Source organism: Pyxicephalus adspersus, chromosome 3 (genome assembly GCF_032062135.1).
Source record: "Pyxicephalus adspersus chromosome 3, UCB_Pads_2.0, whole genome shotgun sequence".
Taxonomy (NCBI): domain Eukaryota; kingdom Metazoa; phylum Chordata; class Amphibia; order Anura; family Pyxicephalidae; genus Pyxicephalus; species Pyxicephalus adspersus.
Window position 1 is genome coordinate 55,693,951 of NC_092860.1, and position 72,089 is coordinate 55,766,039.

The following is a 72,089-nucleotide window of genomic DNA, read 5'->3' on the forward strand; positions in this document are numbered from 1 at the left end:
TTCACCAATTGGGATGCCACGTAGTACTGATAAAAATTGGGGATCCCCAAACCTCCCGAGGCCTTGGCATGGAACAACAGGGTCCGGTTAAGTCGAGGTCAAGTCTCCAGCCATTTAATTCATTAAATTTTTTATAGCAGTTTCTAGGTGAACAAGTTAGAACAAAGATAGAGATATCCGGGTTGGGCTTTATTCACCTCCCTCAGCAAAACAATACAGTCCAGCCTGGCGAGGTATGCACCATGCATGGAACGTTCTTACCAAGGATCATCTGTTTCCTGCCCTGTCTGTCCTATGCAGCATTTGTGACAGCTTTTTTAGCTTGTAGAATGATTCCAAATTGCTAGCAAGCTGCTGTGAGTGACAGCTATTATGAAACAGAGACAGATGTTAGTGAGAAAATTACTCGTAGCTGGTTGTTAAAAATGACCTGTTTTCAGTCGCGTTCTGAATATTGTACATTTGCCCAATAGTTATTTTGGATTGATAGTTGTTTTCTTTTGTTTGAGTCACATGTCAAACGCAGATCATCAAAACCTCATTGAGTTTAATTGAGCAGTACAAACGGGTATCTGTGTCTGACCTGCACTGTGTTGTGCTGCATTTCTTTAGGCACGGGAAGTTTGATTGAGGTTAGTTTACACTGTGGGCAAAGCAGTGTAAACTGTCAAATTCTGTGTTTGCTATTCAAACATATGTGTTGGCCATTGTGAAGGTATAGAAAAAGAATGCACTTAAAAGAACTCTTGTCAACATGAGTATTATATATACTCTATATTATTATATATATTTTAACCATGTATTTAGCTGTTTGCCTGAAATCTAACTTTAATGTTTTAATTTACATTACTCAGACAACTACAGGGCAGGGAGGAGCAGTGGGAGATATGATACCAATAAAAAGAGTTTATGTAGTTGATTAATCAACAGTGATCTCTGACCCAGTGAGTTCCAATTACATTGTCTTAAAACAAAATGCATGTACAGTTGGTAAACTTACACATGTACAATTAATCGCCAAAAAGAACTAAAGCAGGTTCACCTTCTTGTACAATTAGTCTAACTTCACCAGGACATCAAAAAACCATGACTGCAATTATGAAGAAAATAAATTATTTAGATAAGGACTTAGTAATGAAAGAGTTAAATTTCCCACATTGTCCTTTATTTATTTTAGATATCACAATTCAGTTTGAGTAGCAGGAGCCATGTAAAATTTGTCAGCTGCTGTTAAATGAAACACAGTGGGATTGCGCTGGTTAATTAAAGTGGGAATTTTGGTAAACTTCAATAATCTGCAGACATACCGACTTTTTATTGCAGAAGAGATATACTTATGTACACATAGGGCTTGATTTAATAAAGCTCTGCAAAACTGGAAAATATAGACTGTCGTGGGAGAACCCAGCAAATCTGGAATGGAACAGTTTGAGGATTGAAAACATTTTTAAATAATTAGCAAATATTTTTTAAATCCATTTCAGGTTTGCTGGATCACTCAGGTTTTCCTATGATAGTCTATAGTCTCCAGTCTTGGAATGCCAAACTCTGATTACTATTTTAGTGTGATCATATGCACCGGTCTGTTAGGCTAGGCTGTGCTGCAATACTAAGAAAATGGTGGTTTTAGGGCTGCAGTTTTCATCTCTGGCTATTTAGCTAGCTCTGACACAGCACTTAGTGTTCGTGTAACATGTCTCCACTAGTGCTGAGCTCCCTATCCCTGACCAGCATTTCCTGTACACCTGTTGGCTAATTCAATGCTTCCCCTGTCCAGCTCCTGTGTTGTCCAGTCTGGACAATTTCCTTGTACTGTTTTAGTGTTCCCCTCCATCTGTGGTTATCCCAGTGTCTCCTGTGTTCCTGCGTCTGCCATGGCCCCTGTGTCACTGGTGTCCATTTCCTGAATCCTAGTATTCCTAGTATTTGACCCCTGGCTTGTGACCAGACCTCTCTTGCTTGCTGCCTGCCTTGACCCCGGCCTTCCTTGACAATTCTTCTGCTTAGTGATTTAGTGTATCATCCTGCCCACCCTGATGTGCCCAAGGACTGCAACCTGGCAGTAACCAGCAGCACAACATCCTGACCGCTGGAGGCTCTGCAGAAGACCCCAGGGCACCACTTCCCAGGGCACCACTTTTCACACCACTTTCGTGCAAACCGTGTTGCCCCCTAGTGGCCCCCCTAGTCTTCCCAAGTGTGACAGTGTGTATGAGAAGTACTGGAACAAGAAGTTTAAAATCACTGCAGTCAGACAGGCTCACTTGGGACTGTTACTGATCTCTACTAGTTAGGTGACTGCTGCATAAGATAATGTGCATTTATTTCACAGATTAGCCTAGTGGGCACTTGTTGGGATTAGCAGTGTTCTCCTATTAACTGTAGACTTTGGGTGGGACCATTGCAAATTAGTTCTCAGTTTGTACATTTGTGATCAGGGGATTTAATTTCAAACTTGGGTGACACAAAGCAATTTTAGGGAATAATGATCATTAAACACACACACACCAGTGTGTACATTTGGTAAGGGGGATCTGATGCCACATTTTGGCTAAATTCAACCATCATGTGTTTTTATATTCAGTTGGTCAATGTTAATTCCACCAATTAAAAATGAAAGTTCAGATAAGTCAAACTTGTTAATTCCACCAATAACTAAAGTATGGCAAATGAATCATTATTTTTGTATCCACCAATGAAAAAAAAAAAATCCAAAAATTTAAAAAACTGATTTTAGACATATTTCACAATTAAGAACAGCATAGGCAGAGTGAAAGGAGGGGGCGGTGTGTAGAGTATGAGTGGAGTTTGTTCCTCAAACAGCTCTGGCACAGCCAAGCTGAAATACTTTTATGTTCACCAACATATTAATATTAAAGCTGTTTTCTCAATGCAAGCTACAGAACCATACAAGCCATAAAAGAGGACCTTATGTGCAGAAGCTGCGCCCCATAAGATGGCAAGCAAATAACAGGTTCCCTGTGGCTGATCTTTTTCCAGTGACCAACCAATCTTACTGGAAATTATTTGGGAAGGCAGAACTTTATTTAAACATTAGCAATTATATAATTTACTGAAATGTCTTGTAACCTTGCAGAATCACTTTGTCAAATCTGTGAGTAGGTACTCACCATTAGTATCTTCTACAGCTGATTAATAATTATGGGTAGGGTGCCCATAGTCCAACAGAGGTCAGAAGAGGGTTGGAGGAAGGGTGAACAAACTACTACAGCCAAATCAAGATTGGGTGTTTTGTGCCAGAAAGTGGTAAAAGTCAGCTGGTTGTAAACACTGCCAATAAGTCCAACCTAAAAGAAAATCAATCAAACTGAGAATAGCCAAACCAAGTCACAAATAGTTCAAGGTCAGGGCCAGTTGGGTCAACAACAAGGTAATTTAAAATAAACATCAAAAAAGTGTGTCTTGACACACATATTTACCTTGGCATAATTAGAGCACTGGTGCATATATTGGGGCACAGAAAGGGATCTGGAATGTAGGAAAACCAAGAAGAGACAGCAGAAAAACTATAATACCGGACTAGAAAAAGGATCTGGAAAAACAGCAACAGGTTTCATCATAGAAGGTTCGTCCGTATGACGTGTACTAAAAGCACCCCATCCAGGTTCAGTAAAGACCAAAAAGACTAGTAGCAGTGAAGGCTCAACAAAGGGATGCACAAAATGGACAGCCTTCAGAGTGTGTGTGTCGACATCTGCAATGCACGATCTTTACCCAGAAGGCCAGCAATAGTCATGGACAAAATTCTGCCTAAATGAATGTGCTGCTTGTAGGTCCCTGACAGAATTTGACCTTAACAACAGGTATTTGATTCTAAAGGCAAATGTCCCCTGCCTGCAATAAGCAACAGCCTTACAAATTATAGGTCACTAGCACATTCATTTTTAGGTTACAAATACTTTTATGTCCGGGACAGAACTGTACCCCCAAAAGGTTTCAAATCTACAATTCCAAATATGCTATATGCACACACATTTGGTGCTCAAATTCAGAATGATAGTATGTTAAAATAGCTATAGTTTTATTCTGAAAAATCTGGTTACATCATCAAAGAATCATGGAAAACAAATAGAATTATGTAAATTGTGAGCTTACTGCAGTTTAGTTATAAATTTTATCATCTGTTAATCTTTCTGTTAGTGACTACAACACATTTTTTTTTAATTATTTGAACGAACAAATCATTTTAATGTCTTAACCTGCTGTGCATACTATTCAAAGACAGATTTATAATTACCAAACTGTCAAATCAGAGTCTGCAGAGCTAGGTTATGGTCCCAGCTACCATCATCCTAACCCCCAAGACTATCCAATTCACAGGTTTTCCTGACTGTGTACAGCTTTTGTACAGTTCACAAAGCCATTTTTAATGTGTGCAATTTATGAATGGCATCCTATCACAGCCTTCCAAACACAGATACACTGCAGTGCACTACATTGCTAAAACAATGCATGCATTTTTGGTAATTAGGAATCCATTTACATAATTAGGTTGTCTTACAGTACTGCATGGCATAATGCACATTACCACCTATTAATCAACAACAAATTTGTAAAAAGGTTCATAATGTTCTACATCTGGAATAAGTTTTGAAGTTTTGGGGCATGTAAAATATTAGGCATAGCTATTTCCAGTGCCCCAGGAAATGGACAGTAACTGAAGTAAAACTGAGGCGAGAATCAAAGATATGACTGGAGACTGTATACTGAAAAAGGTACAAGGAAAACTTATATTTGTTCTTCAAAAAAGAGGACTATATATGGAAACAAAATTACTCCAACACCCTAATTTTGCCTACTTCTGTTGCACTGTAGAGTATATTCCTCATATGTACATCACTTGAAATGTACAAAACATTGAAAATAATTAAATAATAAGAATATACATACAATGTTTTCCCCTCAGCCTTGTAAAACCAAAGCTGTTACTGTATAATTTGTTTTTGGAGCCTGTTTCTGCCATTTTAGTGTTGTTAATTGCAACTTGGCATATCTTAATGCCAAACTAATAAAACAACACAGACTACCAAATATGTTAGCCATGTAATATGTTTTACCAACAATCTTGATCATTTGCAATTGTAGCTAAAAACTCTTTAGAAGCAATGGAAGAAAGACAGACCAGGAAATAAGCTATGCCCATGCTTTCTTAGACCACCTAAACAAGGTAGATTTAGCAGATCATGTGTACAGTGGGCCAAACAGTAGCACTAGTAGCTCTGGATAGTAATTTTATTAAATTCAAATGACTTGTTATGTACGTTGATTTTTTCTAAATATGATCATAATGCATAGCTCCCTTTCAAAAATACCTGATATCTGAAAAATACTGTATATGTATTTTTATAATTAACTCAGGGATATATAGGAATATTTTTGCGGCTTTGGAATAAAAACTAGAGGTTGTTTAAATGATGAAAATGTATGCCTGCTTGTTTGATTACAGTGGTAACAGATAGGAATGTAATCAAAAGCACACTCAGATCTATTCCAGTGGAAAGGGCCTGATACCTTTTTGATGTGATCTTGAAGAGAAATGTGGAAGCCACAAAGTAACAAGTGGGTCAGGCTGCAGGTAACAGGAAATATTATAAATATAAAGATACATTGTATAATTAGGTTTGTTGGGAAGCCATTTTTTTTCTTTTTAGTTTTGGATAGAATTGGGGAGGGTTAGTACCCCTGCTAGTTTGATTTTTGCTGTTTGTGTACCATTGGTGAAATTTTCCTTCCAAAACGAAAAAAGAAAGTTAGCAGAAAGTTCAACTGTGCCTGGAAGAGGTGTCTCTAATGAAAGATATTATATTGTCATATGTTTTGGGGAGTGTAACATTTTGAATTTTATGTGAATGTGAAAATGGGTATCAGTTAATGGAGGGCTAATCTACCCATAAGAGAGTTAGGCCTTTTAAGAAAAATGAATACTTTTCTGTGTGTTTTTAATATATATAGTTTGTCTTTTGTTTATACTGTCTAGAATTGAGAGATGTCTATATCTGATCATAGTGACTTGCAGTCACATGAAAAATGTACATGTGCAGGGTCTGTGACAGTCGCTGACAAAATGTCTGAGGAAGGTATTGCTGCTCATGTAGCGTGCAGAGGTATAGAAGAAACATGAAATATGTCACAGGTTAGACATGTCCTTATTCCACAGTAATGGTTTGTGTTACATATTCTTTTAAACTGGCAGCAAAATTCAAAAGGGGTCCCAATAACTCCTTAGTGACCATACTCTAATAAAGGAAAGTGTCACATTCTTTTGCAATACTGCAAGTGTTTCCAAATCCAAATTTTTGCATTTCTTTATATCTGTGTTTTGTTTTTTTTACTTTCCATCCTTCATTATTAGCAGCTTCTCGGTTCTGAAATTGGTCAATGTAAAATTTGAGGTTGCTGATTAAATAATTTTGTCAAATGTATTTCAAAATGTAAAATATTATTCTAATAATATAGAAATAATTCCAGTAATTTGATTGACTTGCATTGAAATTACCTTCAGGGCCCCTTTAGGGTTAATGCTGCTAGCTATTACTCACCTAGCCGTGAAGTTAACCCTTACCTGTTTTTGAATAAAGTCCATATTCATCCCCTAATATCCTGTGTGAGCATGAGTTACAAATTTATGTCTATGTTTTGCATCTTTTCCTATTTGAATAATATGATCATTATTCCATTTGTACAGTAAACATACAATAAAATTATAAGAATTCTCAAATATATGCCAACATATATATATGATAACTAATCATATTTATGTTTTATTTTTATGTACACTCATTTATATATCATGTTTTAGTAACTATTTTATCTAAGCCTGCAAATATTTTGGAAAGAGAGTTCTGCCTCCTAGCACTTCATAGCAATAGCATAACAATTCAATAGTTGGGAATAAAACCTTCTGAAAATCTTTTTCTTTTCTCTCTTCTAAAACAAACTTTCCTATTCTCCACATTTTCTTTATAGGACTATTTCTTAAACTATCCCCTAGAATTAAGGTTCCAATATCTACCTAGTCTATTAAACATATCTAACAAAATTTTATCATTTTCAACTTCTGTAAAATTATATATATATAAATATATATATATATATATATATATATACATATATATATCTTTAATGTGTAAACCCACCTTCTTACGCTATTGTGACATTGATATTCTTTCTCTAGGTGGTTTTTGTTATCTGTCTTGACTTCCCTTAATGAAGCTAAAGAGAGAAGAGTCAGAAACCCAGAAAAACATTTCAAGAATCAATTACTATGAATGTAGCAATTGAACTATGTATAGAAGCCAATTGCTTTGTCTACAAAAAATGTAATTGTATTTGTAATGAATCCACTATTCTTTGCCAAGAAACCCTTTCCTTTTGTTTTGTACTGATTTGTAATGTGAGGTAAATCTCTTTTTTGAAACAAACGATAAGGAATCAAGCACAGACATGCTCACCTATCACTGATTGGATATTGATTGTGGTATGACATTTTGGATCCCAAATCATTTTTTGCACATCTCAGGCAATTAGGAGAAAAATTCAATACAGAGAACAGTACCTGGTGGCTAGTATGTCCATTCCATCCCATTTAGGGCAGTGCATACAAATATATGAATACCCACCATCACTTTTTTGATTTACTGCACAAATTGTGGGGATCAGCATAAAAGGAGACAATAGAGATTGGCAGTGAAGCGTGGTAGAGGAAAAGAAACATACCAGGGTGTTTCTTGGGGTCACTGCAAAGTAAGGCATTTCATATATACTTACAATCTCCTGCCAATTAATATCACTGGGACTATTTGCATTGTGGTTTGCTTCCCTTGGAGATATTGCAGGATTGTGCAGGGGACATAGTACCTTTTTAATATAAAGTACCGGTATGTAGTACAACACACTGATGTTGATGCATATTCAAATATTTTTTTTATATTCTATAAACAGTTTGCATTTACTTTTCTATAATTTTTTTATGTCAAGTCTATTGAAATATATACAGATAAGTTTGTTTGCTTTTCTTCCATCTTCATTTACTTTTTGCTGTTTATTTCTGCTTCTGTGTTAAAGTCTTTTGAAATACATATTATTTTTGTTTAGAAATGTTTCTACAAGCAAATAGAAGGCGATGTTTTGGGGAAAGATGCCATTTTGTTTCAGTAATTTCAGTTCATACTTTAGGTACTTTTTGTCAGTGTTTTTACAATTGGTAATTTGCAATACTTCCAAAGAAATGTAAAACTTCTTTATTTTTATCATTTCAGTTTAAATTGATACATAAAAATCTACCATTTAGTTAATAAATAAAAAAGTAGATTAAGTCCCATCTCACATACTGTATATGCGGTTGAGCTAATGCAGATGTGGTACCATGCCGTGTGTTATATACTGATAGGGTCCCAGTTTGGGTATGTGGCAAAACCAACCAGAACATCAGTCATTCGACACTGAAGGAAAAAATTTCACCATCTCTAGTGCTCAGTGGTTTGATTCGCCAGGTAGGTATTAGTTAAAACAAGAACAATAAATATTTTTTATGGTGTGGTTGTGGTTATTTCAAGGATTTCTTTTATCCCTTTAATGGAATGGGTAAGGGGTAAAATGTACCAATGTGATCATCCTCCAGGATATGGGGGGGGGGGATCCCCGACCCGCAGACCTCCCCCCTATAACACAGGGGCAGAACATGCTTCTGTCATTACCCTCAGTGGGATTTAAGTTTAGCTTCAAATCAACATGAACACTGGGTCAATTTAATGACATTTGTCTATTTTATCTAGGTTTTATTTACTTAGTTATTCCATTATATTGCTACATCTTTCCAAAATACAATTCCTTTAAATGAGCCTGTTAAAGTGTTTTTATTCTACAAACATATATAATGTCTGGAATTTATGTATTTGGCCTTTTAGAGATATTAGCTACTTCAATGCAGGGTTAAGCTGAATAGAGTCAAATCATGTAACATTAGTTTACCAATGATCGCCTGTGTTCTTCGGAGCAATATTTTAAGGACGGTCTATATCAATCTCCATTGCAGATAAAGAACTTTATTATGTTGTTGATTTTTGTATCAAGTTATGTCTCACCAGCATTGACCTTTATTTGTCAAGTGTAAGCTGTCCTTATTAGTTTTGGTTTGGGTTTTGGGATGTAGAACATCAAATAGCAGCCATATTTAGAAAAGACTGGATACTTGATTTTAGGGCCCCATGCAGGTTGAGACTGCTAAAGCTGTCACAATCACTCTTATTTCTTCTCTTGGGTTGTAAATAACCTATCTCAAGGATCTTGGACAGGCCAATAAGTTTTTTTCAATGTATTTTTAGCTTTCTCTTTGATTCTTCTATATTTTATTAACCCTCAAATGAAGTGTTTGCAGGTGTGACAGAGGAATCGTTGCAGGGATTGGCCAGCTTTGCTATGGACACGGTGCATTCACTATTTTCACTGCATAAAAGCCCTTCACAGCGTTAAGAGCTGTCTTCAGTTAAGAATAGATGACATCTGTGCTAACCACTTACTTTGTAGTAGCGTTAATAGATACAATTTGCTTGACTAAAAAATGTAGTTACAAATATACACTAGAAATAATCTCAGTGGAATTTCAGTCATTTATCTTCTCTGTGGAGATTGTAAATCAGTAAGAAGCAATGTCTACTCTGTAGAATGTAGACCTAGTATTTGAGTGATTTTTCAAGAAGCTTGATCATCTTATTGTTCGGCTAACAAAATAGGGAAACATCTTAGTAAAAATGAGGGGCCTGTTAGACCCTGCCTGAGAATACCTCTGATTTGGGATAAGAATAACTAATGGATCTCCTATTGTGTAATGGCAAATGAGTTTGGTAAATATTTGAAAAATAGGTAAACATATGAGACATAAATGGAGATATGGCCATCCCATAAGAAGGTACTTGATAACGGGCAATGGTTCTATATAGAAGCTTTAAATTGTGTAATACGAGTGGCATGGAGGAGACAAATGGTATAAACCAAGAACAGAAAGTACAGCAAGATATAAAAGAGTTAGCTTTTCCTATTGCAATTATACATGGATAACATTTAATATACTTAAAAACTTATACTTATACTTAAAAACCTTTACCCACCATGCCCTATAAATCCCCAAAGAGATGAACATTTTTAAGTTAAACTTTAACATAGGTATATGCATTTCAGAAGTTATGTAAAAAATGTGTAGTGTGTTATTTTCTACCAAGGAATTAAGTATCTAGAAGGAAGAGTCTAGCTAGGACTCATCAAAAGTTTTTATCTACGGCCATATTTGGCTGGGGTGTATTTCTAAATTTTGCCTATATTTCAAGAAAAATGCACACAATAAAATCAGTAACCCTTACCTTATACTCCAAAATTCACCCAACATCTGTCATTCAAAAGAAAAGGAGCTTTAATTTGCTGTGCATCTATTTCAAAACATAAAAAAGAATCCTTGGTTTAGTAGAGAGATGTTAGACCCCATCAGAGTTTTTTTCTGCTTGTGGACACCTTCTTATTAACATAGGTACATTTTTAAACGTTTTTCTCCCAATATTTCAAGGACTTTTTTCCAAAACTTTCTAGGAAGTTTTACTAGATCTACTAGATTGTAAGCTCTTCGGGGCAGGGTTCTTTCTTTCCTCCTGTATCACGGTCTGTATTAGTCTGTCATTTGCAATCCCTATTTAATGTACAGCGCTGCGTAATATGTTGGCCCTATATAAATCCTGTTTAATAATAATAGTAAGGAAGTCATCATAAAAGTGTTGAGGTTTTAAAAAATAGGAAAACACCACCTGCATTCTCCAGTCAAAAGCTGAAAAAAAATAAATAAGTATTTTTATTTATAATAAAAAAATAAGAATAAGTTGTTTAAATGACCCTAATGTATTTTGCTATATTTGTGGTGAATATTCTCAGCAAAAACAGAGAAGAAACATTACAGATTTGTGAAGCAAGCTTAGCTTGCATATTTTGGTATCAAACTGAGGGGACAAGATAAGTATTGGGCTCCCCATATGGTATTCAAACTTTGTGTAGTCTACGCCAGTAGAAAAATGAAAAACTGAAAAGTTTGAAATTTGGTGTACCTATGGTATGGCAAAAGCCCAAAAATCATCACAATGATTGATATTTTTGTACTGTGAAGGGTTAAGGTTTTAATCGTTACAAGAAAAACAAGAGGGAGTACCCTGATTTAGAATCAGCAAGACGACCTGTGCCGCATGGTGCTGATGTTCAGCACACTCCCTGATATTCTGGTATCCGACATGGAGGATATACAGGGTTTGGAGTGTAATCCAGGAGTTAGCAGTGGAAGTGAATATGAAGGGTTTCATCAAACTATCAGTTCTCCCAAGAAGAGCTCAATGATTTAAGTCTGTCTAATGATCTAAGACTGTCAAAACAAGCATTTGAACTTTTAGCATCCAGGCTAAAAGAAAAGAACTGAAACCGGAAATTAAAATACCAGTTTATAGGACAAGAGAGGTGACACTCCTAGCATATTTCAGTGAAGATGGAGACTTTGTGTACTGTTGTAACATCCCTGGACTACTAGCCCATATGGAAGTACCAGAATACCGAGCAGAAGACTGGCTGCTTTTCTCGAAGATTGAAATCTGTTTTACTGCATATTGGCCACTGCTATGCATCAATACCAATCGGTCACTCAACAAAACTTAAAGAAGAATATTAAAATATCAAAATGGTCCTACAAAAGCTTTGCTAATGTGAACACCAATGGTCAATATGTGTTGATTTAAAAATGGTGAACTTCCTACTTGGACAGCAAAGTGGATACACACAGTACCCATATGTTTCATCTGCTTGTGGGATAGTAGAGCAAAGCAAGATCACTGGAAAATAGTGACATGGCCTTCGAAGGAAAACATAAAAAAAGGTGCAGCGAACATCATTAACAAGCCAATGGTTGACAAAGAAAAAACACACTTCCTCCACTACACATAAGGTTGGGATTAATTAATTTGTTGGAGCTCTGAACAAGGACGATGATTGCTTCAAATACATTTGTAGATTCTTCCCTGGAGTACTGAAAAATTAAAAGCTGGAATCTTTGATGGACCCCAGATTCGGAAACTGATAAATTATTCAAATTTCACAAGTTACATGACTGATACTGAAACTTCTGCCCGGCACATCTATGTCATGGTTGTCAAGAACTTCTTGGGCAACCATAAAGCACAAAACTTTAAAAATTTGGGTGCTACTATGAGCATAAAAGTACACTGTCTTCATATGCAAAAAATTCCACAAAACCTTGGCGATTTTAGTGAGGAACAAGGGGAAAGGATCCATCAAGATATAAAGGTGATGAAAGAAAGGTATCAGGGCAGATGGGATAGACACATGATGGCAGACTACTGCTGGAGCCTTCAACGTGATTGTCCTGATCATCAGCATAAAAGGAAATCAAACAAACAAGTTTTTCAATGACTTTTTTGTGATTAGTTCTGTAAATATACTGAATATAGAATATATTGACATTAGGTATTTCAAAAAATAAAATGTTGTATACGTTGGCATAACTAGTTTAATTTTGCTTAATTTTCATGTTTTATTAGTTTTCTATGAGATTTTTCTTGAGGTCATTATTTCAAAAACTAGAGCCAATCCAGCAAAACCAATACCATATTTGGAATCTGTGCATCAAACATAACCTAAAATGACTTTATCTGTTTGGCAAGAAAATGTTTGTTGACCAGTGTTATAGCTTGATATTTATATTTTAACTGTTATTCTTTGGCATGGATAATTTTATTTAGTCTTTATAATTTTTAATATATTTTTTGAATGTTAGATCAAAATAAAGATAGAGATAAAAAAGCTCCAATAGTTTTTTCTGAAATAATTTGTACTTTCTTTCAGTACACATTAAAAAAAAAAACAACGCAGAAATGAACAAATCACAGAAATAATTTATTCATAGAAATATTATTTATTGCACAGATAAAAATGTAACTTTTCATTTATTATAAACAGCACATTTGTTTGGTTAATGTAATTATTTTTTTCTTGGGTTTTATCATTTTAAAACAGAGAATTCTTTTAAAGATTATAAAAGACAATAACTTACAAGAAAGAAGAAATATACCCAATACTGCTGTAAAGAGTCCCAGTGTTGAGAGATTACAACCAGCCTCTTGGGGTGTCCATGCAACATTAAAACAAAAGCTTTCAGTAATAAATAATAGACTAATTAAGTGCATTAATGAAACTACAGCGACTATTTTACCACCACAAAAGGCTATTCAAAGAAGTGTTCTATTGCTACGTTCTATGTCTTGCTGGGTTCCAAACTTAACTAAAAGAACTCTGTCAACACTTACTTGAAAATAACATTATTTTACATTACAAATAATGCTGTAAATAACCAGAACACAAAAACAGAGCAACCAGCTAGGTACTTTATTTAATTTGTGCCTTGTGCTAGACTATAAAAAAAACATAATCTGGCTGGTTACTTGTCTTGGATGAGTGCAAGTGCATTTTGCTGAGTAGACCTATATGAAACAAAGCTGGAAAGCTTGTTGTTTAATATATGTGCTGTAAAAATATCTGAATCACTAGGATTGTGGCTGGTGCTAGAAGTGGGTATGCAATGGCGAAAGTCATAGTCACTATGAGCTCATACATAACAATTTATGTGTGTAAGAACTAATTTGCATGAACTATAGATAGAACTATAGATAGTAGACAAGCAGCAGCAACAATGTACCTTGGTGTGGGCTGTTGGATTCAATATTTTTTTTAAATTTAAGCAAGCCTTTTTTTCAGGACTCGAAGTACATGGTAACCTTGCCAAATGTTTAAAGATTCAGGAGAAAATAAACACCCAATAAAGAGTAAATTCACTTACAAATGGATTTTCAGTCAAGGCAGAGAACACGGCGGTAATCAATTATTAAATAGCAACCAGTGGATTACATTTTTCTTCTCCTGGTGACATTTCCCTGCAGTAGTAAGAAAGTCTATCAACTTCCACAAGATTTTTGCAGCTCGTTTCTCTAATTAAATTTTTTTTTTTATTTTCATTAAGGACAACCTAATAGGGAGTTTGACACTACTATTTTTTCCAATTGATTCAGCAGTTAAGTCGAACATAGCAATTATGCTTGGGATATATCACCACTGGAGTAAAGCTGCGTACACACGTGCAATTTTTGTCGTTGGAAAGGATCTTTCACGATCCTTTCCAACGACAAAGGACTACACGATGCATGAACGGTGCTGTACATACAGCACCGTTCTGCTCTATGGAGAGGGGAGTGCAACGGAGCGGCACCCTGCTGCGCGCTCTCCCCCTTCCCTTTCATTAGGATCGGTCGTCGTTCATCATCCGTGGATCCGCCAGGACAGTCGTTCGGACGATGGACGACGCCGACTGTACACACGCCAGATTTTCGCCTGATATCTGGCTGATGCCGATTATCGGGCGATAAAAATCTGACGTGTGTACGCAGCTTAACTGACATATACAGAGCAAGCTATTTCACTAAAAATCCTTTTGGCAAAACAACAACAATATACCTTGATCACTACAAATCACTGATTTTTAACAAACAAGAATACATTTCATCAAGAACTTTATTTAGGAGTTGTGTAGGCTGTTTATAAACAGTGGCAATGGGGAGGCTTTGGTTTTATTGCCAGAAGATGTACTTTCTATATTAATGTTATTTATTTGCCATATTAGAACCGTGTATATACTGGGAAGACTCAGGTTAAGAAGTATTGCTGGTATTGCTAGGAACCCATAGAGAACATCAAAAATAAAGCTTGCTATGCAGACTTTTAATTGCACCATCCATAGCTTTAGGCAATTGTAAAACCCAACAGTTCCATGAAACCATGAAACTGGTTTCACACTTTTTTTTTTGAAGATTAACCTTATAATGCTGACTCAACACATTTTAATGGAAGCATTAGACATTTGCCTCAACTCTACCCTGCTATAACTCCAAGTCATTTTCAAGCATTGAGGGAAAGAAAAGCAGACTCACTGGATTGCATCTGGATAAGGTTCTGGACTAAGGAAAGGAAACAGGTGTGGTGTAAATATTTCTTTGACAGTACTAATACTGGCTTCCTACTTGCCCCCACATCTCTATTCTTTGTGACATAAGTAAAAATGTCTGCAAAGATAACTTAGCTGCTTTTAGACATGTAAATGAGATTAGTCTTATTGGATGCCATAGCCAACACCTTTACCATCATTTTTAAAATAGGTACTAAACTGTTTTTCCCTCTAGTTCAATTCTTTACTTTACTTTATAAAATTCACTTTGTTCAGTTATGCTAAGCTTGATACCGATACCATTTACAAACAAAAATGACCAGACAAGGGCATCTGCTATACTCATATATAGTCTTTTTTTCTGTTCAGAACACTGGTTTGTCATTTTCAGATCACCCATATGTGGCATCTTTTGTCATCTTTTGTTAAGTGCAATGTAATTCACTCACCATGTTATATACAGAATTTTGAGGCAATCTTTAGGTGTCAGAAACATTCCTCAAGTGACTAATCAGTATGGATAAGTATACTTGTACTAAAGTATACAAAAACATCATAGTATATATGTCTTTGTATAGCTTTAATAAATTCCCTGAGCCCCAGGAGATTGACGTTTCATTGGCCCAGAACAGACAGTCACCAAAGAGCTACTAGATAAATGTAGATGAAGCAAAGGATTTTTCAATATCCTGAGCTATATTATGGTTTATAATCTACAACCCTTCACTTCCAGTTGAAATGGTTTCAGGAGGAAATAGGGGTAAAAGGCTAGAGTTAAAAGAAGTGCTTGCTGCTAACTCCAAATTCCAAACTAGAACAATGAAAAATGCATCAAGGTTTTTACCAGTGTTAAGCTTTTAAGACAGCAACAAAGTCCCTGTATACATGTGACTTACCTTTAGTAAAGAGAAATTGTGTAGCTATTTAGACTGCAAAGTGGTTTGCCTACCTAACTCTGAAATTTCACAGGGACACATATAGGAAAAGCATACTGTGAATCTGTATCTTGCTTGGGAAATTAGTAAACTATTAATTCGTTGAATCGGCTTTGAAGAAAAGAATCTCAGCCGTAGTTCAGACTTTTTTGTGAAGATTGTGTGGATTTCATAGCTAGGCCAGTTTTTATTTTCTAGTACTTGGAGCATCACTAACCTGTTGCATGCATGTGCATATCTTCTGTTGGGATGCAGAATATGCACATGTATTTTGGGTAACGATACAATATGAAAAAAACAAGGGTAAATAGAACAACCTAGGAAAGTGCATCCTTCCCCAACCTGTCTCCAACACCATTTTTACTTCACATGGGCAAAGTCAATTGTTGACACCTTGCAAAGTGGACTAAAACACCAAAAGTTTGTGAATACCTGTAGGAATTTATATCTTCAGCCAAAAGAGTATTTGTGAGGTATTGTTAGACAAGAAGACATGGATTGCAATCAGTGTGCCAAATTTATCAAACCAAGTTTTTATGGACCTGGTTTTGTGCAAAATCTTGCTGGAACAGAAAATAAGTCTTCCAAGATTTTGTGTACACATTGATTCTATACTTTTGATAGACTATGTGCACAATTTTGCATGCAGAAAATTTATCAGCTGATTTACCTACACATATACAATATTATTGTTCACCATTGTAAACATCTCAAAGTTCTGGGGTATCTGAATCTGTAATAAATTACAACCTACTTATGTAGGAGACCTCATTAGGAGTGTTGAGTTCTGCAATGGCTTCATCAAATGCAGCTTTTGCCAGCAAATTGGCTTTTTGTTGGTCTACAAAGAAGTTTTTATTTCAACACAGAAAAATGTAAGGATCAAGAGAATGGGGTTGGTTGGGTGCATTTTCTGATTATCGATAAATGTTTCTGGATAAGCCACTTGTGAAAATTTTTTTTTCGTTTTTCAGCTTAACAGTTTTTGGATTTAGTGGTTGCTTTAGTTCTATTTTTCCCGCCAAAAACACACGTTGGGGTCTATTTAAAAAAGCAATGAATTTGACATTCACTAAAACATTCCCTGGAAGATTCATCCAGGTTCAAGTGTTTATATCTACATGTTTTGTGGTTTCCTCACAGGAAGTGACAAAGACTCTGCAATTCTGACATCATTAACAGGTATTTTTTCCATACCGTTGTTAGCCTAAACCTTATGCAGTCACCACATCCAGAGACTGCTAAACTGCGATATGTCATGTTATAATTTTAGATTTCTTTTTAACCTCAAAAAAAGTCTATTTCAGTTGATCAACATTATATAAAAATATCTACCGCACTTTAGCACTAAATTGAATCCATGTACATTGTCAGACATAGCTCTGGCTGCCAGGCAACAGAGGCCCTGTGCTGACACACAAAAGGAAGAAGCCAGCAATCCATTTGGATTTCAGATTTAATGAAGTCCCATAATTTCATCAAAAATCATAACAATTTCGGAGTTTCAAAGAACCACTTTCCCAACGCAAAAGGCTTTACAACTATGCCTTGAGAACAGATTTGCCAAATAGAATGTGGGACTTTTCTTTTTTTTAATTTTTGGTATCTAAAATAATCATGTTGATATTTGTGTTCTCAACCTGACAGTCAAAGGTTGTGACAAAATCATCTATTTCCACTGACCTTTATATGATGCCTCTACACAACTAGGCACAGAAAGACCGGTGTGTTTGTTCTGCCTGCCAACTCAGCTCAGTTTTTTAGGTGCATGTGCAGGCTTTTGAAGTATTTACTGAAGTTCCATACTTTGAAACAGTTTGTAAAGCCACAATACTTTTTTAATGTATGTAAAGTGGTCAGTGAATTTTATCTGAACAGTTTGGCCCTGAATTAGTAAGGTTCTCGAAGAATGGAGATGAACAATCATGGTGGAACCTGGGTGATCTGGCAAACCTGTAATAGATCTGGTCCATAAACATTTGACAAATAATAGCAAACATTTTTTTTAAATCCATTCTATGTTTGCTGAATCACCCAGGTTAACCTAGATAGTCTATTTTCTCCAGGCTTAGGGAACTTTATTTAATCAGGACCTTTTGTCTGAAGGAAAAAGTTGATATGTTGCTCCAGCCCATATATTGTGCACTTACAGAAAAAGTGGAATATGACTGGCAATTTACAGTAGGCAACACAGACCCTATTGCATGTACTTTAACATAGTAGGCCCATTATTTCATCATGAAGACATGGATATAATTGTGAAAGTTATACAGACCTGAACAAGCCTTAAACAAGACTAGACAGCCAAATAGCAGGAAACAGCACTAATGTACTCCACTTGACAAGCCATATAATTCCTTTCTCACAGCAGTACAGGGCTAAAATAGCATTCAATAAACTGTTTTGAATACCTATTTTCTGAAACAATAGTCTAAATAAAAATACAATTAAATAAGTTAAGTTTAAATTATTTCATGCAACTACATTTCCATGCATTAACAAATCAATATTTACAAATTAACTATATTTATGTTCAATTGCAGGTTGTATTGCTGGATTTTAAATGGAAACAACAGGGCTTTATGAACTTAAAGCAACAATGGTCAGCTTTAGTCTTATGAGTGTATGTAGAAAAACTAATAAAGAAATATTATTGAGAAATATTACAACACCACTACTTAAGTTGACCCATTAGTAACAATTTTACCAGAGCCAAGGAAGCAGTAATGTTACATTGCTTTGGATTTAGTATGAAGAGTGCAGACAAATAGGGAAAAGGTGACAGGGTTTATACAAACTAAATAAAAAGAAAGGTATTGGTTTTGCAAACAACAATCAGATGTCTCCTTTCATTTTCTATGTTGTAGCAGAGAATGACAATTACAATCCAACTGATGCTATGGAAACACATTTCCAGTTTTAAAAAATAAGGCCCTTGGAGACATTAAATCTATTTAAAGCAGAAATGAATACAAACAGCTAAATATACTGCTTTAGCAGCCACAGGATTTGTATTTCTTTCCAACCAGTCCAGGATGGTGACCTGACAATTTGTAGTGCAGCAGTAAGGTACTGCGTTAGAGACACAGCTCACCGACCCCCCCAGGAATCTTTTTATCAGGGCCAGATATGCCTGATGTCTCTATTAAAATTAAAGTTACACTTTTTTCTAAAAGTATGTTCTGAATATTTCCCAGCTTAGTGCATGAAATACGTTTAAGCTTCCTAAACGTAAGGCGATTGTAGATGTATGAGAATAATGAGGTGTGTGGGTGTTATTTGGTGGATAACCCAAATTCTTCTGAGGCACTAAGAGTACTTTGATTGCTGCTTATGTCCCCACTGAGGAGAATTTCCTTTACTTTTTCTCCCTTCTCCCATTATCCTTCATGCAATAAAAAATACACTGGTACAATCTGGACATCAGATGTCAGCATTTTTTGTGTGATTTTTTTTTTAGTAAGTTTTGTTTTAGACATAACAGGCCAATCCCTAGGGACAGCGAAGGCCTGCAAATGGCTCCTTTCCTTCACAGCTACTGCTGTACTAATCCATCAGCAATGGAAAATCACCTTAAATCACAGAACACCTCAGACAATATTAAAGTACCCTTCTCTGTGACACCAGAAATAAAGCTAGAAAGTATTTTTGTTCAAATGTTGGATAACAAATGGTGGTGAGCTTAGGCTATCAAAGGATGTGTGCCCCCAGGGTTCAATTATGTAAAGGAAAGAATGTACTGTATACATTGTATTAAATTACCTGGATTTTCAGCTTCAATATGTCGATACTATAATATAAATACTTATATACACCTCCATAAAATCCTAGAAGGCGTAAAGGCTTTATAATATCTCATTGGATTTAAATATTTAAATCTAAAATTCAAGTAACAAACCTTTTTTTTGTATAGGTTCTTGATTATGAAAAGATTTACTATTACCATACCAAATATTTACTATTTATTTTGGCTGAATATTGCCTAAAATAAGAGCTGTATTCTGAGCTGTCCATGGTGCTGATGATACAACATATTAATCTATAATAAATATCTGTTCTTACAGTAAAAAATGAACACTTTCTAACTTTAATTGGGGGAGCAATCAAGGGACCTGTATTGCCTTTATATTTATTTATTTTTTGCATTTGTCATTTGTTTCTGTTGTTTGTGTCCCCAGCGGGTGATTTTCCAGCAGTTTTGTCCCTGGGATAATGGACAAAGAAATGCGGAGAATAATAAACTGATACAATATCTAATTCCTACCTGTTCTGCTAACAATTGCTTTGGCGGTACTTGTGTCCACACTTAGGACTTAGGCTTCAATAAACCTGACACAGTTCACTATAAAGGCCCACCAGATTGAGATGCTTCTGAAATCCTTCACAATTAATTGACAGGTGCATTTAACCTGCAGTTGGCCTACCCTAACCTACAATTAACCTGATTTAAGTCAGTTTTCTATTTCCATAGATCTGTGTGGGAATGCAGCACCTGCTTGTGGCAAACAAAAGCTTCTCAACATTGGCCCTAAAGTGTTTTCATTCCTGTTTTGTTCTTGTCTGTATGACTTTCTAACAACAGGATAGGTAGTGAAGAATAACATCCCTTTATAAAATACTGACAGCAAGATAATCCTTTGCAACTTCAATGAAAACCATAGAAACATTTTTGCTAGATTTAGACTATAGCAACACTCAAAAAAACTTTTTATTCTTTAAAAAATAAAGAATCATCATATATGTTAATACTTGATGTGCTACGTGATCATTATTTGTAGCCTAATGAAATTAGGCCCATTTATCAACTGAAATGAATTTTCTTTGTTTCTGCAACAGCCTTCACAGGGCCAAGGTTTTGTCCATAAGTATTTTATTTTAACTAGAAATATAAAATATTTTTAAGGCATTCTCAGGTAATATATATTTTTTTTTTTTACAAAAAAACCCTTTCCCCATTTTAAAGATTAGCATTTGCAAGATTCAGCCTTTAGTAATATTTTGGAAAGCCCTTAATGATTCATGATGTAACTTAGCACATGAGCTTTGATTGGGTATATTTGTGGACCTACCACTGAGAGATGGTGTATGCTGAATTCATTTTAAGGAATGCTGGTTACCTGGATATAAACTGATCTTTTGGTGTCAGTAGAGTCAGTTACACACATAAAATAATAATACAGATAACTGTGTGACCAGTTGTGACAATTATCTGAACGCCTGAGCTGTGTTCTGGGTCAGTGATTCAGAAAATAGAAAGGCAGAGGATAAGAACATCAACCATGCAAGTTAGAATATATTAACACCAGGTCAGATATGGTAGCTTACAGTGGAAAGTATGCTTTAAGTGACAAATGATCTAACTTAACCATGGCAATAAGGCAATGTGTTTCGCATAGCAAAATTTACATCCCCAAAAAGTACAAAAGGATAGAGAGAAGAAGAAAACTCTTTTTCCTGCACAGATTACAACTTCCTTTCTGAAAGTTCATAGTTACGAACATCACTTTAAACATAAGAAAAACTGTCAGGTCATGCTTTTGTTTTGTCTGTATACTGAATGTCCCATGATATAGTGTAAATGATAGCAGGTCTCCCTTAAACAGGATCATAGTTTGGCGCAAGCTACAAATAAAACAGAGATTACATATTTGTGAAGCTATTACCATTCTAATGCATAAAGCAAATTCAAGACTTTCTTAGGGCCAAAATGCCCGTACATAACAGGCACAAGTAACACATAAGCAAAAATATGCAGCTGTCTACACTGAAACACTATTCACTGCACAAGCATCTGCCACTTTAACATGTCAAAAACATAAACCTTTATTATACCATTGACTAACCTGTGTATAAAGAAGAAAAAATATACCAGTGAAGTGCTTGCTGTGAACTTTCCTAATGACCATATTGGAATGTTTGACCTTGTGATTAAACCTTCTATGTAATGAGCATCAACATTATAAATGCACAGCTCTTCTCATATTTCAAGTTGGAAAATGTTATGTACAAGCATTGAGTTACAGAAGGTAGATTACCACAGACTGTGCAGGAGTGGGGATTATCTTGGGTATCAGAACTAAAGCATTGAATGTATGATGCAATGGGATCATTCACCATGATATCTGCCCATTCAGATGCAGACAAGTACATGAGTCCAAGATAGATGGAGAATTTTGGAAGCATCTATCATTTGTATCAGAGGAGCAATATCCCATAATACAATATTTTCCTGCGATTGCTTGTTGTAGCACATAAAGAATTTTGTCTCTAGACAGGAAGTAGGAGCTGCTCTGATGTAGGGGATGCAGCATGGCTGCGATTAATTGACTCTGGCTGGTGGTAGTTGCCTTGGAATCCTTGATATATTTTATTTTTTCCACTTTAATGATGATAATCATAAAGTTGCCAGATCAGCCTTTCAAACTCAGGCAAACATGAAGTACACACAGTGTCTAATTACATTTTTACTGGCAAATATGCAGAATCTATTGGAACTAATAAGGTCAGACAGGATGCAAATTTAATTTTTGTACTCTTTAAAAATTTTATCAGACCAATCCAGTATTATCAGCATCTGACCCTTTTTAGGGAGGTTCTGCATGTTTGTGCAGATCTATTTATTATGGAGAATTGATAACTTTAGTGTTATTGAATCTGTTCAGATCTGTCTTTTTTGTAGGCTAGCTTGGCATCAAATCTTCACCATTTTTTTAAATGAGGAGCTGCAAAAGGCTTAATCTACAGATCATCACTACATATGTGCAGAGTGCTCTACTGTTCAGCTGTACACTGGAAGCTCTGTGCCCTGTAGTTTATTTTAATATATTAGTGCCAGTGTATCAAGGAAGTATGAAGCTCTGCAGCTTGATCTAGCTAGAGTGCAGTTTTTTTAGGTGTATGCCCCATTCACTGCAAGATATCGTATTTGGTTTAGCCAATCCCAACTACCATCATTAAGGCCATTCTTTATTACAGGGCACAGTCAGCTCACTCTACTACAACATGCACTCTATCACAGCTGCTCTAGTCTCAGAGAAATGGTAGCAACGCTGTTAGTGGGATCTCTTTCTCTCCTAGCAAGGTGTCCCTTTTAAGACTGCTCCCTTTGTTCAGTACTTTTAGTTTAAGAGACATCTTTTTGGCACTACCAGCCACCAATCCATCAAAGAAGAAGTCCTCATTGAAGACTGGATTTCGACTGTTTTTAATAATGGTGCTTCTCTGACGGTGTACCTTACCAGGGTTTAGATAGAGAACCACACAGCAGTTTACACCTTTTAGATCACACAGTTTATCAAAGAGGTGTTCTGCAGCAATTAATCGCACTCTAAGCCTAGCATTAGTTGGATCATATTCTGCTGACAGCCTCATACTGCCTCCTTTACTGAGACCTAGGTTGTGTTCCTTCTGTAGAAGGTCCAAAGGCATGGTCCCTTGTTGACCAGCAACACCAGCACCCTTGGCTCCTCGTACCCTTCTTCTCGGCATGCTAGGGCTAGTGTCTGCTGAACTGCATTCATCAGTGGATAGTGAACTGTTCCTAGCAACAGAGTGCTTGAGCTTCATAAGTTTCGACTGTGTGTCTGGGGTAAATATCTTTAGTAGGGAGACAGAACGGGAAAGTAGTGGTGAGCTAAATGGTGAGGACTCTGCAGAGGAACAGGTATCACTTTCTCCACCGCTAAAATATCGATAAGGATTCATCAAAGACATTCCAAAGTCTGATGGATTTAGCTGGGACCCTCCTCCCCCTTCGGTTCCACTCCGTCTTTGAGAACTGGGAGAACTGGACTGCGATGGACATGGTGAAAGGGAGCCCTGATCACTATGGAATAGCGATTCTTTCCGCCTTGTGTGTGGACTCTCCATAAGAGTAACAAATCCATAGGATGTCTGTGCTTTGGGTACATATGGAAGAGACATGGCGGTTTGAGACTGTGGATCTGCATTAGTACCCAGATCTTCCTCCGATGCCCACTCATCAGCACTTTCAATCTGAATGATATGACGGTTTGCAGCCTTCACAAGGTTCCGGCTCTCTGATGTAGTTTTGGTTGGTAAACGAGGGCTACGCTGTGGGCGGCGGCCTGACAAATTTTGCTCAGAGGCAGAGGTTCCAATATTGGTCTTTGGAGCTACTCCTTCTCCTTCAGCTCCACCCCCTTCAGTTGGCATCAGTTTTGGGGGGATGAAAAAATCTGGAATTTTGTCTGGTGTTAGAACATTGCTGTAAGGTCCACCTTTAGATTTGTCACCAGCTTCTCCGGTTTGTCGCCCACTGCTATGGTCTACTGTCCCCCGGATCCTCTCAAGAAGCCACATTTTCTTTGATATGTGAGTAATGCAGATTTAACCTGGGAAAAGAGAGTTTTAAAACTTTAGATAAAACATTTTTACTCCAGCACAACATGTAGTTAATACAAAAAAATTATAATTGTAATTGTAATAAAATTATTGTTATTTGATAAACTGCGGTAAAAAGCCCAGTATTACCCTCTGTGAGGCCAATTGATTGTATTAACAATGGTCTTGCTGTAGCCTGTAAAGGAATGCTTCCTGGTGCCAAGGTAATGGTTATGGTGGCATGTTACAATCTAATTACTTAGTTGGATAATACAGTGTTCCTCTGTTTCTCGTTTGCCTCGGGCTATTGGTAGCACTGTCCAAAACATGCCATTTCATTATTTTGGCTGTGATTATATACATTAGTTCAAATCCCATGATTTTGCAAGAATTCTGATCTTCTTCTAATAACATGATTATGATAACATATTCCAATCACTCTAGTCTGGTTCTAGCACTGGGATTCAAGTTCTGATTTTATGGCCTAGTGCCTATTCTGGTCGGTTGCAAAAGATTGATTTCACTTTCCTCAATACTTAAAAGCCAAAGTAACATTATTCTTTGTGAGTGTTTGTGTGAAATAAATTTAGTCCTTTCTTCAACTCACATTTAAGAATGTAAACTCTCACTATTTAGATTTCAGTTTAGGTTCCCTTTTTCTAACAGGGAATGGATACTCCTATCCACTGGACGTCAAAGAAATGAAAGAAATGGTTATGAGTTTGGTTAAGTAATGGCCCATCTAAAGCACTGATGCATTGAATTGTTTTATATATTCATATTTGCATTGAATTATATATATATATATAGTAAGGCCAAGGGTACACTATCATATTTTTGTTAATGAATGAAGATCTTCCCTTTTTTTATTGTGTTTTATTCTTATCTTAAGGCAGTGTGTGTTTGAATAATGATCTAATGATTGCTTGTTTAAATATGTTGAAAATAGTCAACAGTTACTTTTTTAAAGGACTGTATACTAATGTTTATGTTGGCCCACATCTCCAACCTTCTCTCCATTACAGTGCCGTATCCTTTGTTAGTTTGCTCAGGATTCAACATTTCCAGAAGTGTTTTGTGTTCTAGCCCCTTCCTCCTCGTTACGGAACTCGGCAGGGATGCAGGGGCTGAAAGATTGAACCTGAGCCAGTTTGAGGACACAGGTACCCAACAATCTCGAAAGTGTCCAATAAATACAATGGGCCTGATTTATCAAAGCTCCCCAAGACTGAAGAGGATACACTTTTTTATCAGTAAAGCTAGCTGATCCAGCAAACCTAGAATGGATTTCTTAAAAGTAATTTGCTTTTTGTTAGCAAATGTTTTTAGTCCTGTCGAGATCCATTCCAGGTTTGCTGTGTCACCCAGCTTCACTGATGAGTGTATCCCCTCCAGTCTTGGAGACCTTTAACAAATCAGGCCCAGTGACTGAGATTGCATTGCTGGAACAGGAACTGTAAGGAAAGTAAGTGATTTGACTAAGTAGAGAAGTGAGAAAAATGGCTCTTCTACTAAATATGCATTCGCTAAAAAAAAATTATATATTTCATACAATACTATTTTAATATTTATTTTGGTAGTTATTTTCTAGTAGCGTGAAATACATAAAGGGTTAAGGAATGTCCTGCTTTCCGCTTGATTATACATTGCCGGAGGTTACCTGGCACAAGCAAACCTAATAGGTACATTAGTGTTGTATCAGTCACATGCTTCCTGGCTCTTCACACAATTTACTTCACCCCCTCCTCCCTCCCCATACACATGCTCCCTGTGTGGTTTTTTTACCTGGGTGTGTCGAACATGTCCTGCAGATAAAAAAAACAATGGGATTTTTATTATGAATTTAATGCTGGAAAGTGCTACAGCTGATGAGCTGCAGAAGTTGGCAAGTGACACTGTACACCAATTTGATGAAATAGCATATGTATTCTGCTTCTTCTTACCCTAGTTCTTCATTATGTGTGTCTGGAAGCAGTGTGAAAACACTGAGCAGTAAACACAAGCATTTTCCTATTAAGTTATACATCTATATGACATAATATCAATATGTATTAATCTATGTGGTATTACAAAACTCTATTTCTAGATTGTGTATTCCCTTACAAGGATCATTTTAAGGGTCATTTTTTTCAATGGCACAGAGTTTGGCTTTAAATCACCCCTCTTTCAAAATTTAGCCGCAACCATTTTTTTCTGCATTGCCCAATGCCCCTGCATTGAAATGGATCATGTCTGATTTTGGACATGCTGATAGCCGAATCAAAATAAATTGTCTAAATGCAACACACCTTAATCTGCATTAATGTGCATAAGTAAATACAAATGAAGATTTTCAGGATTTTGTATTTAAATACATTTTAGACAAAAATAGTAAATGTGTTTTGAGTGAGAGACATACCTTCAGAGACTATAGGAAATACTGCAGCTTGTAAATCTGTGAAACTGTAAACAAAACATATATGATCTAATATTGTATAGGTTGCGGTTAAAAACTAAAATCTAGATTTTTGTACTGTAAAGGCTAAAAGGTAGTTTTACTGTGAGTTAGGGCTTGTGTATTGCAGAAATAATGCTTGAATCCAACCCATGGCAATGTAGAAGGCATTTGTTAGTGCACTGGGTTATTATTTATTCTTATTGACACTGCAAACGGATCTTACCAGTGTACTGCACAACCACTTATGGCTCTCTGGTGAAACAGGTACTACATTTTAGTGTGATGCGGTGCATTACGCAGTCCATTAAAATCATGGGCTGCCAAAAGAAACTCTCAGTACTGTGCATGGCAACGCCTTGAAAAACACTGCACACTATTGGGGTATGTGCTCTGCAGTACCATTGACTGGCATCCCAACACAGTTCACCCATAACACCCCTGCACTATTCAGTGGGATGATGCACAAATATAAATTGTGTAAACATTATGTTGCGTTGTCAAAACAGTGCAATTGTGTTTTTATCATGTGTTAAAAGCAGTTGCCTTAAGCTCAGCTCCAAACAAACAGCTAAAAGCTGTTTTTCCTGCCAAAGCATTTTTATTTCTAGCCCATTAAGTCCTGTGATTTATATATCTCTATCTCTACCCTGTCTAATAGGGCAGATGACATGAATTTTTTTCTGATGCAGTTGAGTAACATTTCTTTTTTTGAACATACTTTCTTTGAATATATATATAAAAAAAGTTAAGCCCTTTGGATGATCAAATTAGGAAAACACCAACTGATATTTGCTGTGTAGGCAAAAAAAATCTGGAAAAACAAGCCAACTAATAAGCTTCTCAATAAGAATAAAAGTAACAATGCACAAAAGAACACTTAAGTATTTGAATATATAAGGTATATAAATAAGGTCATATTTATAACCCAACAGTATCCATATTAGCATTGGGGCAATTGTTCCAATGTGTTTTTACTATTTACATTTATTTCCCTATTCATCAGAAAATCAATATTTTTTGGTAGTAATATACATTTTTTTCTGAGTTTATAATCTCATTTTCATATATTTACATTTCCTAAGTCATAAATAAAGAGAGCAGATGGCATTTCTATCTCATAAAATTCTGAGTATGATGCTTTAATGTGACCAGCAAATATTGAGACTGCAGATGTAATATGAGCGCAGACAGGGACATATGCTTTGCTTGCTCTCATGGTGATAAATGAACATGATTTAATGGAAGTGTTTCATTTCTTGCATTGAAGTTACCATGCAATTTTTGCTTGTGCTTTCTTGTCACAGAATACCTTAAATCTGCTGTTTTTTTTATAGTCCATGCTGTATTCGAATGTGTGGGATACTAGGGTGTTTTTCCCTTAATGTATATCTTGGCCAAATCATTTATTTACCTTTTTGATTAGCAGGTGGTAAAACCTAATCCCTAACATGACGACAATGTGGTTTCCTAAAGTACTAGATACTAAAACTATTGCCATGTTTTTTCTTTTAGGAGAAAATTTCCTCTTCCTTATTTGAATCTTTTTTGCATCCAAGTGCTGCTGATGCCCATCCTCTTTACAGACCCCTCCTATATACATGCATGTTGCTGTTCAGGATGAGAATCCTCATGGTGGCAATGGCAGATGTAAGGGGTGTAAGGGATGCTTAGACCAGCCACTTACAGTCTGCACTAAAAATGCACGTGACGGGGTGAAAATGTGGAAGAGAAATTAGAGGACCATCTAAGCCGTCAATCTAAAAATACTGAAAACAACTTTACCACTGTATCATTATAGTAGGGATTTTATAAGATAGTATAAATGTGTATCATTCTTGGTAAAGTTACCTTCATTAATGTATTTGAAGAATTTGCCTTGGACCAGAAGAAAGTGGATACTGGACCCATATACATTAAGGTGTTTATTTTCGGGGGATTATATGTGTACTATAAGGAACAATCAAACCGTTGTCCAGAGCTGGATTTTTGGGTAGACCACACAATCTGCGGCCTGGAGCAAAAAGTACACAAGAGGCAATAATTTTTTCATTTACACTGATATGCAGTGGGCATCCCTTTTACTGAGCTACCAGACCTCATCTGTATACAAACACTTCTGAATACTACCAAACGCAAGCCAAAAGTGCTTTTTTTTCTATTTTTTGATGAAGTGGGAACGTGGGTTTGAAAATGACAGCAGCACAGGAAGGAAGGTTAAATGTTTCTAACAATGCAATGGACAGCAGCAAAAACCCTGGCAAGAGTTCTGAAGCTTCTCAACTCTATCCCAAACTAACAAAACAGGTTTCGGCTAGACAAACTGTTTGGGACTTTGAAAGAGGATCAGTAAGGGTGAGGCAGTAATATGTGGGTAAATTATGTTGTGGGCTTTAACTCTACCCCTTACAAGCTTTTATGTTGTGTTTTATGGTTTGCAGTAATTTTCAAAACAACTGGTAATGCATGGGTGATATATATGTATATACACATATACCACTCAGACTAAAGAATTTCAAAACTGTACAATCTGTTTCTGCACTAGTGTGTCTGTTTCTTTAAAAGCTAATTCGAAATGGTTTGTTTTATTTAAGTATTAGTGGCATAATATAGTTTGCCTAATGTTTTACATTAATTATGCATGAGCTTTGTCTTAGTAAGACTTAAGAAGCATGGGATTGTGACAATATGACAATTATGGCTAGACTACACAGAGTTGTACTATTGTGCCAAACCCATGTCACAAACAAGGACAATGTTTACATACACCTTATTATAAAGGTCAGCCATGGTATTATTTAGTGTTTTTCTATCATTTATTTTCCAGTGTTTTTCTATCATTTATAGAGTCATATAAGCAATGCAAGAAAAACTCCATATAAGTGTATGATTATACAGTTCTCTGTGTCTGTTTTTGTAGAACACATATAAGAACACCTAGTTTTACAAGTTGAGTAAACTCCTAGTATCTGTTCTGTATGAATAGAAAATGCAAAGTAGCACTTTCATTGTTCTAAAAACTGGTACTATTTTTAGTATATACTCTTATTCTGTATAAACAGACAATACACAGTAGTAATACTCTTGATCTGTATGCTGGAATACATTTCTTAGTATTGGTTCTTATTACATATATATGAACACTTCTCTCTCACTCTTCTGTAAACTTGTGTATTTATCAACATTTTTTCTTTTTGTATGTCTGTGTACTACACAAGGCCACGTTTCTTGTTCTGTATTCCTAGTATGATATTTAGTGTGATGTATTTACTAAAGGAGAAGCATGTTTACTTTTTAGTGATTTTTTCATTTTCAAAGTGAATTGTCACCTAGCTCACTGAGGTGAAGCTAAACAAAGAATATCCATGCATGTGCAATAATTAAACAAAAAAACTTTGGGTGCAGTTAGCTAAAACTTGTATGCCTTTTTCATGTTTTTTAAGCAAATAATATTGCCCCAAATTAAAACCTTAAAACACAAACTCCAAAAAAACACTTTTAAAAGTCTGTAAATTTTTAAAAGACTTACAACATTAAACACCATCCAATCAAGAAAAAGTCTCCAAGTTAAGAAATGATGGTAAAACCCATAATTATCTACATTAGATATGGGCAGCACAGTGGCTCAGAGTTAGGTGCCCTGACCTTTGCAGCGCTGGGTCTCAGGTTTGAGTCTCGGCCAGGACACTATCTGCATGGAGTTTGCAGATCCTCCCTGTGTTTGAGTGGTTTTACTCCGGTTTCCTTTCAACATCCCAAAAACATGCAGTTAGGTAAATTGGCTGCCCCCCAAAACTGACCTTAAATTGTATTAAAAAGACATATGACTACGGGAGGGACAAAAGATTGTGAGCTTTGAGGCACAGCTAGTGACATGACTATGGACTTTGTGCAGCGCTGCGTAATATGATGGCGCTATATAAATACTGTGTAATATTCAGATAGGTGGTATACCAGAGAGGCCTAGCTATCCTTGATCTTGACTGCACCTTCCACATCTGTAGTAGTCAAAGGCACGATGGGACGGGTCTACTGAAGCCATGTGGTGAATTAATGTATGCAGTTTGTAAATATTTCCATCCAATACATCCACATCATGATATCAATCAATTAAATACACATCTACATACAGATTTAAATGTATATGTATACATTATATATATATGTATAATATATAAATGCCTTTAAAAAGCCACCTGACAATGAAAAAGCTAAACACAGTAAAATCACAGTCATGTGTAAAAACATCATTATTTCATAGAAAATGGAATTTAATCAAAATAATTAATTGGTAGTCAAACCATTCAAAATATCATTAAAAATCATTTACAAACCAGATAACCAGGAAAGGAAGGAACAGCTATACTTTTCTTCTTTAGCCATATATATCCTGGTATCCAAATTTTCTTACCCCAGTAACCACTCTGTTGAGTAGAACCAGTCTCCATTTTGTAACAACACTCTACACTATGACCATATTACTAAGATTATTTTGTTTATATAATTTATTTAAACTTTAATTATATTATACATTTTTAGTTAGTGTGGACTTTGAACATTATTAAAAGTTTTACTGTGTGGCTTATTAATAAGATTATTGGTTTGTTACAACCCTAGCCTTGCTGATTAGGAAAATTTGTTGAGTATCAATTTGCCTAGCCTTTACATTATAATTATATTAGGAGAAAAGAAAAAAAAAAAAGAAGAATATAGGCTGTTACGGCAATATAGTTCTTTCAAAGTGCAAGAACTTGTTTTAATGTATAAAGTGGTCCTAGGCTTAACAAAGACCAACTATGTTAATGCCCTGGCTAAACAATAAAAAACATCCTATGTTCATTCCGTACACCTTAAATCCATGTTGAGGAAAGCACATTGGATTGGTATATAAACTGAGCAATGTGCATCTTAATCCCGATGCATTTTGCTCTAAAGAGCTTCAGGGGATTTCTTGAGAATATGAACTGTTCAAAAATAATAATGATATATACAACATAAATATTAAATTAGGGTGATCAAATCAAAAGCTTTTGATACAATATAACAATTGTATGTACATATTCATATTACATGGTAACATCAAATATGCTCGAAAATAATGGGTTGATATTAAATTGAATAAAAATTAACTATCAAAAAACCAAAATGGATTTATATTCCAAAGTAAATTGTATACAAAAATTGCACTTACTTGCTGAATATGAATATATAGTGGATTGGATCATAGGATGTTGAAAAGGGTGCAAAGAGAAAAAACAATGAGTGCGTTAGGACCAAATTGTCCTGGAAGGGACAGTCGGATCTAGATATGAAAGATAGAGAAGCTTGTTTAAAGTTCTGAGAGTTTTTAAATGGGTTTCAAAAGGCATTGTTGTACAATATAAACCACACTGTATACACTTACTCTTTAGTTGGCTGGCTCTCTTATCGCAATAAACCTTAATTAATATGTCTACTAAGTGTGTTCATGATAGTTTGTCTATTGTTAAGGTTTATTGTTTATAATTAATGGGAAGATAGGAAAATTGTCCTGATTCATTAAAGCTCTCCAAGGCTGGAGAGAATACACTTTCAGAAGTGAAGCTGGGTGATCCAGAAAACATGGAATGGATTTTTAAAAATCATTTGCTATTTGCCAGCAAATGTTTTGAATCTTGGACCAAATCAGCTTCACTGATGAAAGTGTATTCTCTCTAGCCTTGGAGAACTTTAATAAATCAGCGCTAATATGTCCATACCACCAGGTTATCGGTATAGGAGAACCTGTACAGTATTAAGAAAGTAAATAAATTTATTAGTAATGAAAAATTAAATTACGGTATTCAAAACTGCAAAAAAAAATTGAAAGTACATTTACATGGGTATTGGTGAAATACCTGAAAATAAAGGTATATATACTGTATATGGGAGTGTGATATATAAGGGATTCAGTATCTATTTTAAAATAAATGTAATGATGTTATGATACATATAGACTCGCTGCTATAAAATTATAGCAGGAAATATGAATGTGTCAAGTTAGTTGGAGAACTACCATGACACATTCACATTCACTCCTAGAGGCGGGGAGTGTGCGAGAGCCACTCCCCCCATACCTCCTTTACCTGCTCGTAATATCGGAGTAAACCTACAGAAGGGGAAGAAGGGGACAGAAGGGGAACTGAAAACCCCCGTGTCACCCCTGGTCAGTGCGTCCGTGATATGGGCGCTCCCGTCCCTCGTAAGGAGGACTGGGATCTAGTGTTAAAGGAATAGAGCACATAAATGGGATAGTATACTGAAATAATGAAAGATTAAATATTCTAGGAAATATCTTATTGGAGACAGTATAGTAAAATAAATTGTGGAAAAAGATGGAAAAGAAAAGAGGTTAAGAATTTGGAGAAAGTGTTTCTACTTCCTCAATGTTTGATATACAACATATATATGTGTTTAATATTTTACAATTACAGATAACAGAGAAAGATTACTAGACAATAAATTGTGACTAGGTTTTGTAGATTTTGATGTAAAAAAAGATACAACTGAGACAATGTTTAACTATTACAAAATGAATACAAATTAGGAGGAGATACTGATGAAACAATGTATGGGTACAACAAAAAAATACAAGCAGTTATTCTTGTCCGTTTTTTAGGTAGTACAGCAATATACATATTTTACATATTAATAATGATGCATAACAGTTATAGGTCCTAGACTCTAGTAAATTAGGTAGTATATATTCCTTTATGGTAATTGGTAATGGTATATGGTAATGCCTATATATTTATTTATACAAAAATATCGGTTCAAATAACAACATGTAAAAGTAATTAGAGTGAATACATGATGGGAATCATCTCAAATTACCCTGATGTGTAAATGGATACATGCTAAATCCTCACAGAAAGATGGATATATAATAAAGTGTCCAATAATCACAATTAATACAAACATAAATCTATCTAATGTGAACTACTGATGTATGAGTACAGTCCTGATGAATATGTGCAATTGAAGGCGTAAAAATCTACAGAAACAGTTGTTAAGCCCTGGAGGTGTTGTAGCATTCAGATTGTATATCTAACGGGTTTCCCTTTGAAATAGGATTTTGTCCCAATCCCCTCCTCTGGGATTGGGAAATGTTTTTAAGGGCTAAGAATGATATTGCTTCCTTGTCAAAATGATGTCGAGTTCCTAGGTGGTAACCAAATGGTTTTGTTATTTTACCAGTTTGTATGGTATACAGATGTTCATAAATTTGTTTCCTAAAGGCTCTTTTTGTCTTGCCGACATAGAAGCATCTGCATTTGCATGTAATCAAATAAATAATACCAGTTGAAGAACAATCCACATAATGGTGTAATTTATGTAATTGTTTGTTTGGGAGTTTGGTAATTTTCTGTTCATTGATCCATCTACACAGGGAACATTTCCCACATTTAAATGTTCCTTGTCTCATATTTTGTGTGTTTTTATATGGATGACCCTGTAGATGGCTGGAAACTAAAGAATCTTTTAGGGATAGGGACTTTCTGAAAATAATACTCGGTTTTGGATTTGGAAGTTTAGAAGAATGTGCCAATGTTTGAAAAGTATAGTAGGAATTTCATTGTGTTGTTTATTGAATGTTGTTCGTCGTTTTGATATAATTCATTTAAACTTTAATCATATTATTAATTTTTAGTTAGTCCTGTGAAAACATTATTAAAAGTTAACGTGTTGCTTAGTAGCATGCTATTTATTTTATTATTTTGTTTCATGCTAAAAACCTTAGCTGTATTGTTTTGTATTAATAATAAATTTACATTTAAAAAGTTATATCAATTTTAAATACTAATCATTTTAATTAAACACATAGTTCCCTGAGCAGAGGAGGAGCATTTAGAAACTGGTGGCCCTGCTCACAGCTTTTCATTCGCTTCCACCTGGGTCCCCAGTTCCAGCCCCTTTCAGTCATAGCACTTTACTGTAGTGTTAATTAAATGTATTTCCCCTTTATTTACAGGTGAATCTTATATATATTCTGCTGGCCATTAGTGAAGGCTGAGATTTGTTTTACTGAGCAAATATTCTTAATCCACTAAAAATGTGTAGTGAGCTGGTAACCTTTCCCAGGATATAGTAACAAAAGAACATTATGGCTTGTGGCAGGAAAGGAACCTCCACAGGTAAGAAGAGTGGGGTGAACTCTCTTCCCACCCTTTAGAAGCTGTGCCCCTGCTTTTAAAGGGTGGGAAGAGAGTTCACCCCACTCTTTACCGGCCAGTACCCAGGCAGAGCAGCTTTCCCCTAACCTCAGAATAACTCAGCCCCCCCTCACAGCTTTGCTCTCACTTGAAGTTCTCAGCTCCCAGATTCATCACAGGGAGGATCTAATATCCACTAGCCCTCAGAATTTGTCCCATATTACTGGATCCAGATTTAGTGTGCTTTCACAGGACCCCCCTGCTTCACCACCCCCTTCTGAGCTTCCCTTGGCAGAAAGCAGGCTGCTTTTAAATCTGGCTACACCTCTGCAAACAGAATTGGCTAAGGTTACTGTGACTATCACCTCTGAGCTGTGTCAAGATTTAGAGAACTTGGGCACTAGAATTGATGTTTTTGAAAAAAAAGTAGACAAGAAGGTTTCAAAAGTTACCAAGAATTCCAAAGAAATCTCAGTTCTGCACAACCAGATTGAGGATCTACAACTTAAACTTGATGACCTGGAAAATAGATCCCGTACAAATAATTTTAGGATCAGAGGCCTCCCTGAATCGGTGAAAGATGTTACAGACGTCCTGAGGCGATTTTTGCAAGGTCTCCTACTGGATCTACCCCACTTTGGATCTAGTACCAGATCTACCCCACTTTGGATCTAGTCCTACTTTAAAATTGACAGGGCCCACAGAGCTCTTGTGGCGCCCAGGCCGGATGGTCCTCCCAGTGATGTGATTGTCAAGCCCCACTATTTCACTACTAAAGAAGCTCTTCTGAAGACAACAAGGGGTCTGGACCATATTGAGATGGGAGGCTATAGGATACAGTTTATTTTAGATTTAACACCCTTTACTATTCAACGCAGGAGGGCACTCAAACCCTTGCTACAAGTTCCTATTGACCACAAGAATAAATATAGATTGACATTTCCTTTAAAATTGATCTTCCAGCTGCAAGGGGAAAAGTTTTTCCTTTTCCTCTTTTGGTGAGGGTGAACAACTCCTCAAGGACTTGGATTTTATCCCGAAGGAAGACGCTCCATCCACGCTAGAAACGGAAGCCTCCACCTCTCTTTACCCACTTTGGAACAAAGTCAAGGCATCTGGCAAACATCATCAGAAGACACCTTAAAAAAAAATTTCTGGACGCTCTCCTGTTGCAGTTTTTATCGAGTGGATGACAATCTGGTGCCCTATTGCTGTGGTAGATATAATGCAGTATTATTTTTTTTTTTTTATATATATATAGAGGCCCCAGGTCTGTTTATATTTCAGTGACTGCTGATATCGCCCCAAGGCGGGGCGTCATTGTTAGTCTTGGTCGAAGCTGTATTTGTTGTTTTAATATACCTCATAGAGTTACCAATTTTGTGGCTGCCGAGCCCATGTCTAACCTATGATCCCATCAGGATAATCTTTTAATGTTGAGCCATATTTCTAATGAGGGGATCATCTGCCACTGTATTCAGATTTGGAGGGCTGAGGGACCCCCCTCGATGTTCGGGACCTTGTTTTTCCCGGGGGTCAGGGTGGGACCCGACCCTCCTTGTTCTAGCACATCATATTCTTGTATTTATACTTGTATTATTCTTCTTCTTTTTTTTTTCGGTTCGCCATGGTTCTTTACACTGACTCCCTCTCCCTAGAGGTAGTTCTCGCAAAGATTTCCACTACGATCACTTCCACACATTGGCTCAATTTACATTACGATTTAATGTCAATTGAGCCACCCACTGTTTCTGCTACTTCCCCCAAGCTAACTTTGCTCTCACATAATGTTCAGGGTCTTAATTCTCTGATTAAGAGGTCCAAAGCGTTCCATTACTACAACTCCCTGAAGGTAGATATCTTAGCTTTGCAGGAAATGCATTTTTCCAACAATTCTGTCCCGAGGTACTTTCATAAAAACTATCCCATATTTTACAACACAAATTCAGATAAGAAGAAATGTGGGGTCCTACTGTGTTTAAGAAAGGGCTTGAATTTTGCGCCTCAAGATGTCTTCAGAGACTAAAGAAGTAGGTTTTTTATGGTAAATGGTTATGTTGGTACCCAGCTAAAATCTGTGGTTTCGTATTATGCACCCGATGAGGGCCAATTGGCATTTTTTCACACCTTACTGAGCAAGGTATGGCCTAAAGTGAAAGGCTCTCTTATCTTGTTAGGTGACTCTAATCTAGCTCTTGATCATATTCTAGATAAAACCAGTTTAAGCAGATATAGAGACCCCCCCAAGATTCATGGCCTCTCTCTTTTATTGAGAAAATATGATCTCATAGATACTTGGCGGGAAACAAACCCATCAGTCAGGGACTACACCTACTTCTCAGCGGCCCATAACCAGTACTCATGTATTGATCATGGTTTTGTCCAGTCCCACATGCTTCCAGGCTTACTAGGTGCCCGAATTTTGTCAACTCCCTGGTCTGACCATGATCCCTTAGCCATATATCTAACGGGCTTTTGCAGGACCCAAGCTGGGTTTAGATGGAGACTTAACAAATGTTTGATCTCCGATCTATTGGTACAAGGAGAAATAGAAAATCTTCTACATGGTTTCTTTCAGATCAATATTTCTAGCGATACATCCCCGGCTATCAATTGGAAAGCCCATAAAGCGTATATTAGGGGTGACTTTATCAAAATAGGTTCCTTACGCAAAAAAGCTTATAATAAATTTATTGATGACCATCATAAAGAATACCACAGGCTACAGCTACAACACAAAAAGGCTCCTCTTTCTGGGCTGAAATCTCAACTGGAAGCCAAAAGCACTGAACTCAATTTAATTCTCACAACTAGTCCAGAGAAATCTATACGTTGGGCACCACATAAATTCTTCCTTGGAAGTGATAAGCCGGGCAGCCTCTTGGTTAGTAAACTCAACCCTAGGTCTTTAACTCACGCCCTCCCCAAAGTTGAGATCAAGGATGGTAGGTTTTCACAACACTCAGAAAAAAATCCCCCAGTTTTTGAGGACTTTATGGCCATCTATACAGTTCCAAAGACTCAATTTCTCAAGATGGAATTGATGAGTTTCTTTGAAGTCTTAACTTTCCCAAATTAAAATCTAAGCATAAAGAGATCTTGGAAAAGCCATGTACGACTAAGGAATTAGATGGCGTTTTTAAATTTCTTAAAATGGGCAGCTCATCTGGCCCGAATGGCTTTTCTAATTTGTACTACAAACATTTTGTTCAATTTTGGCTCCACATTTGGTTGATTATTTTAATTTTCTGAGGGAGGGGCACCCTCTCTCGGGCAATGCTAATAAAGCATTTATAAGTGTGATTCCCAAGCCAGGGAAAGATGCTTCGGAGGTTGACAATTATAGGCTGATTTCCTTGATTGTGACCTTAAACTCAAGACAAAGATTCTTTTAATTTGATTGGGCTCCTTCTTAGGGTCTTATATCCATCCTGACCAGGTGGGCTTCATGCAACACAGACAGGCCCCTGACCAAACGAGAAGGGCAATTGAACTCATATCAGTAGTGAACTCCAACTGGGACGGGGGACGTCAACGTCAGGCAATGCTAATTTCCCTTGATCTCTAAAAGGCCTTTGACAGTTTTACCTGGAATTATCTGTTTAGGGTACTTTCCAGTATGGATTTTGGCTCCAATTTTACTCATTTGTTGCTTGCTCTCTATGATTCCCCAGAAGCAAAAATATCGCTGAGGGGTTCTTTTCTAATGGTATCCCGATTAGAAGGGGGACCAGACAGGAATGTCCGCTATCTCCCCTCCTGTTTGCCTTGACAATCGAACCATTACTGATAGCCATGCACAACGACCAAAATATTAAAGGAATTAGGTGTGGTCCGGTTGAACACAAATGCGCCCTAATTGCTGTCGATATATTGATGTTTGTCACTTCCCCAACTACCACCATGCCCAACCTCTTTAAACTTTTAGATTATTTTTCTCAATGCTCAGGACTACAGGTAAATAAAGCCAAATCCCAAGCCCCTCATATAAATATTCCCTTAGGGTTGCTAGCAGCTATCAAAAGCAAATTTGATATGAGCTGGAGTGATGACTCCATCCAGTACTTGGGTATCCAGCTGTTCCCCTCCTACAACAGTCTTTACAGGCTAAACTACACTCCTTTGCTCAGGAAACTCTATGCTAACCTTCAGTGGTGGTTCAATTCACCCCCGTCATGGCTGGGGAGGATTGCTGCCGTCAAAATGAACCTACTTCCCAGGCTACTTTATCTATTTCACACTCTTCCAGTTCAGGTCCCCCTGAAGGAGATTGTACTCCTCCAATCTAAAATAATGAAGTTCATCTGGGCAGGCAAAAAAAGCAGAATCCGCAAAGATACTCTATTTGCTCCTAAGCAAATGGGTGGTTTGGGAGTCCCTCATCTTAAATACTACTATGTGGCGGCACAGGTGGCGCAACTGTCATTGAGTACCTTGCACGTAGCCCAACCTCAATGGGTTGAGATCATCATACCATGAATCATGGTAGTTTCACAGGTTCTATAGAAACTCTAATGTGGCGCAAGAAACAGCCAAGATGGATTAAAAAATGCCCTGCTCTGTCTCACTCCATCCAGCTATGGAATAAATACTGCAATCATCTAAAGTTATCTTTCCCACACAAAACTCCAACTCCACTTTGGCCCGATTTTCCGCCAGGCCAGCACCTAGAAAATTTTAATTGGTGGATCTTAAAGGGCTTTAGAAGAGTGAAAGGTTTTATAGATGTTACATCAGTATTTTCTTGGGATTTTTTAACCAGTAAACACGAAATCCCACCAACGGAACATTTTCGTTATAGACAATTGATTTAGTTTAGCAACACAATATTCAGACAGGCCCCGAAACCCATGCGATCCTCCCCATTCGAAAGCACTTGCTCATCTATAGCCTCCACAAGAGGCCAAATTTCTGTTATTTATTCAGCCTTACTCTCCCCTCCTGGTAAAGTTAAATATGTTGTTGTTGATGTATAATGTTAGATTGAGAAGCTGAACTGGGTATAACATGGGAATTGGAGGACTGGTATCTAAGGTCTCCTTAAACTCTGCTTTTGTGGAAGCCAACTATAAAGTCATGCTTAGATGGTATCTCATTCCAGACTGGCAAAAATGTTCCCATCAGTCTCCCCTTTATGTTTTCGGGGCTGCAATTTTGGAGGTTCTATGCCTCATATCTGGTGGTCCTGTCCGATTGCTAGGGAATTCTGGGACAAGGTATTTACCTTGATTTCTAAGATTTTACAGCGTGAGATTCATAGCACCCTGGAGGCAGCCTTATTCAACAAATTGACCATGACCCTTCCCAGACCGGCGATGAAATTGACTACGATGATTTTACACAGAACATAGATAGTGATCTGCATAAAGTTACTCACAGATATAGTGAAGTCTTCGCCCCAGCTTCTCATACTTCCTCTATTCCCCCTTTCCTCCCCTTATTGTTGGTTGTTCTCTTATGTATACAATTGAGACACAATTTTATGCTACAACAATGTTAAAACATCTATCTTAATCTAAACAATCTTTGATTGTTTGATTGTAACATCTAAACAATCTTTGATTGTTTACTACTGTTTTTATGACAGTCTTTATTTTTGACTGGTCTGGACTTTTGTTTTCCTATATACATATTGTATCTGTCTCTGTTCACCATTTGCAATGTCTTGGTTATTTTTCCTTTTTTAAAAAATTTAATAAAAATATTGAAATACAAACTATGCTATCTCTGTCAGTTTTACAAAACAAAAATGTTATACCCCAATTTCTTGGGGGGGGGGGGGGGGGGGGGGGGTTATTATTTATTTATTTCATTTTAGAATGTGACTTTGGTTGTCATACAGATTTTCTCTCCCCAGAGAGAAAGATTATTTAAACTCTCTAGCAACCAAAAACCTAGGTAGGTTTTACCTGCTGCAAATTAATCGAATAGGAAGATCAGACTGATTAACAGAATAGCGAATTCCAAAATGTTCCATCATCATTTTTTTCTAAATTAAACTAAACACTCCTATGTAAATTATGCAGTTTACAATCTTCATTTTTGCATTCAAGACATGGATGGGTTTTGAATAAGGCTTTAAAGAACATTTCTAGCTGAACCAGGATAGTTCTGATTAATGCTTCATCATTCCCATATGCCTAGGAAAGATTTATAATAGCAGTTTGTAATGTATGTGGATCCATTACAAATTGCTTATCCCTGCATAGAATATTCACACTTTTAATGTATTTCATGACATTGGGTTAATGTTCATTATCACTACTATTGCATCCATATTACACCTGCAAGAATACATGTACTTAAAAGAGTATGACAAAAAGCAACTGGAACAGTAACATTTTTGTTTCTTCTGTATTCCTTCTGGATGCATTTACACTAGAAGGTACTGAGTCTACTAATCTGTGCATTGATGCAGTCACATTGTCTACAGTTTAGCCATATGTACAACTTTCATTCCAATAATTGGCACATATATCAACCTTGTCCAATTGCTATCACATATTAAATTATGCATAATTATAAAATGTATTGGGCATCACTATGGATGAGTAATTCTGAGATCAGATCACCCAATGTTAAGAAGGAAAATTCCTAGGTACCTAATTTGCAGGTGCACAGACACCTTACAAAAGTACTATGTGATAAAAATCCAGGGCCCAGACAAAAAAAATTATTTACAGCAGAAAAAGCAACAATATGTAGATTATGTTACTATGAAAGTTGAGCTAAACAATTGAGTTTAGTAGTTAGACTGAACAACTAAGTAAAAAAAAAAATCACACAAAATGCTTCAAAACACTCTATTGTTTATTGGTTATGAGATTATTTATTGTATTTAATTTTCTCCCTATATGAAATTATAATTTTGCATTTTGGACAAATGTTGACATCTTGATATAAGCATTGTTTACCTAAAGAATGGAAATGGAGCAAGCACGGTGAAAGATGGAAGAACATGCTTATAATGCTTTCCTAAAGGATTTCAAAAGGTTCACAAAATGTGTAAAATACTGGTTTATTATTTTCTTTTCCACATGATTAGATAACTGAACTCAATAGTCACAAGAAAACCTCCTTCTGGTAGGTATATTTATTGGGCCCACTGGGGGCTTTTCTCTGGACCTCCGATGGGCTATTTCACTCCTGACAGTCCGTGTTACAAGAGTCTGCCAGCACATGTGCACAGAAAACTGTACACAGGACAGTAATCACGGAAAGCAAGTTGTGCAATTAATGCGAACACTTGCCAAGAACACTTCAGATAACAAAGGAAAAGAGGACTTAAATATTACTTTGGATCTAGTATTTATATATTCATTTTCAAGGCAGCTCAGTGGTTGTGTTGATGTCAAAGAGAACTAGGAAACATACACAGTCAAAGTTGAATATATCTGCACAGTATGAATTAAACAAATGATATTTGGATTTCAATGTATATCAACATTCTGAATTATTAATGACATATATGTGTTATGTCTTAGTTAAATAAAACCTATGATAATCAGCATCACAGATCACAGCAGTCCACCCAAATCTATAATCAGAAAATAGTACAGAACATAATTAATGTGTTTTAGAATAAGATGAAGAATACAGTCCAACAATGCAAATGGTGTATGAGATATGTTCTCAGAAGCAGTGTGCAGTTAACAATGTCCTGAATATAAAAATTAAGGAAATTAAGTAAATATGTATATGAAGGGTGACCCATGACACTGATGAGGAGTGTGCACCAGTGGCTGGCTGACATCTGCATTTCTTGTGCATGGAACATTAAACTTCACTACAGAGAATATAATTTATCCTTCTAAAATATGTGCACACGTAGGAAAGAGTAGAACCGCACATGCAAAGAGTACAGTTACAGCCAGACAATGCACAGCCCTCAATACAGAACAGTGGCGGTGCAAGGAAAGACGTAAAGGATTTGTTGTTGCATAGATATGGCAGTCTTAAAGAGACATATATTATGCAGGACATGAGAAATCTCTAGTATAGAGAAAGTTAAAGAACTGCCTATTAGGATATGTGCTTCTATAGAACAGGAGGAAACGGCATAGCAACATCCCCTCCTACTCCATAAAGTAGATTTTTTTTTGTAGGTTTAGTAAATAGGGATGACTTTTGTAAACACACGTCCCTGATTGGTCCCCATCCTATATTACTTCCAAATAAAGTTTATAATTCAAGTATTTAACATTTAATTAATGTCTTATTGTTTGCAATTGCTAATTGCAAAAGCTGATTTTTTTCAACACAGTCAGGGACAATTTCTTTATCATTTTCAACACATATTGATGAAGACAATATGTAAAGGATTCCCCTACAAGACAAGAGGGCTCCCTTCCCAAAATACATCCATAATACACTTATCACTCAAGAACTATAGCTTTCTTTACTCCAGTTTTGATTATACACCAAAAGAGTGATCTCTTTCTTAACCAGACAAACGGTATTTACTAAATTAACATGAAACCAGAGGTGGATCCACCATCAAAGCAGCCCACAGAGCTGCTATACAGGTGGAGGGAATGTATGGCAAAATGCCATGTAGCTCTCTTTACCTGAAATGCTATGTCCAATAATTAGAAACTTTGTAATAAAAATGATCACCCACTCATCATGTTCCAGCCTTGACATTACTAAGCTAAGCTAGACTCATTAGTATCTGTGAATCTACCACTGACCAGCTTCGTGTGTCTGCTGTACCAAAAAGTACATATGTAAATCATGTAACACTAATGGCCATCCATGAGCAGACTTTCAGGCTTCAACTGCCTCCTTTACATATGTAACTGCTAAAAGACAGAGATAATTTAAAGCATACTTTCATGGTCCACATGGCCATATATGTTACAATCTAAATGTACAACTTCCTTTGCTGCTACCATCAACCATATAGAGCAGAGTTTGGTTTAGAAAGGCTCTCATATCATAAAGTTTTGATAACACTAAAGAAAATCAATCAATCTTTGTAGAATCAGATTGGAAAATAACAACACCCATACATGTCACAATGAACAAATGTAAAGGGGCCCATTTTTTCCACTCACCCTCAGTGTAAAGGAGCCCTTCTCTATTGAAAAACATTGTGAAGAGGGCCTTTATCTGTTAACCACAAGTGGGGCCTTTTCTTGTCACCATCAGAAGTAGAGATGCCTTCTTTTCTAACTACTAGGGTAAAGGTACAGTGTAACTGGTGTATTTGCATTGATAGGAGCACTCAGCTGACCACTACGGTACAGGGGTCATTTGCACTGATTACAAGGGCTTTTACACAAACTGCATATTTACAGTTTTGTACAATTCATGAATAGCAGCCTAAGGTCTTCACAAAGTGATCCAAAAAAAAGTAAAAAAAAAAAAAACCATTACCCACTTTGTCCTGGGTTCTTGGAGATGCCACAGCTCCATCCTGTGAACTGAAATTCCACAAGAAGAAGAAGATTTGACTCCTAGGGCTATTCTCATAAAATATTCAATATATTATAGCAATGCTGCAATGAGCCTTATATATATATTTGCTCCAACTGTCATTGTTTAGGATCACCTACACTGCCATCCAATATAACATTTATAGTAACCACCAACGTAGAGGGGGCTTCTATACTGACCACCAACTTAAAGGAGTCATATTTATTGACTGCCAGTTTCTCTGGGCATATACACTGACCACAAATGTAAAAAATGTCTGCCAGTGTACTCAAATAAAAAATGATTTTATTAGAAGGGGTATTTTGAACCTGCAGAAGGCATTTTACAGATGTAAAACCAAAGCCAAAACTATGGAAATATTGGTAATAGTTAGATTTTCTGTCAAATTTGAAAGCTGTGTCTTATTCCTGTACTGGTACACACAATATTACTGTCTGCTGAACTTGCTATCATAAGCCCCCAGTGGATTTCTACAGGAAAATAAATGGAAAATGAACTTCAGAACTCCAGAAAGAGAAAAAGCAAGTGCAGCTCACAATTCCCTGGATGCCAGCCTGTCAGCATGCAGACAACAATAAAATCAAACTGGGTTTATAATCTCTCCCCGTTCCAAAATGTAATAAAAAACTGTTTGGGCTGTAGTTCTATTGAAATGTAATAGAACTAATAAAAGGTTGATTAGCTGCTGTGTGTAAAATACAAGTAATGTGAGAGCTTTTATCATAAAGTGCAATCCCTCACTGGGCTAATGTTTGCTGCATCATTTCAGTTTGAAAAGTGAACAGCTAAAACTGATCCTGTCAAACAAGGAGCATTACCTGGGAACACATTGCAGGTGGGAATGGCTCTCTTGTGGCCATTGTCTAACTGTAAAATAATGTGGTTCTTTACTTCTTTTTATAAAAAGTCCAAATTATTCACACAAAATGAGGGATGTGTTGCAAACAAAATTATTCTTCATGAAGGGCACAAATACTCTGCCATCCATAAATCTAAACAGAATACAGTACATCTGAATACACATACACACACAAGTAAAAGAAAAATTGCAATTCGGTGTTTTTTCATGCATTTTCATGTAAGAACAATCAACATTTCCCAGCATTTAGACACTTAGCAAGACAAATCAGACACAAACACCACAAAGCAAAGCCATATATTTCTGTTCTAATCACCATAAGCCAGAGAACGATAACATAGCCATGGCCATATTTACATCAGCTGCTGTCCCAGGCACAAGTGAATAATGATTCTGTTTTGTCAAAGGTCTTTTAATTGCCATACTTGTAACAGAAACATTACAATGACAGTAATACCAAATAAATATAATGGTAAAGGATAGTGGAAAATGGCTCTAACCAGTAAAAGATATGTGACCACAGGGACAGTATTAATGGCCTTCTTTGTTTAGCTAAGCTGCCTTTGTCAAATACCCTGAAGTGTTGCTGAATACCACTAAAGGAGCATAGCTTTGTGCATAAACCTAGTCCCAACCTTACTTATTTCTGCTGAAGATATCTCTTGGTATAAACAAAACTGCCTTTTGACAATTCATTCCAAGGGAGACTGCAAATACATAACAACTTCATGTTACTTAAACTGAAGATGGTGGTGTAAGTAACCTTTCCATATTGACCTGTTTTGTGTGTATTGCAGACCCCTTCTTTAGCACATACAAGCCTGGTCCCCCATTGTAATATCTAGCTAGATAACCAGAAACTGCTTGGACATGCTTCCTAAGCTGCCATTCAATAATAAACATTAACCTTACAGGGCTTATCTTGTAGTATAGAAATTACTTATTTCACTTGTGATAATCTTTAGTGTGTCTACGGTTTCTTTAATGATCATCAAGTGTTGTCAAAATGTCACAAAATGCAGCCTGTGTACAGTAATTTCTTGCAGGTCTGCAACACGTGTGTTGTTTCACCACCCTTAAATATTTGCAAATATGTACCAGGCGATAGGAAAGCTACAGTATCCCTAGTAATATAAATATTTGGGTCCTTTGTAAATGACAGTAAACTATTGGTTCTACAAATGTAGGTTTTCTTGTATATTAGTATGTAAGGATGTTAATTACTATTCCAAATTGAGTGCCCTCTTACTAGGATCTCCTGTAGAACTAAATCAGAAACCATTATCGTTTAATATGACAGCACGTCAAGTGTACAAAAGTGATCTCAGATTGGTGTGTGTGTGCATTACTGAAACTTATTGGTATTTACAAATTAATTAATGTAGATCATGTAAGAATGTGGTTTTAATCAATGGTTTAGACATTTGCTCTTTTGAGCTTTGCTTAAGGGAGCAAAGTGTCTAGTGCTAGTAACATTGGTCACTAGAGAGGTCTGGTTACTGGGTTCTTGGCAGTAGCCTTGTCAGGCCAGTACAAAATATGGGGGACAACAATGTTTGTGATCAATCTGTAAAGTGGAATTGTTTTAGGAATAGGTTACCCCAGTTCTTCTATATGAGAACAACTATAAAACGTTTATCATAGAGAACTATGTGGTTTTATCTACTAATATTTTTAAGAGCCCTTATACTGCAGCTACCTGAAATTCTGCGTCAGCAGTGATGTGTGAACATTCCGTAAGCTGTGTGCAATGTAAATAGGATTTTCACATACAAGCAAACAACAGCTCTGTATTTAATGACTGCATGCTACCTTAAATAAACACTTCATTAACACCATAAACAGTACTACATAAGCCATAGGTTTATATATTTTTACAACATAAAAGACATGGGACATTCATACATCTGAATGACAGGAACACACACATTTACACATATATACAAATATCTACGTTTATATACATGTGTGTATATTTGTTTTTTTCTTCTAAAGACTGCAAACATTTCTGATATTATTTGTATGATACTGTTTATAGGGCATTGCTTTTTCTTTTTACCTTTTATCTTTTGTTGCCATATTCAGCCAAAATAAAATAGTGTGGACATAGTAGTACTATCCTAAAATGAGATAATGCTGCTTCCATAACTTGTCAATAAGGCCATGCCAGATCTACTTCCCACTTTTTGCATCATTTCTAGCTTTTCAAGCACTGATAACATTTGAGAATGATTTTAGTATCATTGAATAGGTCAGTCATAGTAGGTACCCCATTCTCATTCTTCCTTTAAATGTAACAAGTAAAATCACTTATAAGAATAAACTAATAGTATAAAACAACTGAATATAATTTTTTTTTTTTTACCAGGGCAGAGGAGAATGATTATGTTCCGTATAACCAAGAAGCAACAGGATACAAAATCTTGTAAAATCTAACCAACCACCTGTGTCTGATACAGTGTGTTTTTCTCTTGCAAATATGGATCTGTGGACATCAAATCATGCACCCTGAGGTTAAAATGTATAGAAGCTATCCAGATGATTTTGCTGCATCAGGTGACATCCATGTTAATGGGAACCCTTCAGACTGCTGCAGACATCCCCAGCTGACCAATCTTAGGACAAGTGACAATCATGTCATGTGTGTATTTTCAATTTATTGTTTTTGCTTGCTTGGTAATAAGCTGGCACTGAAGGTGTCTACCCTGTCAATCCACAATTACATTATCGGACCTGTCTTGTTGATCCCAGCTTGCAAGAATATTGTAGGATCTTCTAAAAGAAAGAACCTTAAGAGGGCAGAATGAGCTTACATATCTGATAGCCCCCAAAGCATATGGCCAGCTTAAGGCAAGGAACATTAAAAAAAAAACTGTTTTATTCTTTATCAAAGCCCAGCGGAATAGAAAAAGTCCTAGTTAACCAGAATCTGTGTGAAATATTTTCTCGTTTACACTCTCTTGAAATTGAATTTTTTCCTAATAGAAAACTAAAATTAAATACACTGGTAGAAAATAAATGTAATATTCTTGTGTCACTGAAAAGAACTGATGTTGACTTTACACCACCAACAGCCGTGGCCGCCTTCTATTCTCCAGCACTGCAGTCAGCTGTCCGATCCATCTCCCCTCCTGCCGCTGACAGGTCTATGGACCTCACTATCCTCTGACAGCAACACTGTAATTGAGGAAGGCTAATGATGGCTTGTCCATGCTGCTCAATACAGCACAAGGGAAAAGTTTAATCAATGAAAGCACAGAATTTGGCTCTCTGCAGAACAGGGTCAATGATGTGATTATACAAGCAGCAGTTTCAGCACCGAAGAATAATACTACAACATAAACCACACAATAGTGTACTGACCTCACCACTTGCTCCAGGAAGAGAACGAGTTACTGTGTTCTCTAACAATAGACAAATGGATTAGCATTACAAGAGGTGAGTGCAAGTCTGCTGCATTGCTCTTTCTGGCTGCAAATGCTTGGTTATATCACTGATCATCTTAACTATAACATCTGCAACCCTAATACATATACATATAGTTAAATAGTGCTTCCTATTTCCAGTGACTTCATCAACATGAAGTCACTATCAGTCATTTTAAATAATATGTACAGAGTATTTAATAAAGGTATAAACATAAAGCACTTTTAGCATGTTACCCTTAGGTATTATTAGATCTAGGGTGAACGGACACTGAGGGGCTTCGAGGCAATGCCTCCACTCCCTTTGTAGTGATTATCCTTTGTGTTGGGATCACATCATTCTTCACCTACCTGTAGCTTCAAGTCTGGACAGGTGGTTGGTTGTAGACTGATCGGAAGAGCTGAAGGTCCTTCTGGGTTTCTTGGATGAAACAGAGATGGTCTCTAAAAAATAGTCTTTAAATTCACAGCAGGGTATTAATATTCCTAGGAGTAGAAAATAGTCAGAGGTCCTTTCTATGGTTCAGATGAAAGGCAGAAGATGCTTTACCTGCCTGTACCTGTGATCGCAGTCTCCGATGCAGGTGGTTTTCACTGGCTCCCACCGACTGTCTATGAAGTAGCCGGGACTGTACTGTAATATATATCCACAGGCCAGCCAACCACATGTGCTGCTCCTAATACACACCTCCCAACTCTGGGAGGCTCTAGATGAACACTCACCTAGTTCATAGCAGTCCTAGCAAGCAACAAGTCTCCTGAGCTCCCAACATCATTCTGCAGGCACAAGCACACATAATTACTCCTTCAATATGTGCACACATACATCTTGCAGCCTCTTGTGTATACATCTATAATTATATGTGTCTCAGAATAATCTTTTTATGTATTTAGTTCCACTAAGGAACTCCCTTTTGCTAAATTTAGCATTGAAAACAAAGGTCAAATGACATCTTGAATGTGATAAAAAGTAGATCAGTGCTTGAAGGAATCTCTTGTGATCCTGCACAGGGCAGTGGTCATCAAAGGGTTAACATATCCTGCCATGTGTAGGACAAGCAATAACACAGCAATAATAAATATCATTTTCTAGCCTCCTCTACCTGGTGCTGTCCTCGCCTGTAGGTGCCACCTTTCCTTCTCCTGTACAGTCCTTTGTAGGGGGCTCATCCAATCTGAAGACCCCGACATCATGCTATGATACAGTAACCAACCCCTGGGGGATCCGAGCTCTGCCATTCATTCTGCCACGTGCAGTAAGGGGCTAGACTAGCATGTATGCATTGTGCGCCATCTAGTGTGTAATGTGAACATTACAGTATCTCTTTTCAATAGCATATATACCCAAGTCAGAATCACTGGGCACATGCTGATGATGTCACGTGTTACTGTCTAAAAAAAAGTATGTAAACCCTAAAAGTGAACCATTCTTACTTACTCTATTTTGTCTGGTAATTATACCATTAAAGTATTTTAGTATATATATTTAATAATTTCATAAAAATCAAATCTGTTGATCATGGAAGAAGTTTGGAGCTATTGTGTGCACCACAGAACAATAGAACAATTCTTGGCCAGAAGTTGTTAGGGATTCCTTGAGCTGTGGCTGATTGATCTCCCATAAAATTGTGCCTGCAGAGTTCTGGGACCGATAGCCAGCTGCATGAAACTAGAGACTTCTTTGTCTGTGGCATTCAGACCACTAATACATAGCTGGCATTCTTCTTATGGGTGACCAAGGCAAAAAGCATTCTTTCAATTGATTGATTGTATCACTCAAACATTATTTTAAGGGTTCCTCAGGAGGAAGAAGGTTGTGAAAGGCTGCTGTAAATAAGAATGTTGATGGAGGCTCTGCGCTCCCATTTAGTGCAGCAATCAAGACTTAAAAGGTGTTGCACTTAAAAAGAAAAACAAGCAAACAAAATTTTTACTTTAAATAAAAGGGTTATCTACCCTTTAATGTAAAGTAAAAATTCTGAGTTTAGGTACGCTTTAGGCTACAAGTCTTAGTAAATCTTAGTGTTCTCCAGTTGTCCTAGGAGAATGTACAGATGTGTTTTACTGTGATATTGGGGATGGCATTAATTCCTGATGCCCCCTTTAAATATAAAAAATTGTCTTGTGTTTGTTTTAAAACAGACCAGGGTCATAAATTTCCCCTTATCAGATATTTCTTGATCTGACAACCAGCATCCTTCCAGACGTCTAGTTTACAACACCCATTGTAAAAGTTGGAGTTTTGTGTCTCCAGGTGTCATAAAACTCGGATAATGCTAATAGAGTGGCCTCTGATTGAACTCTGAGCTGTATTCAGAAACCCATTTATGAATAACCTTTATATTTGTAATATACCATTCAGTATAATGTAGTAGTTGGCTGATTTGTAGCTGGATCGTTATGGTGAGCATTTTAGGACAAAAAGCGCCTCAGGAAAGCCTGGAAACCATGGTCAGCCCGTTCTGATGAACCATAAGTCCCATACATTTTGTGGTGATTAATAATCCAGGGGTTGGTATTTAATAAAACCTGTACTTATGGAAATATTAATAATGGCTATAACAGGGGCCTCTTGGGAGTGTCTACAAGCAATATAATCCATGTGGGGACAGCCCCCACCCTGCTGTCATTGCTGTTGTTGGCAAGTAAAAAGCCATGTAAGTCTAGCAGTGGGAGCTCTCACTGATTCCATCTTGTTGCTAAGGACAACGGCACTGACACATTGAGCACTGCAGGGAGCCCAGTGACTCTGGCTAATAACTTGGACTTTACACAGCAACAAGGCAAACCAACTCTACCTAAGTATTATTTCACAGTTTTCCCTTTTCTGTTGTTGCTATAATTCTGTTATTGTTCTTAGATTAGTCTTTATTTTTCTGTATGTGTTTATGCACTGTTTTTGTAGGTTTTTAATTATTAAACACTATAAATAGTGTAAGCTGAATCTCTGAATGGTCTAAGTAGAAATAGTGTAACTTGCTAACCCGAAACGCTACTATAAACATTGTGATTGCTGAGACATCCTTGTCTGGAGTGGCAGCCTAAAGAAGCAGAAGTATAACTGCAAGGGTAAGGGTGCGTGCTTCCATCTAAGCATGTGGTGACAACCTACCTGTGATGGTGTGTTGGGCAAGGGGTAACAGAGTGGTAACCTTGCCCCATGACAGCCCCTCTCCAGCCTGCTGGTGCATAGACCGTTGCTGAGCGTGGTGGACAGTCTATGCACAGGGGTGTGGGCTGAGAGAGAGCGTTCGTCACATTTACCTGTGCAGCACAAAAATTTTAAGGAAAAAAATAAAAGGGAAAAGCCCCTCCTCTTCTGTCTTGATCGCTGCGGTGATCAAGACTGAATAGGAATGCAGAGCCTCCCAGGATACCTACATCACACATTCTTGGATTCCCTGGCTGCTCCTGCGCATGCCCGAATTCAGGCATGCACAGAAGGAGAATTTTTTTTACATTGAGGGGAAAGGAATGGGGGGTTTTGAGGGGTTATTTTTATCTTTGTTTTGTTTTTTTTTTAATTTTTGAGTTTTTTCCATTGTTAAACCACATGCTAACATAAGTGTATAATCACTGTGTGCATATTACATTACAGGCCTTCCATGCTAAAATATATAAGTTGGAAAGATGGCCTCTGAAATTGATGGTTAGTGTGAGGAATGTCACTCTTAATCTTTATAGACAGGTAAAAAGGTCATTGGGGGCCTGCTGGTGGCATTAGACTCAAGAACTATGCAAGCACCATCAGATGGGAGGACAGTCCTCCACAGTTCAAGAAAGCTGTGGCAACCTCTGGAGGAATCTTAAAGTTGTGCAGAACCATGGCTAAGTTTGGTTGTATTACAGTCTTGTATGTAAATGCAGAGTGACACAGTGATAAAACCAATTCAAAGAAAAAAGTAGCTATATTTTAAAGCTACATTTTTCAACATTAAATATTTCCTGTGCAGATCAGCAAACTAAAGCCTGTGTCCGATGGGCTAAAATGGTCTTTTTCCAGTGTTGGTCAGCAAATCAAAGCCTACACCAGATAAGATAAAATGTACAGACCTTCTACATTTGTCATATAGATAATCCTATTGACTTCTTGCTTTGGTAATATATTTAGGTGTATAAATACAGTGACAGTACATCAGTTTAGCCATGCTGGACATCAGAGTAAAAGGTTTTCATGCACTGTAACATTATTACAGGTTTACCAACCTGAATACTTAGCATTATGCTTTTTTATTGTGCTGTATATGTTTTGTCCCCATGGAATTCCTGACTCTGAATATAAGAAGCAGCATTTACCGTACTCCTCAGAGTAGAAGCTATTTCCTTCTTTTTTTCAGCGCCAAACAATGTTCGGTATGTGGTAATAGTGTTAAATACGATAAACACCATTACTGATTGGTAGTCTGGCAGATACAAAGAAAACACACATAATACAGTATGCAGTATTGTGGAAAGTATTGAACATTTACGTCTGCAGATCATAGCTGTAGATACTTTATAATTCAGTGTGTGTTATATTTTGCACAAAAAGAAGTAATGTATATGACTGGTATTACATATCACACCTTTTTTAGAAGTGTTTATTCTATTCCCTGTTGAGTTGATTGAGGTTAACAAAGAATTGTAGATGGTATTCCTTCTCACATGAGGGTGGAGGCTAGACAACTTCCAAACACAATGTTAGCAACATTTTAAGAGCTGATCATTCTGCTCCAGGTTTAGATTTCTAGCCATTTCTCCCCACCTTTGCCTCTTTTTATTATTGCCTCCCATCCCACTGTCCCAGCAGCACCACAGATCTGCAATAGGCTAGGAGTAGAACAAAAAAAAAAGGTTAATGTATGAGCAATACCATACCTGAATGCCAACTGAATTCTTATTCTGTTTCTAACACAACTCTGCCACCAGCTTAAAATGCAGATAAGAAGCACAGAAAAATATTTTACAAGTTTACTTGCAATGTTTTTCCTATTCCTCTGAACTTGTTAGGGAATTGGCTGACAATGCTGTCGTCTTATCTCTGTTTTCCTGAGTATGTCTAATTACTGTTTATGCCAAGCCAGCTATCTCTTTATTTTATTTAGTAGCCAAGAAAGGGAGTCAAGAGGTATGCTAAGGCCACTTGCCCAAGATTGGCAAACTGCACCGTATAGTAACATCTTTGCAAATGTTGCTCTTGTAGTTTTGGTTGCAGTGCAGTTCATCCTCCAGAGGAGGAAAAGCAACCACATGACCAAAAGACAAACATGTCTCTTCCAGGAACTGCAAGTGTCTGTTGGCAGCACATAGTAGCAGTCTTACTGCTCTTGGATGTCCATGCAAAGGAGGCTTTTTCAAGTAAATAACATATATAAAATATATATTGCATGCACATAAAATGATATGGGGAAATTGTTGTTGAAATTAGTGGTATGGCTACAGGATCTCCATAGGCACACGTTGAGCATTTATTATGGTATATCAGTCATGTGGACACCAGTTTTATGCCTGTGGACAAGTGAAAACAGAAAGGATCTGAGATAGCTGGCTTAGGTATATATCTTGAGGAAGCCTTCATCCAAAGTTTCAGGGTAGGCATTAAATATGACACATCTGCATTGGTGCCTGTAGGAGGGAACCTTACAACTTTAATGTTCACACAAAATTCCTACTGATGCAATCTCCCCACAGCAGCTGAAAAGAGAAAAGACAAAAAATAGAAAATGTGTTTTTCTTTATGAGTTTTTCAATATCATTGGCCTCACAAATGGAACTTTACCATAATAACACTATTATATATATATATATATATATATATATATATAATAAATAAGCAAGGAGTGTCCAGAAAAACATCTGAGCTGCCATTTTTAACCTCTGTTTGTACAATATGGTACCTGGCTGCATTGCTTAATTTCTGGCTTTCATATACCACTGCTGTAGAACTAGTATGCAGAGCTGAAGTTCCTATGACATTGTTTGTTGCATACTTCTTCCTGGTCATTGACCCATAAAGTGTTTAGTGATGCTATCTGTTATACTATAGTGGATTTGTGCGATAGTACATATTTTAAATTATGCATTGTATCCTTTACCAACTACTGTGAAAACAAGCAAAATTCAACCCCTTCATGTCCAAGGGTAGCCAAGACATTTCTTGACCCAAATAGAGACAGAACAGTTACAGTGAAGAATCCCTTCCTTATGCTGAGATTAAACTTAATTTCCTCCAGATGCAAAGAGCTCCCTCTTGTCCTGTGCAATGACCTAAAGTGATTAATTGTGAAGCAAGTTCTCTATATATTTACAGCAAGGAAATAAGTATTGAACACATCAATGTTTTTTTTCAGAAAATGTATCTTTAATGGGGCCATTGACATGAAATTTATACCAAATGTTGGTATAAATCCATACAAATAAGTCTAAATAATAGTAATGGTTAATAAAGTGGAATGGCACAGGAAAGTAGTATTAAACACACTTTATGAAATGTATTTAATACTAAGTAGAACAGCCTTTTTGGTAATGACAGCTTCATAACACCTCCTATATGAAGAAACTAGTCGCATGCATTGCTCCGGTGTGATTTAGGCATATTCTTCCATACAAACTGGCTTCAAATCTTGCAGGTTCTGGGGCCTATCTTATGAACTCTTATCTTCAGTTCTTTCCACAGATTTTCTATTGGAGAGTTTCCTTGGCTGTGTGTTTGGGATCATTGTCTTGCTAAAATGTCCACCCTTATTTCATCTTCAGCAGCCTGATACATTCTTATGAAAAATGTCCCGGTACATTTCTCCATTCATCCTTCCTTCAAATATATAAATTCAGTCAGTACCAAAGGCTGAAAAAGGGCCCAAACCACAAAGTTCCCGCTTCCCTGTTGGGATGGTGTTTTTGAGTGATAGGCAGTGCCATTGCTGCACTAAACATGCGGTGTGCAATGATATTCAAAGAGTTCAATTTTGGTCTCATCTGACCAGACTATGTTCTTCCAGTATTTCAATGGTTTGTCCAAAAATTGTGCAGAAAACATTAAACAAGCTTCAACAAGCCTTATCTTGAATGGAGTCTTGAGTGGCAAGCAAATCAGCTGAGTGCTTTACTTATTGTTTTCTTTAAAACAACCGTACCTACTAATTCCAGGTCTTTTTGAAGCTCTCCATGAGCTTGCTGTCATGCACGGAGAGACAGGACCACTAGGGGGCGCTGTGGCTTGTATGGAGGTGGTGTGAGCCCTAAGAAGGGCCAAGGCGCAGAGTCTAAGCTGACCACCAGGTTTTCTCCAGGAGCCTCTGATGGTGAGGGTGTTGCGCTGCTGGTTATGGCTAGGTTGCGGTCCTTGGGCACACCAAGGTGGGCAAGCACGGTACAAAATCACAAGCTAGGTGGATAGTCAAGGAAAGCCAGGGTAAAGACAGGCAGCAAACAAGAGAGGTAAGGTCACAGGCCAGGGGTGAATTGCCGGGGATCCTGGAGACAGACACTAGTGACACAGGGGCCACTGCGGGCACAGGGAACACAAGAGACACTGGAAGCAACAGGAGGCACAAAAGACTCAGGGATATCCACAGAATGACAGGAACACTGTAACAGCACAGGGAAGTTGACTGGGACTAGACAACAAAGGGTTAACGCAGAAGTTGGACACAGGAAACACTGGATTAAGCCACAGGTGAACAAGAACTAGCTCACAGAACTAGGGGCTCGAGACACATTGCACAAACACTGTGCAGTCTGAGAGCTAACTAAATAGCCAGGGCTAATCAAGAGGCTATTTTCTGATTGGCCATCAGCATGGACAGAGTTGATAAAGCTTGGAAACAGAGGCACGCCCAGCATCAGAACTGCCTGCATGTGCAAGAGAGAGATGCCTTTGTTTTAGTGAGGAACAGGTAAGTGTGATACTTGCAACAAGCATGGTAAAAATATTCTATTTTCACTTCTGAATTACAGCCCCAGTGGTGCTCACTGAAACATTTAGAAGCTTAGAAATATGTAAATAATGCCATTGGTATGTTTTGCAACAATAAGGCTGCAAAGGTCTTGAGAGCGCTCTTTGCTTTTACCCATCACGGTATGCTTGTGTGATAACTTTGCAATGAGAAACCTTTTTTATAGGCTCACAATTAGAACTAAACCAACTAATAATAATTTTTATTGATGGGGGGTGGCCCAGGATACTTATTCTAAATACTGACAGATTTCAGCAGGTTTCTTGGCTTTTCATGCCTTTGGATTTCTTAGGTTGTTACCAACATCTGGCGTAAATGTCAATAGCCCCACTATATATAGGGTCATCATTTCCCCCCCTAAACATCTTTTCTCAAGGGGGAATAGATTCTGTTCAGCTAATCTCTCCTCATAGCTAAGCTCCTCCATTCCTTTTATTAAATTTAGTTGCCCTTATCTGCACTCTTTCCAATTCCACAATGTCCTTTTTGTGAACTGGTGCTCAAAACTGGACTGCATATTCCAGATGTGGTCAGACCAATGTTTTGTACGGCGGCAGGATTATATCTCCATCTCTGCAGTCGATTCCTCTTTTATTTCAAGAAATTACTTTGCTAGCTTTAGAAATTGCAGCTTGGCATTTGTTGGGTTAGCACAAGTTTATTAATTTGTCAATTATGTCTCACCAACAATAATGTCTTATCAGTATATACTGGTATATGTATACCATATATGAGGTCATCCTAAAGGAATGCAGCATATCCTTTAACTGGTATCCTTATAAGGTAAAATACTGGTTTAAGGGTAATGATCATTGGTCAGTACTGGACAAACACTGGCCATTGTCTTAGTTTCTTCCTGAGTAGTTAAAAACACATTGCCATTAACTAGTCTTGACCAGAACTAACTGTATGCAACATGTTTTTGATCATCTGCCATGCCATTAATTTGGAAGACTCCTTGGATGAATGCAACTCACTTCTGCAGCTAAGTATTTTTGTTATATTTACCCCTGTTACTGCATTGTTTTATCTATCTGTCTTTATTATTAAATAGTATAATCTTTCAAGTCTTTGTGTTATCTCTCTTTGTACACTTCAAATTCAACCCATCAATATTTGCATAAACTGTCACAAATTATATTGGTGACATAACACTTGGTACCAGAAGTGGGGTTTGATGTGTGCAAACTAGAGATATTGATGATAAGATTGATAGTGGGAGAATTTTGATTGTGTTTGTGCTGATTTATTATTTTGGTTTTTGTATTGTAAGTCATAGTGCAATCAGAATAAAATGCAGAAGTTGTTTAGCTGGGGTAAAAGAAAGTTGCAAGATGATCACAGTGCGAGTCCACTCCCAAGTTGGGTGTCCACATCTGGACAGTGGAACCCAATTGCTCGCGAGTGTAATAAATATGTTGCATTGATCCGATTGGCAGATCCCTGCCAGTCGGTGGGGGAATTAGATCTGTCTCGGTATACAAAAAGGAGCAGAAGGCCGCTGCACAGGTGGGATGGCTGTGTTTTCAGGCGCGCCAAGCTGAGACAGAGAAAAGAAAGATATTGGAATCTGAACTGCAGGTTGTTACAGAGCAATTATCTCTATTGAGAATGTGTTTGTGTGATACTGATACGCAGAGAGAAGAAGTTGTTTCACAGTTTTCAAAGTATGTAGTTAATGCTGTGAAGAGAAAACAGTGTCGTAAGAAACGGCCTCTTACAAGAGAAGGGGCTAAGTTGCATGTTGGAGCATTGATTTCAAGAGGAAAATGGGAGGAGGTTGAACATTGGTCAGGGTCTTCTGAGTCAGATGAAGAAATTGAGATTGACGAGACAGAGGAATTTGTAAGACCAATAGTGACAACTAGACAGAGACGTGAAGAGAGGGAGAGATTGGGTGGAATGACTGGAACTAATGGCGATACAGACGTAAGACCACCACAGGGACCGTCTGCAGAACAGAATATGACAGAAGAGACTCGTTCATATACTGCAGGGGAGCTGACTGAGCTAGGACAGAAATATAGACTGATACCTGGAGAAGGAATTTTGACATGGTTATTGTGAATTTGGGATCAGGGTGGAGACATTGTGATGCTGACTAATACTGAAGCAATTGGACTGGGAAGTGTATCTTTTGACCCCAGAGTCCGTCTTCAAATGCACAGGGCACGCAATACTGATCGCCCCTTTAGTTTGTTGCATTTGACTCTGTGGCCCAAGTATATGAGACTCCAACAGAACTGATGGATGTATCTTTTTGGCATACATTGGGTGAGGGGATTCAGAGAGTACAAGAGGCTGGGTGTATTACAGGATTGGTTAGGGATCCTTTTCCTATAGATGGACGTTATGGGGTATCTTCCACCTGGGTGGGGCCAGACATGTCCCGATTTACTACTTTAATGAGACAGAAAATCCTTAGGACAGCGCCACAACATTTACGCCCTGCATTATTCACAGTATTAAGTGCTTTGGATGGAAGGCAAGGGAATGTGCATGAAGCAGCAGCATTAATGGGTCAGTTAGAGGAGATTGAAAAAGGACCAGGACATAAGCAAAGACCAATACAAAGGACAGAAAAGGGAGATTTCATAAAGAGGTTTAAAATGACATGAAAACAGTTGTTTCTTGATCTGCTTAACAGTGGTGTTCCCAAAGCAGACATTGATGGGATTCCTACTACTGATCTGTTCAAGCGCTGGAAACAACTGAAGGATAGAGGGAAGTTACAGCCAGCCAGACTCAAGAAGGTGTCGTCTAGTAATGTAGAAAAAATAACCCCTCCTTCTCCTTCTACAGAGAGAAAAAGGCTGGGGAGTACCACAGTCTATATATCATTGACTAAAAGATAAATCCGCTGCTCCACTGATCAGAACCTGAAGTTGGGGAACAGCCACTACATTGGTGACAGTGGAAGGTTTGGGAAGTCAGATTACATGGGCTTCTAAGGTTCACTGCAGACTACAAATAGGCAATGGCCCTGTCTTTAATGCCAACATATTTGCATCTGAATTGCCAAACAACATAACAGAAATGGATATCTTACGGGGCCAGACTATCCATACAATGACAGGGATGTATGTGTTTGGCACTTCAGTCTGTTGTTTATCTGTGTTTGCAGTCAAACTCATTGTGAGGGGTCATGCTAAATGGACATCAGTGTACAGCACCCAGTTTATTTGAAGCAATATTGGGGTACATAATAAAATTATAGAGACTATCCAGGCCCTGTTGGAAGCAGGGGCATTCAGACCATCAGTCAGTCCTTTTATTGCTCCTGTTTTTCCAGTAAATAAACTTGATGGATACTACAAAAGGACCACTGACTATCAAGAGTTTAAAAAAAATAGTCCATCTATTGGCTGCTGCTGATTCGGATATGGTGACCCTTGTAGAGACTGTTGGTCAGACAGTGGGGGAGTGGCATATGGTACTTAATTTATCAAAGGTTTTCTTTCCAAAGACCATTGATGGAGAGTCTCAGGATCAATTTGTGTTTACCTGGGATGAAAGACAACATGCCACAATTGGATTATTACAAGGTTACCCACACAGCTCAATGATTTGTCATGATTGGTTGCTAAAGATCTAGAAAAGCTTCCAACGATTTCTCATCTGGAACAGCTCTAGATGAAGTACCAAACAACAACCAGTGGTAATATGGAGTTAAGTAAAAGTGGTGGTATTTCTGCTCAGGAATCAACCATTTTGAATCAACAGTTAGCGGGACTGGTGACTGCACCTATTGAACTGGAAACACCTGTGATTATGATTGATGGGAAACTTTGCCAAGAGGCTTCGGATTGGGAGCATTGGACAGCTGATGAATAAATAATTGTGTGATACACTGATGGTTGAGCTATGGACAAATTTGGACTACTACTGCTTTTCAACCCTCTACAGAGATAATGTTTTATCAGATTGAGAGGGAGGGTTTAGCTGATATGCTGAAATACATGCAGTGGACATGAAAATTGAAGATACTGCAAGTTCATCTGGACTTAATGAAAGTTATAATGGCCTGTTCAAACAAAAAAGAGATGACCCTACACAAATACATTGATAGATTGGGTTTGGGTTATGTCACAAGCCTCATTTTTGTTAAATCAGTGGGTGGTGGGGGTAGTACACCATTCCTTCACATGTTCAGGTCAGGGACAACAAAGTTTTTTCTGAATTAGTTTTTATTGTTAAAAAGTTAACTCAGGTACAGGACAAGATAGACATTTTTGGGGGTCCGTTGTATAGAAAAACTGTGAGTTTGTATTAACTGGACTACCAAATTCTATCAGGCATACATAAAAAAAGATGATGTGACTATGACGCATTGCCTGACTGATATGACAGTGATTTGACCCAAGACATTTTTCAATAATGTTATGTGATTATTTCCATGGATATGGATAATATCCAGTATAGCAGATAGAGGAAGGGAAAGTAAGAAGAAAGATGAAGTATTTGCTAGTAAAAGCTAATGCTAATGTAAAACTTAGAGATGTTGATGTTCACCCTGTTTGTTTTCCTTCCCACAGACTAGTTCCAATCTTGGTGGCTCTAATTGGTTTCACTATAACCTGGAGTGGATTCTGATTATCAACATCTTATACAGGACACTCTTGAAAATTATTGTATATGCATCACCGTTATGCCCAGCTGATGAATAAGACAGACTGCTGGATATGTACTCATAGTCCATTGCCAGCTAGAACTATGCCATGTTTTGCCATTCTGGTACTACGAGAGGAACTTTTAAACAGGACATTTTGTTTATGGGAACCTGACTTTGGGAACGTTATATTATACAAAAACAGGAATCAAATATACTCCGATGGAAGAAAAGAGTGACTGAAATCTAAAATGGCCAAATTGCTAATCTAAGCGATTCTTAAGGGTTGGGATTAAGAGTGAAGCTATATTACATGTTTTATGATATATAGTAATTGTTATGCCAATTATTTATGTGTTGGTTTGTTTTTTTGTTTTATAACTAAGTGTACTGATTCAACACTGGAAGTTCTGTCTTTGGGTACTGTTGGTATTTCATTATGATGTTGGTGAGCCAGGGAGTGGAGTGTTGGGTTAGCACAAGTTTATTTAATGTTAATTATGTCTCACCAACAATAATGCCTTACCAGTATATACTGGTATATGTATACCATATATGAGGTCATCCTAAAGGAATGCAGCATATCCTTTAAATTATATCCTTATAAGGTAAAATACTGGTTTAAGGGATGATCATTGGTCACTACTGGTCAAACACTGGCCATTGTCTTAGTTTCTTCCTGAGTAGTTAAAAACACATTGCCATACCTAATTAACTAGTCTTGACCAGAACTGACTGTATGCAACATGTTTTTTGATCATCTGCCAAGCCATTAATTTGGAAAACTCCTTGGATGAATGCAACTCACTTCTGCAGCTAAGTATTTTTGTTATATTTAACTCTGTTACTGCATTGTTTTATCTATCTGTCTTTATTATTAAATAGTAAAGTCTTTCAAGTCACTGTCACAAATTATACTGCATGCTGGTATTAACTCTATGATTTCATTTTTCATTATTGTGCTTTTAAAGCCTCATCTAAGATTCCAGAAGCCTGGTGAAAGTTTTACAATTTGCTATGAACACTAGTCCCATATGTGCAGGGCCTTATATTATGAATATCACAAATACCTCATTCTTCATAGCTGAATCTGTTGAGTGAACTGAAAGCAAAAAAAATGTAGCAGGCTGTTACAACGTTTATTTCCGTGCATAAACATTACCTGTGATCATGATGAGTTCAAATCACAACAAAAAGACAACAAAAACTGTGATCTGCAGAGCTGCATAAAAAAGACTTTATTTTATATCCTTCAAGTATAAATATTTCAGAGCTCTATGACATCATTTTAGACGCCACCACCAATTTCAGCCCTGTTTATGTGTACCCTCCATTTTCTACTAAACCTTTTTTTTACCATTATTACTAATATTTATACTAATTTTTATCTCCTTACCTTTCCTAATCCATACTTTTATTTTGTATTCTTGAAAAAAACCTAGACAAGCTAATAGACAATCAACGTGCCCCATCATGTTTGTTACTTGCCAAGCATGATTAAAAAAAAGCTATTATGAATGAGTCAGTGCCGTCATTCAAGGCATTTCCTGAAGTTAATTAAAGCAATTTTCTAATTATTCCATCAAAGTAATAATGTTTTGAGGTATGAGAGTAATTCATTAAAGTAAACATAACCTATATTTGAATTCAGGAATAAAAAAAATTAGTGAAGTAAACGATGTCAAATTTTCCACAGGGCTGTGGTTTGATGGGTCTGATCTTGTCTCACTTTGACTGACAGCCAGTGACTGATAGAACACATTTGGATGGACCCACCAGGTCTGAGCACACCTGCTGTTTTGGCTTTGCAGCTGACAACAGGTTTTGCAGTGGCAATAAAAAAAAAACAAAAAAAAAAAACATTAAATGAATAATGTATCACTTTGTCATTGGCAAAAAAGAACATCTGCAGGCAGTCAGGTGTTATTGCTTTCAAGAAGTATTTCTTCATTTCTTCATTGAAGTCCTCTGACCCAACGTTTATTCCAACCCCATAGTTAAATCTAGCCACAAATATCCAGAGACGAAAAAGCCATACATACTGTAAGGAACTTACCCGTCCTGCGAGCCCGCGGTGTCCCTGGGGATCCCAGCTACAGAGGAAGACGCCGCTGTAGCAGGCAGCATGGCCGAGGCTGCTGCTCTATCTCGCAGCTTGTCTCTCTGCAGGCGGAGGGATCCGTCCTGGCCAAACTACTGTTCAGCCAGGCAGCATCCCCTGCATCCCTTCAGATGTGGTTACTGAATATCCTGCTCTTAGCACTCCTAGGGGTGCTGTGGGAAGAGGTGCGCGTGCTACAATGCGTCCCTCTTGTACCCCCGAGGGCATGGCACTCGGCTGCCTCGCCCCGGGGCGGGACATAGTTAGTTTGAATTCCCTGCGGCCAATCGGCCGCAGGGGATTTAGTTAGTCTCCTATCAGACAGCGCAAGGCCATTGGTCACTCTGGCCATTTAAGGAGAGCCTGTCCTGTACACCAGTGCCCGCTATAGCCTCTGTTATCACAGTGTGCTTGGGTGTGTCCTTGTGTTGGTTCAAAGTTTATCTGCTTTGTCATCTCCATAGTGACCTGGTCTGAAACTGACTCTGCTTGAACTCTGCCAGCCCTGACCTCGGATTGTTACTGACCATTCTGCCTGCTGCCTGCCCTGACTTCGGATTGTTGTTGACCTGTATTTGCCTTACCCTCTTGTACTTCGCTTATTTGGACTTAACCCTTGCTGTGCTTTATGACTTTTAATAAAGCCTGATTAAAGGATATCTGGAGTTGGTTGTGGTTTGTGTGCCCAGGCGCATTACACATACATTTTATTATACAGTTTACATTTTTAACCTTGATTCTATACCTCCTTCCCAGCTGCCCCACGATTTATGGTATATATGGTCTATTTAGTTACGTTAGGTTATATATGGACCCATATGGTCCTGGTTATGGTGGATGTAAATTAAGACTTGCAAGTTATACACTGTATTTGTTTGAGTTCTAATTACCTGTAATTTAAACAGTACACCTAGGTTGTATGTAAGCCCTAACAAATCAACTTCTCATAAATAAACTTCTCATTCTAAATAAAGGTCTGCTTAATAAAGCATTAAAACTTTTTTTATTTTTATTGTTTTATAAGTGCAAAAATAATAAACAGCTGATAACTTGCTGTGATCTCTGCCTGTGCACAAACAAGATTTATGGAGGGAAGGGGGGTTTTGGGAGCCAACAATACACTGTCAGATCGAAGATGATGATAGGAGTGCACTTTATTTCTGACATCAACAGTTATTGCTCTATGCTTACAGTGTGCTTGAAGGTATACAACATAATTACATAGTTATATAGTAGATTAGGTTGAAAAAAGACATAAGTCCATCAATTCAACCACTAGGGAAATAAACATATCCCAGATATAAAACCCTAGACATAGTTGGTCCAGAGGAAGGCAAAAAAAAACCTGGTACAATTTGCTCCAACAGGGGAAAAAATTCCTTCCTGATTCCATGAGGCAATCGGATGTTCCCTGGATCAACAGTCTCTGATATTTTTACTTTGAAGCCTTAATACCCAGTTATATTATGTGCTTCTAGAAAAGCATCCAGCTTTTTCTTAAAGCAATCTAAAGTAGTTACTGAAACTACTTCCTGAGGGAGCTGAATCCACATTTTCACAGACATTACAGTGAAGAATCCCTTCCTTCTATGAGAAAGTGCATGTATTGTAGAGATGGATGAAGTATGTTTTTTTTGGGGGGGGTGGGCGTTGCCTTGACAAATACTTTAGGAGTTAAATAGGAATTTTCTTTAGTTCTATTTAGCCACTGTACCTTCAGCAAAGCTCCATACACATAAATAATGCAGTTTGTTTTTTTAGACCAAGGTAGGCCGGGGCTTGTGGATGGTAAAATGAAGGGAAGAAATGAAAGCTGAAAATGCTGCTTTCCCATTGATATAATACAAGGGGGCCCAAAATCGATCGCGGAGCCCTGCCTTACCCCTCCCTGCTGTTTACTGTTTACCAGCAACCCTGCTGTAAGTCTTTAGGAATGCTAGGGATGTCTCTCAGTGCGTGCGTGGGAAGGCTCCTGTAACAATGGGGAGTGGGGAGGGAGGCAGATAAAGCGGGAGGGCAGTCTGATGCGAGAGGTGCTGGGTGACCAAGTCAGTTCAGACTCGGTGTCAGGGTTTAATTACCTTTGTACAAATTAGCAGTTCTTTTTCTTGTGCAGCACGTCATTCTTCTATGACAGGTGTACTGTAGCTTTCCTGTCACTATAGTCTTGTAGTGCAATGTCTGTGCAATGTTCTGCCTTTCAATGTCCCATTAGCTTCAGTCACTTCTGTGTAGTATACATACTTGAAAGTAACTTGCAAGCCAGAAAAGTGTTGGCATCCCTGATATAATACATTAAATGTGCATCATCACCCCAGGAAAAAAGTGTGATCATGGTGAAAATAGCGCCTTCCTCTGAAGTGGCAATGACAGATCCTGAACCTGTCATCACTGAAGGACAAATGTACACAGGTAAGTAATGTGCCATAATTGGCAAACATGCTGCGCATATTGCAGATTATGGCAGGAGCTCACCATCCTCCAACAAGTATAGTTACTCTTTAAATGTCGATAGCAGGCTCCAAAGTTTTGGAAGAAACCATACTTTTATTCATTTTGTTCTATATGTTATGTAGTTCTGGATTTTTTTGAGTCTATCATTTAAAGTCTATGGCTAGCTTTTGACTGATTTCATTGTTTTTCTATCAGCAAACTCAATCTTTACTAGAATAAATATTTTAATATGCAGAGGCTTTAGCTGAATATACAGTGCAAATTTGCTGAGTGATACATGAACAGATAGCTTTGCAAAGTCTGTTGCCCTAAAAATCACACAAACGTGTTTTTTCCCATCTATAGGGTCCCTATGTTAAAAAGCCACAGATGGATTGGCAAAGTCCTAACAACTAAAACAAAGTAAGTTATTTCTGATCATTATCACTATCATCATTTACCTGAACCCAACATAAAATCGCTGTATTGGGGATCAAGTGAGCATTTTGCCATTAATGGGTTTATGTCGAGTGGATTCAGGTTCATGGGTTAATTGAATTTATTTGGAAATTTGATGGACAAGTTTTAAAAAATCCATGATGCCTTACTTAATGTTCTACTGTGGTCAGTAGCAAGGCCAGATTTTTTTAAGTCGTGGCCTAGAGTGCAAGGGTAACCAAAGGTGGCATTTGCTCAGGTCCTCCCAGCCCTGTGTCTGCACCCGACCTCCACCTGCAGTCAAATAAAGCTGTCTCGTGAAAACAAGCTACTGGAGGAGCATGTACAAGTGAGCGTATGTAATGACATCTTCGGCAGCACAGTGGAGTCTCATATTTTGCAGCCTACCAACTCTCTTTGTTCAAACCATCATATCTTCTAATGTAACTACTTGAATTTAATCAAGATACGGGGTCACAAATTTAAAAACTTGTGAAATTACAACATTAGGGGTGCAGTTTTAAATACAAGTACAAGCTGGAGGTGGCTTGTTCTTAGAACTAACAATACCTGCCATGTTCAATTTTGAGGAGTTTTCCATGCATTGGAGAAATGTATTTCTTTAGAATGATATGCTGGAGTTTCTCTCATTATTATAAAGTATTTGGTTTGTGTGGTTGGTCTTTTTTTTGTAGTTTTTTTTTTTTTTGTTATGTGTGTTTTAATTACAAAATTTAATAAAGAGAATTTACAAAAGGAAAAACAAGCCTACAGTACTGTCGGTTTTCCAGTTGCCAAGATAAAAACACCTGATCTGAGGTTTACCATTTTAATAAACCCCAAGCTTATATTTATTCTTTTTTTTCATTTATTCACTTTTCCCTTAACAAGCTTAAACTCATGAAAAAAAACTGTACTGCAATTTACAGTAAAATTAGCATCACGATATATAAACAATGTACTACATGTTGTGTTGCACATGTGTAAATGCACATCATGACACTATAATTGGTGTAAAGCCACAACAAATGTTAGGTAGAGTCAGAAGGCACAAAAGAAAATGGTATGATTAAAATAAAATACTTGTTGTTTAAAATCTTGTACATGTCTCCCCTTTACTGACAGTCACAAAAGCTCTTCACTGTATGAGAATGACTCTGGTCTTGTCGAACAATTTAAACCAGATTTAAATGGCAACAGTTGTACCATTCCAATAAAAAATAGGACAGCATTTTTAGGTTCTAATGTTTTGCTAGGTTTATGCCTTTATCACCTTGGAGGTAATTTCTAAGAAACTTGCTATTTATAAAAAATAATCCAAACCAACCAAAATATAATTATAAAATTACAGAAATGAATCGGCAATTCAGGTGGAAAAATTCTACCTCTGTTTTCTTTTGTGCTATTCTATTTTGATCTGACTGTGTTTCACCCCTTTTGTCTTTTTTACTTTACATCCTGCATTTGCTAATTCATTTTACATATTATGTTCTTGCCTTTCATAATTAATTCTCATTTTAAAGAGTTCAAAAGCTTGATTGTCCCATATTACCCTTGTAATGCCTTTAAACACATTTTTATCACTTAATGAAAGGATGCCTGGATTTACAGTCTTACCTAAAACACACCAATTACTATTAGCATTTTTATCTGAATGCCCACAATATTTACTGTAAATCATGAAAACTGCCATGTTATGATTATATCTGCTTCTTAAATAAACAGAACATTGAGAAGACTCCTGGTTTTCATTTGTTTTTTTTTTCAAATCCAAGTTATACTAAAGATGAAAAATGGGAAACTACATTATTTGCATACTTCTTCTTTCTTTCCTCATGACCATTCATAAAATACATAGCCTGATGCTTTTTATGTGAATAACCAGGAGGAGTGGACACACAACCGCACACCAGGACCTTTACTGATCTGGGGATAAAACAAGATTGGTAGGCTTTTGGGCCATTTAAGACATGCAGGGAGTCACAGTATTTTACTGTTGGTACATCCATGGTCCTAACTCCAATTAAAGAGCATAGAAGGGACTGGAGACCATATTTTGCAATATGCTTTTGAATGCATGTCTTTTGTCTGAAGATTGGTGCTTCAGCCATGTGCAAATCCCGTTACCTGTAGTGTGGTTTGCCACTTCTAGGTACTCTAAAGCACTTTGCTATGCGACTAGTAGCTGCCAACCATTTAGTTTCACACTGCGTGTAATGAAGAGCCTTTAGTGAAAATGCAGAATAAACTAACTGAGCTTCTGTGGAATTATTATATGCTATTATAATGCTATTTCATGCATCGTGTACTCCTTTAAAGTATTTGAATGTGTTTTACATACATAAAACTTAAAGCCTCTAAAACACTATTAGGTATGTAAAATATTGATAATGGAGTGATTTTATTTAAAAAATGCCATTGCCATGGTAATAGGAGGGTATTGAGGAGCCAGGGAAGATAAAACATAGGTAGATTAAACATCAGCAAGTACCTCCTACTTGGAAGCATTCAGACTGGAAGAGTACTAACAGGGCACATACTTGAAGGAGGACAGTGAACGGAATGGATAACTGGATGCTGCTTTTACTTTACTCTTCAACCAGAAGGCTGGTGGCAGGAAGGTGACACCACAGAGTTCTTTACTAAGAGAACATGTGTGGATAATAAAAATACCTGGACTACCTTACCTTTGGCACATAAGACAGTTAATATCAATTATTATGTAAATAAATATAGAGTGTATACAGTAAGGGAGAGAACACATTGCACATTATAGTGAGTGTGACCATAGAGTTGCAGAGGCCTAGGCAATGCCACCTTCGTCTATTAGCCAAAATGTTTATGCTTTTGGATGATTAAACCAAGAGTCTTCTTGTCCTTGGTATGTGGTAAACAAATTTAGAAGCATGTATTAAAGAGCATAAATATCCAAGACTTATTTGAACACATTACAACCATGCTAAATGGACCTTTTTTATTTTTATATTTAGGTACAAAGTAGATGGTTAACTAGTCAGAATGAGGCAGGATAAGAGTCGATTATGGTAAAGCCAACACTGCCTTTTAAATTTAATATATTTTATGAACAATAAAAATAAAACAAAGGGTAATTTACCACAAGAAGCTGACTTTGCAGGATGAGAAATGTCTAGATATTATACAAATGGTTCATATTGAGACAAACCAACTGCTCCAGCTGTTTTTTTAAGCTGCAGCTAGAAATTAGAGACAAAATTCCAACTGTTTTTAATGAATAGGATGAACCAATATTTTCTTGTTCCAAAAAGCTTGCATTACTAGGATAGAAGGCATGAAACTTTAACATTTGGTTTATACCAAAGGAATGAAGAGCAGTTACCTCAAGCTACAATGTGTTTTCAGATATTCACAGTATGTGAAAACTTCTCTGATAAAAGTTTAGCCAAAGACAGGAATTTATCTAAACAATGGGCTGGATATTTAAAAAATTAGACATCCTGCTGATTCTCAGTTTGTGTCCTTTTATTTTGGTCATAAAAAAGGAGAAAAATATTGATCATATACTACTAAAGGTGGTTGAGTAATTCCAATCCATTCCCACTCGGATTTGAAATAGGTTTGGTGTTTTTAGTATCTTTTGTGTGCCCACATTCAAGTGACATGGCTATGGACTTTGTAAAGTGTTATATGTCTACGCTATATAAATATTAGGTAATATTAATAATATTAATCCAATGATTGTCCACTGTGGCACGCCTGTCTATGATATTTAAACAGAGCCAAGCTAAAATCAAAAATGAAACAGTTCTGCCCCTATTTTTTAATTGTGAGTTATATTATGAGAAAACAGGAAAAGTTTTATGCAGCAAAATGCCGGTGCAGCACTGAAAATAGCTACTGTGACTTTACTTGGTTAACAGTTACAGTTTGAGTGCCCGGGTGGGTTTCTTGACCAGTTGGACTGGATTTGATCTATCATCTCTATCAAAATACATCTTTCACTCATCGATTTTCAGTAATATAGAAGATGCTAGGATAACACACAGTTTAAAATAGAAAATCCCGCCAGCGATAATCTGGATCCTTCAGTTTTCCGGCCTGAATTTCAGATCGCATTTTCAATACAGGGACTGTAGTACATTGTTTGGCAACTTATGTTTTGATGGCGCCGTTCTCCAAAAACACCTGTTAGGTCTTGCTTGCTACACTAAATACAGGTTGAGAAACCCCTGCTGCCTGCTCCCTGGAACTGTACCAGATGTCAGCGGGTGCTGCACGAGGAAGGCTGGCCTGTGTGTGGAGGTAAGTAAATAACTTTCAAAAATCATGAATTTTTGAAAATCCGGCATTCCTCAGGTCTGGAGGTTGCCAGTTTTATGAAGGTCAACTGTAGTGAGTTATAACACATTCTACATAAAATAATACCCACTGTATTAATTAATCATTTAATAGTCATTTTAATGATATATAAAGTGTAATAGGCCACTACAGTGATGAAATTTGATTTATTCCTGATTGAACAATACAGATTACTGGTCGTTTTATAGTTTGTCTTATTAATGAAGCACACTAATTGATGTCTTTTAATTAGTGTGTTGTAAGAAGGGCCATAGATGAGGAATTTCTGTATTACAGAACTCCCCAGCCCCTTGGCTGATGATCTATGTTACCAGTCCTGCTGTCAGAAAGGTTGGTGACCACTGATGTATTACATGCAAGGAGGAGACAGGTAAATAAAGAAATTCAAGTGTTAGCACTCCAAAATGCACATAATCATTATTTTATAATTAAATGATATCCCCAAAAGTGATCCATAATGCTGATCATATATGAAATTGAGTGATCATTTTACACAGAGCACTCCATATGTGTTTGTATACATTAGGATTATTTTACTTAAGGAGCTCAGGCTGTTCACTTAGCAAAGAGAATTTTCACTTTGCAAGAGATAATTTAATTAGCATAGTAAAAGAGATTAATTCTTTCTGACTTCAGCCATCAAGTCATTTTTTTTAAATTTTTTTGAACATGATTGGATATTCTTTGCCAAGTGAACTTTTATCACATTCAAAGTAATAATTTACTTTGCATAGTAAACAACCTGAACACCTTTGGTAAATCAACCTTATTTTATAGTATCTCTGCAGCTACAATTTGGAGATAACAATTTTTATCATGTTGGAGAATGCAAATATGTAAATATTTGTCAGTTTATGTAATAATTTTTGTTACTTAAAATGCTGTAGAAGTTCATCAGATCTTCATGGATCCAAAGAAAAACCAGAATACTATCTAATAATTTAGGCTCTTACGTATACATTGCAAGAACAAAAAACAAATATTAGGTTTTTATTTTTAGGAAAGGTGTTTATTCTGTTAACATGTCAGCCATGCATGGAAGTCAAGAGGATACCTAAAAATGCAATGTAAGATTTCATAGAGAGTCTAAAAAAAAAGACAATATGACATTTGCATTCTTTGATGGTTCAAAAAGAATGCAAGTAATTGCACGTTTTAATGTAGAGGTAACATTATTTCACTTGGTGCAACCTAAATGTATCCCTCCTTTTACATTATTAATAGTGATGTTTTTCATTTTAGCAGCCAGCAACACTGTTCATATTCTAAATAATCCTCTTCTTGGATATTCTGAGTGCCCAGATACTCCCTCTGGTGGAAGAAAAGTAAAGAAGTAGAATAATCCAGAAGCGACTACATGTCATCTCAGGCAGAAGAGAAATAAGACAGTCACATATATGGTGTTCTATGTTATTCATTTCTGTGATCTCTTTTATGGAAAGCCCGAGTGCTTTCCGTTTAAATACTGTTCATCTCCAATTGTAGATGACCCTGAAAGATATAAATAATACTAATAAATTACATTCCAAAAAAAACATTAGATTGCAAAAGTATCTCAACATTACATCACGTTCAATAC

At 37.0% G+C, this 72,089-nt stretch overlaps 2 protein-coding genes across 3 annotated transcripts in view; both read right to left on the minus strand.

The window, feature by feature from the left end:
- Nucleotides 1-12,938: 12,938 nt before the first annotated feature.
- On the minus strand, nucleotides 12,939-49,404 carry C2CD4C (C2 calcium dependent domain containing 4C). Of its 2 annotated transcripts, XM_072404753.1 has the most exons (3): nucleotides 49,009-49,404; nucleotides 31,956-32,066; nucleotides 12,939-24,341 (listed from the first exon to the last, which is right to left on the minus strand). In XM_072404753.1, exon 3 carries the CDS (start codon nucleotides 24,307-24,309, stop codon nucleotides 23,017-23,019), a length of 1,293 nt encoding a protein of 430 aa, XP_072260854.1. In that variant the 5' UTR covers nucleotides 24,310-24,341; nucleotides 31,956-32,066; nucleotides 49,009-49,404; the 3' UTR covers nucleotides 12,939-23,016. The 2 variants fall into 2 exon arrangements, with proteins under 2 accessions (XP_072260854.1, XP_072260853.1); XM_072404752.1 differs by lacking the exon at nucleotides 31,956-32,066.
- A 22,093-nt stretch (nucleotides 49,405-71,497) lies between these two features.
- SHC2 (SHC adaptor protein 2) overlaps nucleotides 71,498-72,089 on the minus strand; it is a 21,657-nt gene continuing 21,065 nt past the window's right edge. Inside the window, exon 13 of the mRNA XM_072404754.1 lies at nucleotides 71,498-72,001. The gene's annotated coding sequence lies outside the window, so the exon portion shown is untranslated. The remainder of the gene's footprint in view (nucleotides 72,002-72,089) is intronic.

Coding starts and splice junctions, on each gene's coding strand:
- C2CD4C (XM_072404752.1), bottom strand. CDS start 24,309: ATGTGGCTTCTTGAGAGGATCCGGGGGACAGTAGACCATAGCAGTGGG.